Source organism: Antechinus flavipes, chromosome 1, assembly GCF_016432865.1.
Source record: "Antechinus flavipes isolate AdamAnt ecotype Samford, QLD, Australia chromosome 1, AdamAnt_v2, whole genome shotgun sequence".
NCBI classification, from domain to species: Eukaryota; Metazoa; Chordata; class Mammalia; order Dasyuromorphia; family Dasyuridae; genus Antechinus; species Antechinus flavipes.
In genome coordinates, this window is record NC_067398.1 from 312,492,699 (window position 1) to 312,564,787 (window position 72,089).

Genomic DNA, 72,089 nt, shown 5'->3' on the forward strand with positions numbered 1-72,089 from the left:
CATCAAAACAAGGAGATTAAAGAGTCTCCAAACTGCCTTAGTCAGCAAACACTTAATCTCCTTGCCAAATGGAAAGGTATGACAACAAAGGGCAGTGATTTAGAATAAAAACTCACTTGTAAAAATCTTATAGAGAAGGAGAATGGAAGACTATAATGATGTTATTTTTATACATTATATAGAAACAGTGGTGAGAAAAGTTTAAAGAAAGCTGGGTAAAAACCCAATTAAAACCAATTATTCAAAGGACATTTAAATATGAAACTGGAGGACGATGAATAGAAAAAGAGGGGAAAAAATCAATGAATATTTCTTTTCCAAGTCTCTTTTCCATCAATAACGGTAGAACACGTCGACTCACCACTGACTGATTTGTTTCATAAGAAAATAGAAAGGACCTTTTAAAAAGATACGTGGGAAGAACAGCTGGATTAGATTAGAAGATCTATATTAATGGTGAAACAGTGTTAAGGACATTAAAGAATTTATTCTTATTTTGGCTAAAAAAGGTATGATGCCAACGAGTTGGGGAAAAAATTCACAGACCTTATTGTTAGCCAAAAAAAGGCAAGAAAATATAAATACCAACCCCATATGCTTTCTCATCTCTACAAAAATCTTTAAAGAGTCATTTACACATGCATCGAGGGCATCCTTGATAAAGACATAAAAAGGGAATAGGCAGGCTTGTGCAGTTATTATATAGCAGATAACATATTTAGCCATACAGTCAACTGTGAGGTGCAGAATATACAGAATCTTACTGTTCTTATTGTTTCTCGACTCTAAAAATTTGATTCAGGAGAGCAAAATAATGTCTCTTTTATGCATAAATCAGAAAAATGCAACATTTTTTAAAAGGTGCAGTAACAAATAATTTTGTTTATGTACCCTCTAGTTCACTAATATGCATTAAAGGCATAAAACAAGGATATATACACAAACCAGAGTTGCTATTGTCAAGAAGAATTCCAATCCCTAGTTCTCTTTGCAGATGAAATTGTACTAATTGCACCAAGATTTGAAACACTAAAAAGCCTCCTAAAGGAGAGTGTTAATCATTTAAAAGAATTCAGTTTAACTATCCATGCAAGATAAAACAAGTGTTTATAGAATATTTGATGTCCAGAATCTGACATGCAGTTAAATGTGACACCTACAGAGCTGCTCTTTCAGTAAACATAACTTGAACAGACACTGATGGACCGTGAACTGAGTCCAGAATTGAATAGGAAGAGGATAAAAAAACTGGATTATCTTTGGAAAATTACAAAGTTCTTTTTTTAATTTTATTTTTTATTATAGCTTTTTATACACAAAACATATGCAAGGGTAATTTTTCAGCAATGACTCTTGCAAAACCTTCTGTTCCAACTTTTCCTCTCCTTGCCCCCATCCCCTTCCCCAGATGGCAGGTAGTCCCATACATGTTAATTATGTTAAAATATATGTTAAATACAATATATGTATACATATTTATACAGTTATCTTGTTGCACAGAAAAGATCGGATTTAGACAGAAGGTAAAAATAACCTGAGAAGGAAACCAAAAATGCAAGCAAACAATAACAGAAAAAGTGGAAATGTTATGTTGTGGTCTATACTCATTTCCCAGTGTTCTTTCACTGGGTGTAGCTGGTTCAGTTTATTACTGCTCTATTGGAACTGATTTGGTTCATCTCATTATTGAAGAGAGCCATGTCCATCAGAATTGATCCTCATATAGTGTTGTTGTTGAAGTATATAATATCTCCTGGTCCTGCTCATTTCACTCAGCATCAGCTCATGTAAGTCTCTCCAGGCCTTTCTGAAATCCTCCTGCTGGTCATTTCTTATAGAACAATAATATTCCATAACGTTCATATACCACACTTTACTTAACCATTCTCCAATTGATGGGCATCCATTCATTTTCCAGCTTCTAGCCATTACAAACAGGGCTGCCACAAACATTTTGACACATACAGGTCCCTTTCCCTTCTTTAATATCTCTTTGGGGTATAAGCCCAGTAGAAACACTGCTGGATCAAAGGGTATGCACAGTTTGATAACTTTTTGAGCATAGTTCCAAATTGCTCTCCAGAATGGCTGGATCCATTCACAATTCCACCAACAATTGCAAAATTCTTTTAATGGTCTTAAAACTTCTCCTTGAAACAATATGGAAAGGAGAACATGCATTTATGAAGCATCTACTATGTGCCAGGCACTCTACTAAGCATTTATCAATATCCCATTTGATCCTCACAAGAACTGCAGAAGGTAGATGCTATTATTATCCCCATTTTACAGGTGGGGATACTGAGGCAGATAGAAGTTAATTGACTTAGCAAAGATACAGGAATGGTTTGCCATTTCCCTCTCCAGATCATTTTACAGATGAGGAAACTGAGGCAAACAGGGTTAAGTAATTTGCCCAGGATCACACAACTAGTAAATATCTGAAGCTGGATTTTAAGTCAGCAAACCCAGCACTCTTATTTACTATGTCACCTAGTTTCACATTTATTAAGATTGCAGGTTCACTGAAGTATTGATGTAGCACAATATATATTCAACTCAGGATTTCCTTGGTGTGGTCTTTCAATTTCTCCAGATTTATAATAGTATTGGAGCAATAGTCAAATTCGCATCTCTGAGTTGCCCTCATTGTATTTCTATATGCCAAACCAAGCCAGATGACACATGAATTCTAAAGCATATAACCAGGAGTATTCCTCTTCTCTTAACTGCCCTTGCCCCCAACATTTATAAATAAAAGGGTGGGGAATAAACATGCTTTCCTGTCACTTCTCAGTCACTTCTCAGTTGTGATGTCTCCACAACTAGCATTTCTTTCTGCCCGTGCTATTTCTTCACGGAGGTGCTGCTGCTGTCTGTGGATAGATCATGTATTTACTGTGCTGCTGACATCTTCTGCTAGGCTTCTTTTCCCCCCAATAAAGTGTATATCTAAATAATATATATACTATAAAAATAAATAAAGCCCTGCTTAAAGCATCATTAAAGCCCATAAATCTCACCAGCCAATGCAAAAGAGATTCCCTTGAATCAAAATCTTTTTTTTCCATAGCTTCACTTCTCATTGAGGAGAGCTTCCCCAGGAATGCTCAATAGTTAGTTTGGAATGATGAAATTCTTTTCAATTCCCAGCATAATGCTAGTAACTCATGCCAGGACCATGCAAATGACTTATACAGTATATTTGTGCCCATTTTTAGGACTGTTATAAAGAGAGGCAATATGATAAAATGATCATATAATAGATAAATACATAGATGATAGATAAATAGACAAAGAGATAGGAGCATTTATTAAGCCCTTACTATTTTTCAGGTTCAGAGGATACATATACATGCAAACAAGACAGTTGTTGCCCTCAACAAGCTAATGTTACAAGGTGGGAATATGACAAAGAAAAGAGCCTGAAGTGGAGAGTGTGATAGCTGGAGATGTTGGCTCCAGAGTCTGAATCCCATTCTCAGATGGAAAGGGGATAGATGGCTCCAGTGCAGTGCATTGAACTGGAAGTGAGGGTTCTAGTCCCGCCTTTAGTCTCATCCCAGCTTAGCCACTGCCTATGTGATTTTCTAGCACATCACAGCTTCTCTGCACTTTATTTCTCTCATCCAGACAGAGATGGTTGAACTCCACACTCTCTAAGGTTCCAAAGCTCTGTGAGACAAGGAACTTATGAAAATGAGAAAGAAGAAGATGGGAAGAGAAAGAGGTTTAAGAAATAGTTTGGAAGCCCAGTGCAGGACAAAATTGCCAATGAATGACAGTGTTAGAAGCAATGGAACTGCTTTGTCTGTGGTCACTTGAGAGGAAAGATTGCCAAGCCATATACTTAAAGGGAAAAAAATTCTTTTCAAAAAAAGTACGTACGAGTTAATCCTGGAGGACCTAGATTTGAACCCCGTAGGTCTCTGTCAGACTGCTTCAGGGCCAAAGGAATGGGTGGGGAACAGCAATCTAATTCAACAGATATTTTTTTCAGCACTTACTGTGTGCAGAGCATGGCAGACAGAGAGCATTCTGGGTAATGGAGAAGAGACCCCGAGACTGTCTGGATGGGTAGCATTTTTCATTTTCTGGTTGTCTATATAGACCTCTCCAGAGTGCAGTTAGAGAAGCATTAAGAGCTAGGGAGTATAATCTAGACCAATGATTTCCAACCTGCGGTTAGAAGGGTGTAGTTATTGCAAAATATCTATCTTATTAAATGCCTTAGTATAAAAGGTCTTGTATATACATGCATGTGTTGCTATTTTTCAAATATATGTAGACACAATTATGTTTCATATTTTGATATTAATTGTATTTTTAATATAAGTTCATTTAAAAGCATCATAGAAGTAAGAAGCAAAGTGGTCCAGGAGAAGAGAATCTGGTTAGCATCAAGGGACATAACCTTCTTTCTTTTGTTTTCTTAATCAATGTATCTTAATGGCATAACTATTTTCATGTGGGAGATCAAGAATTTTTTTGATGGTAAGAAGCAAACCATATACTGGAAAGAATTGGGAACCACTAGTTTGGAACATTCAGTGCAGAGATGGCTAATAGAGGGTTCCTGCTGTCTACTTCCCCTTTACTTTTTTTATTTTTGTTTTCAGTAGTATTTCATTTTTCAAATACATGTGAAAATAGTTTTCAACATTTATTTTTGTAAGACTATGTTTCAGATTTTTCTCCCGCACTCTCTTACCCAAGACACCAAGCAATCTGATTTAGTTTAAATATGTGCTGTTCTTACTTCCCCTTTCAGCTTTCAGCTGAGCCCCTTAAATCAACATACCACAGCAAGTTATTGTTCGAGCAGCAATAAGAAGCCAAGATTCCATAATCTCTGTCTACAATTCTTGCTATAAAGCAACCGAATCTTCCCCTTCCCCTCTGTGAACCCAACTTCTTATAAAAGATCTTAGAACCCTCACAGTATTGTGAACCCTGCCTTTGACAGTTTGACAGAGCCAATGGACCCTTTCTCAGAACAATGAATATAAATGAATAAAATAAAATTAAAAACACAGGATTTCAAAAAGAACCAGCTATACTGAAATACAATTATTAAAATATTTTAAAAGAAATAAGAAAGAAAAGAAAAAAGGACGGAATGAAAAAGGAAGGAAAAGAGGAAGGAAGAAGGGAAAGAAGGAGGAAGGAAGGAAGGAATAGAGAGAAGGGGGAAAAGGAAGAAACGATGTAGGAAAGAAAGGAAGAAGAAAAAGGAGGAGGAGGAGGAGAAAAGAGAGAGATAGAGACAGCAAGAAGAGATTTTGCAGACTCCAGTAAAGAGCTCCTGCTTTGGGTTGAGTTGAGAAGTACAGAACTCAAATTCAGTGGATTTATACTTAATTTCATCATCTCCCATCTTCCCCCTACAAGTACTCTGAGGCAGTGTGTTTATTGGAACTGACATAAGACCAGGGACCGGTTCTCACCATTTTAAGAGTGAGGCTGGGGCTCACGTACTGACCGAAAGATAGAGCTGGGTGGACGAATGCTGCCCTCTAGTGCTTTATCAAGAACACCTAATTTTCACTACTTAACACTGTACTTACATTGTACTCGGAGATAAAGAATGTTATTTACATGTGATTTTCATTATACTGAATGAAAATATATCTTTTTTATTGACAGTATTACTGATTCAAAGGAAGTTTGTCTAACTTTGTTATGAGAAACACAAGGAAATTCCTTCATAACATTTGTGATCAGCAATAAATCAGGCAAGTTTTACAATGTTTTAGGATAGAAATTCTTAAACTTTTGTATCATAGACCCTTTTAGCAATCTGGTGAAGCATATGGACCTCAGAATAATAATCTTAAAGGAAAAATGCCAAAATGAAAATAGGGCTGTGATTTTTCTTCCCATCCAAGTTCAAAGATCCCCTGAAATGTGATCCGTAGATCCTGAAGGGATTAAGAAGCCCTGCTTTAGACAGACCAATAGTATAGATAATAACCAACTATATTCTAAAGGAGTTCTGATGCATAAGAATTTTGACACCCCATTACCACATCTAGCCCAGTAATTTCACCTCACTTATAGGAAATTTTAAAAAATAGGTCTATCAGCTCTTAACTATTATTTTAAAAAGTTATAAATTAAAACTATTAATTAAAAACTATTATTTTGCAAACAGAAAATGAGCTACTGAGGTTAGAATGCCAGATTTGAACTCAGGAAGAGATAGGTTCAATTCCTGTTTCCAGCACTTTCTAGCTTTGCAACTATCGGTGAATTTTTTAAATCTTCTGAGCTTCATCCAGCTCTCTAAAACTTTAAGTGATAGATCAATGGTTGGTGGAGGTACTTTATATACCTGACATGTTGATAGAACTGTTTATGTACCTGAAAGAGACTTATGTAAGATGCAGGTCTCAATGTCCCCTGTCCAAGCCTTAGAAAATCAAATATTTGTCATGTGCCCACCCTGTACAAGGCATTGGTCTAAGAACTCAGGGGTCCTCAAACTATGGCCCGCAAGCCAGATGCGGCAGCTGAGGATGATTATCCCCCTCACCCAGGGCTATGAAGTTTCTTTATTTAAAGGCCCACAAAACAAAGTCTTTGTTTTTACTATAGTCTGGCCCTCCAACAGTCTGAGGGACAGTGAACTGGCCCCCTATTTAAAAAGTTTGAGGACTCCTGGCTCTAAGTGCTGTCTCTGACTTAACACTTCATTTTGAGACAGAAGCAGATCCCATCCTTGAAAGCAGAAGAGTGACAGCATTCTTGTACAGTAAAACTGTTTTAGAACACAGCTCATTACTATGCAAATGCTGGAGAAATTGTTTGAAGTTCTTGGAAAGCGGTTTGAAGGAGCCATGAGTAAAGTAAGAAGAAATAGATCTCACTAGTAGTATAATGTCATGAGGGCAAAAACTACCCAGATATAGGTGAGAGGTTAATAAAACTTCTTGTTGTTTTCCAATGACGCTAGGCAAGGAAGCAAGCTGACAGTTGACAGACCTATTTGAGTCTTGGAAGGGGGATTAAGGGATGAAGCACTGGCAGATCAGTAGAACCATCAGGGGGGTGGAGGGTGAGGAGGTTTTATTTAGTTTTAATTTTTTAATAATAGATTTTTTATTTTCAAAATATATACGAAGATAGTTTTCAATATTTACCCTTGCAAAATCTTATTTTCCAAATTTTCCTCCCTTCTGTCCTTTTACCCCATACCCTAGATAGTAAATAATCCAATATATGTTAAACATATGCAATTCTTCTAGACATATTTCCACATTTATCATGCTGCACAAGAAAAATCAGATTAAAAAGGGAAAAATGGAAAGAAAAAAAGTGAGCAAATGACAAAAAAGATGAAAATATTATGTTATATATTTTTTAATTTTATAATAACTTTTTATTGACAGAACCCATGCGAGAGTAATTTTTTTACAACATTATCCCTTGCACTCGCTTCTGTTCCGATTTTTCCCCTCCCTCCCTCCACCCTCTCCCCTAGATGGCAAGCAGTCCTATATATGTTAAATATGTTGCAGTATATCCTAGATACAATATATGTGTGCAGAACTGAACAGTTCTCTTGCTGCACAGGGAGAATTGGATTCAGAAGGTATAAATAACTCGGGAGGAAAAACAAAAATGCAAATAGTTTACATTCATTTCCCAGTGTTCTTTCTTTGGGTGTAACTGCTTCTGTCCATTATTGATCAGTTGGAACTGAGTTAGGTCTCTTTGTCAAAGAAATCCACTTCCATCAGAATACATCCTCAAACAGTATCGTTGTTGAGGTATATAATGATCTCCTGGTTCTGCTCATTTCACTTAGCATCAGTTCATGTAAGTCTCTCCAGTCCTCTCTGTATTCATCCCGCTGGTCATTCCTTACAGAACAATAATATTCTATAACGTTCATATACCATAATTTACTCAACCATTCTCCAATTGATGGGCATCCATTCATTTTCCAGTTTCTAGCCACTACAAACAGGGCTGCCACAAACATTTTGGCACATACAGGTCCCTTTCCCTTCTTTAGTATTTCTTTGGGGTATAAGCCCAGTAGAAACACTGCTGGATCAAAGGGTATGCACAGTGTGATAACTTTTTGAGCATAGTTGCAAATTGCTCTCCAGAATGGTTGGATTCATTCACAACTCCACAACAATGCATCAGTGTCCCAGTTTTCCCACATCCCCTCCAACATTCATCATTAGAAAATATTATGTTATGATCCACATTCAGTCCCCATAGTCCTCTCTCTGGATGCAGATGGCTCGCTCCATCACAAGTCTATTGGAATTGGCCTGAATTATTACCTCCTTGTGGAAAAGAGCCAGGTTCATCACAGTTGATCATCACAGAATCTTGTTGTTGCTATGTACAATGTTCTCTTGGTTCTGCTCATTTCACTTAGTTACATGAACATGAATATCAGTTCACGTAAGTCTCTCCAGGCCTCTTTAAAATCATCCTGCTGATCATTTCTTATAAAACAACAATATTCCATAATGATCATATACTATAACTTATTCAGCCATTCTCCAACTGACGGGTATCCACTCAGATTCCAATTCTTTGCCACCACAAAAAGGACTGCACAAATATTTTTGCACATATGGGTCTTCTTCCCTTTTTTTATAAATCTCTTTGCGATACAAACCCAGTAGAAACACTGCTGGGTCAAAGGGTATGCACAATTTGATAGTCCTTTGGACATAGTTCCAAATTGCTCTCTAAAATGGTTGGATCAATTCACAACTCCACCAACAATGCATTAGTGCTCCAGTTTTCTCACATCCCCTGCAACATTTATCATTATTTTTTTTGGGAGGAGGTTTTAGAAAGTGGGAACTAGATAAGTTGGTAGGGAATTTTGACCAGCAGTGGGAAAGGGAACTTAATTGGTTTCTCTTGATCCATCTCAATGAGCTAATTAAATCAAAGTTTGGTGGTTTGGTTTGGTTTGGTTTGGTTTTGGCTAGCATGGAACTCTACTTCTCTCTTTACATCAGTAGTCTTTATAGAAAAAGAGTCCTTATTCTTTGTAGGATGGAATTAAAGGCATGCAAAAGAGTTGGGAAGAAGGATGTATAGGATTTAAATCTAGAGAGGAAGAAAGATGACATTATAGTCAGGATGAATGATCTGAGCAAAGGGATAGATGAGACAATGCAAAAAAAATCTGTTATGGGTTAGTACGTATATCAATTTATCCTAGGTGGGACAGTGTTTAAATAAGAAAGTAGTGAAAGATGTGGTGACAGAGGAGACTGGGGTCAGGTTTTAGATTTTACTTTAAGGAATCTGACCTTAATCTGTAGATGATATAGAGCCATTGAAGGTTCCACTTAATTGTGTAGAGGTTTATAGATATACAAGTCTGTGTGTGTTTATATAGTAGGAAGGGGTACTTCTGGAAAATTTTTGTATATGGATATACGAGTATGTAAATGTTTTGGCTCTTTCATATCAGAGTATATATGTGAGACAGAATGAATCTTTGTGAATGGAAGCGCTCAGGGGATAATGTAAATGAAGGACAAGGGCAATACTAACAAACTCAAGTTGACAGAATCCCATTTGATACTTTGGATGTTGAAAGAGAGCCAGACTGGAGTGTCAATAAGGCTACATTTAAGGCTCCTGGAAAGGCATGAGTAGCCTTTTTTTTTTTAATTTAATTTTTCCCTATTATATATAATTTTTTAAACATTCATTGTTAAATTTTGAGTTCTAAATTCTGCTACTCCTTCCCTTTCTTCCTTCCTCTTTGAAATAGTCAGCAATATGATATAGGTTATACATATATAATAATGTAACAATTTCCACATTAATCACTAGAAGGAAGGAGAAAGGAAGGAAGGAAAGAAGGAAGGAAGGAAGGAAGGCAGGGAGGGAGGAATGAAAGGAAGGCAGGGAGGAAGGAAAGGAAGGAAGGCAGAGAGGGAGGAAGGGAGGGAGGGAGGGAAGAAGGAAGTGGAGAAGAAGGGAGGAAGGGAGGGATAAAGAAAGGAATGGAGAGAGGGAAGAAGAAAGGAAAGAAAAGAAAGTAAAAAAATAGTATGTTTCAGTCTGTACTTATATACCATCAACTCTTTCTTTGGGAACAGTTAGCACTTTTCATCATGAGTTCTATGGGATTGTTTTGAATCATTGTTTTGTTGAGAATAGCTCGATCATTCACAGTTGTTTTATTATACAACATTGCTATTACTTTGTGCAGTGTCTCCAGGTTTTGTTCACTTCTCCAGGCATAAGTTCTTGTAAGTCTTTCCAGGTTTTTCTAAAATCATCCTGCTCATCATTTCTTATGATAATAATATTTCGTTACAATCATATACCAAAACTTGTTTAACCATTCCCTGATTGATGGACATCCCTTCAATTTATAATTCTTAGCCATTACAAAAAGAGCTGCTATAAAAATTTTTGTACAAATAAGTTCTTTTCCCTTAAAAAAATCTTCTTGTCTTACAGACCTAGGAATGGTATTGCTGGGTCTCAAAGGTAGGCACAGTTTGATAGCCCTTTGGGCATAGTTCCAAATTGCTTTCTAGAATGGTAGGATCATTTCACAGCTTCACCAACAATGCTGTGTTCCAATTTTTCACATCATCTTTAACATTTATCATTTTTCTCTCTTATTACTCAATCTAATAGATGTGAGTACCTCAGAGTTGTTTTAATTTTCGTTTCGCTAGTTAATAATGATTTAGAGCATTTTTAATATTATTATAGATAGCTTTGATTTTTTTAATGGATAGGCATTTGTTGAGAACAAAGAAGAAGGAGGGGGGGAAAAACCCTAACCTTATCACTAATGATTCTGTGATCCTTTCCTTTCCCCAATCTTCCCATTTCCCCCCTTTTCCCCGACCTCTTCTTTCCCCCTTCCTTTCCCTTTCTTCTTTCTCCTTTTTTTTCTTTTCTCCTTGCCTTCTTCTTGTTTCCACTTCTCTTTCCTTCCCCAGATGGAACTGTTAGGTCAGGGAGGTAGCAAGGTATAGACAGGGCACTAATTTATACTAAGAAAATTGACAGTGACAATTAATTTGTCCCTAGTTGTGGAATGCCCTGGTGGCTTTACTCTGCCCATTTATAATTGATGTGAAGTTGGGGGTGGGGGGGAAGAGAGTAAAGTTACAATATTTATAAAGCACTTATTTTATGCTAGGCATTGTACTAAATGCTGAGTATACAAATACAAGAAAATTAGACAACCTCTACCCTCAAAGATAATTTATAGTTAAATAGAAAACTCATAGAGAAATGCTAGAAATTGGGAGAGGGAAAAGAGTGTATCTATGGGGGGATGGAGACAGTTGAGGAGGTGGAGCAGACTGGATGGTGAATGAGGTGGAAATGAAATAAAAATGGGAGAACAGGGAGAAGACTGCTATCATTAAGTATTTGAAGGAAGTCTTATGGCCTCAGAAAACAAACAGAAGGGAAGCTACAAAGAAGCAGATTTAGACTGGATGGAAGGAAAAACTTTCTAACAACTCAAGCCAAATTATTAAAGGTGATGTCTTAGGAAGAAGTAGGATTACCCTCACTAAGGGATGGCAGGATGACCACTTGTGAAGTATATTGTAAAGAAAACCCTTGTTCAGCTACAGATTGAATTGTACAGAGGGCACTTTTATGGATCCCCCACAATACTTGAGTCTCTCTCACTGGTGGTGATTTTCTGGGTTACATTTTCCAGATGGTTGTGCATGAGCTTGTAATGTAGGGATATCCAATATAAATTCTGATTGGGTAAGAAATGCCTGCAGCAGAAGAGGTTTAAAATGGGCTGAGAGTTTCAGATGGGAATCTGGCATGAGCAGCAAGGGACCTGGGAGGAAGAGACCCAGATGACAGTGGAGATGGGAACAAGTAGCCTACAACACTTGTCCATTTGGTCTTGCTATTTCAGCTGGACCAGGTCTCTAGCCCACTGACTATGGAGAGGGGCTTAGGACTCTAAGCTTTAACCCCAGTACAGGGGGTTTTCTACGACTATGCTCCTCTCCAGCAATGCTCAGGATGCAGAGGAATTAAACGGAGGGATTTGACCAGAACTCCCAAGGTATAAAAGATGACAATCACTGGTGGATATGTACAAAGAACAGTTAATACCTAATTCAATTTCTTGTGATTTATTTTTTCCTCTTTTAATTAACTGTCTTTTGCTTTTTGAATTATTTACTGTTTGATATGGTGCAGCAAAGAGACAGCCACTCAAGTCAAGTTTTTGAATAGACAACAAATTAAACACTACTTTGAACTCGGACCTAGGTAAGAAGTATATAGTTGACCTCTGAGCTCCCTTCCAACTCTGAGATTCTGTGATTTCTCTTAGCTGCTGACTTTCATATGTCTCTGCCTACTCCTGGAGATGGTTATAATTAAGATATAGGCTCTATTAGAAGCAGCCAAATTTCAGCCCTCATCAGCATCCCTTTTCTTCTGTCTTTGCACACCTTCCAAATGTCTGATCCTCTCAGACACCAGAAGGCATAAACTGTTAACAAGGCAGGAAAAGAAAATTAGACCGCATATCCCCACATCACCTTTTTCTTGAACATCAGTTCAGAGTTAACCTCCTACCAATCAGGAAGTATTTTTCCCCTTTTTCTCTTTTTGGAAGGACTTATTTGAATATTTCTCCTTCTATAGGCTTTCTCCTACATAGAGTCTGTTTAATTGTACTCTACGTATAATGACATGTTAACTTCTTTGCTGGTTTCCCTTAGCAACAGACTTCAGTGCCACATTATATCAGCCACAGAGATTTCTTAAAATTGCAAAAGCATTTGAACTGGCAGATTGAATAGCAAATTAAACAGAAAATAAACTGACTTCACACAGCTAGTATAAACATGTTCAACTTAGATGTAATTCCTACCCAAGGAGTATCTAAAAGGCTTTGAGGTCCAGTATAGACTAATTTCACAAGAGATATTTACTGATTCTCAGAAGTGTGCATAAAATAGTCATTTATGTACAAATCTCCACTTTACATAAATCTTTTAAACTTAAGAGAACTGTTTCCTAATTAGAAATTGGTTTCTACAACACCTTTGAGAAAAAGAAGGAGATTTAGAGGATTTTGTCATTTTGAATGTAGCCAGGTGAGGTTTTGGCAGTTATTTGAATAAGCACACCAGTTTCTACCTCTCACAGCCACGTGCCCATACCTTGATTAAGGATCTTCAAAAGAAGGTCTCTTAGAGATCACTAAAATTGAAGAAAGTCTTCATCTGGTTCGTCTCAATCTGAGTTAAGGAAAATCTCTTCTCCCATTTGGGTTGGCTTCTCCTTTCCTAATCCTGATCTGTGTATTTATTGCTTGGACTAAAATAATGATAAATGAAACTATATTTTTAATAGTGCTTCAAGTAACAAACACAAATAAGCTTTTAAAGGAGCATAGTAGGCTGTGATGGCTACATCTGGGATTTGGGGGAGTGTGTTAAAATCTCCCTTCTCCCCTGCCTCTCCTCCTACTCAGCAGAAGGGAAACAGGAAATGAAGCAGAAACATAGATGAAGAAGAGCTTTCCTTGGCTCTCCAGGAAAGATGAGTGAAACAAAGGGGCTGTGAACTGGACTCGCCACCAACAAACAATCTGTTTCCTAAATCTGTTGTTTCCTAAACAATCCTCATGTCCACTCTCACTGACCTATCCCCTAGGGTCTCTCTCTTTAATGAACAGTCCACTGTCATTTGGTCTCAGTTCCACTTATTTTCCCCTACTTTCTGTTCCATGGCTTTACATACAGTCTTCCTTTACTTTTCCCTTAGCATTGTGGTTCTCTTTATCTAATCCATAGGACCTCTCTCTTGGAAGGAAGTAACCCCAAGGTCACAGATTCGATTTTGGGTGAGTTTAGCCTTTTAAAAGCCTTTGTTCCTTTGATTTCTAGCTTTTTATGAACCATCTCAAAACTCAGGGGAAATCACTTAGAACCTACGTCTATGAAAATATTTGTAGCAGTTCATTTTGTGGTGGCAAAGAATTGGAAATTGAGGGGGTGCCCACCAATTAGGAAATGACTAAACAAGTCATGGTATGTGGTAGTTAGGGAATACTACTATGGTATAATCCCCGAGTTCCTGGGGATTATAGAAACTAACCTGGTTGGTTTCTATAGAAACCTTTCACCATGGCTACATCTGTTGGGAAGGGGTTATATCTTGAAACTGGGGAGGGAAAATTCAGGAGGATGTTAGGAAAAAAGAATATCCCAAGATGAAATATGAGGAGATGGACTCAGGTGAAAAAGAAAAATAAGGAAAGAGAGAAAAAAGTTGGTAAGACGAGTAGAGGGAAGTGCATGCAAAAGGTAAGGTGAGACAAGCTCACCAGGGAAATTAACAGACAAGAATTACTAGCAAAAATGACAAAAAACCTATGATTGCAGAAAGTGGATAGGAGGGAAGAGTTTGAAATGATCTAAGTCGAGGCAGAATATCTCTCTTTCAGCCATGATCAAATAATTATAAATCTATTCTTAAAAAGAAGATCCTATAAGACTATTTAAGCAAGGTTGAAAAATACCTTTCCACTTTCCAGGTCACTAGGGAAAATAAAGTGCTGTTCTCTTTTTTTTTAATGGAAAAAGGTTTTTGTATGAAGACAAAATAGAGAGAACACTTAAAGAGACATAGCAGAATCATGAAGGTGGTAAGATGGAAGAATGTAACTCATTCTTGGGAATGAGGAAAATAGGAAAGATTTTTTCCTATTTCCAGAGGAAATAATAAAAGGACTACTGAATGGCAGAATCTGCAGTATTGCTGGAATATATTGGGAAGATGAAAGTTGATGGAATTGGATCCTCTAAGGAGAAAGTAGTTCTTATCTTCCAAGAAGTCAACAAAAGGCTTGTTGACTCCAAGAATGATAATGTGTGTCAATAGATGCTGTGAGGTGAGACATCAGCCAATAAAGGTCAAAGAAATAAAAGACTTGGTGGTTGGTTACCCCAGTCTGAGACCTCAATACTGAGGAAAATATTCATCTGCTCAGCAACATCAATAATACTATAAATTGCAGAGCAGGCATTGATCTGTATTGGCAGGGTTACTTCACTGGGAGTTCTCTATACTATTTAAATCACAGGTCCCAGTTAAAAGAAAAAAGCACTCAGAGTTTTTCTATTTGCCAGGACATGTACTCAGGTTATCATGGAGAATATACCAAGATTTATCAAACCTAATCAATAGACAAGTACTTACTAGTTACCCACTATATTTAGGTATTTTGCTAGGAATTTGCTAGGAATAAGCAAACAAAAAGAAATGTGTCCTCAAGAAATTGTGAAGATGCATACACAATATACATATTATATACACATATATAATACATGTGTATAAAACAATTATGCATATACATGTACTATATATGCTATATACACAGATGTATATTTATAGACTTGTATAGTAAAGTAAGTAAAAATGTAAGTAAATAGAAAGCAATATTTTGGGTATCACTAGCTTCTGGGGGCATCAGGAAGGTGCTTGAATTGAACTTTGAAAAAAGCTAGTATTCTAAGAAGGGGAGAGGGAATGCATTCAGGGTATTGGGGAAAGAAGGTGCAAATGCAAAGAGATAGGAGATATATTTTGAGTGTGAGGAACAAGAAGGATATGATTAGACAGCAGGGATGAATAAAGGGAGTAATATATATATATGTGTGTGTGTGTGTATGTACATATACATACACATATATATAAATACATATAGTGTATATACATATACATATATATAACTATAGATATATAGATATTTAAGGTTTGATTATTGGAGGTCCATTTCTCAGAGCTTTAACTCTGAGGTTCAGAGTCCATTGACAAGACCCCCCCCCCTTTTATATATGTAATAAGCCTAGAAAATTTTCCATTTTTACATTGGAAACTAAGATGGCATCTAAATGTTTCATTATCAGCATTGATCACAATATACCATTGCAAAAATGCTAGTAAATCTGTTCCATTCTGTGCTGTTTGTTCTTCTGTTTTCATCTTGAGACAATCCAGCTTAATTGGGTCTTTTGCCAAGCTTTCTATAGCTTGTTTCCCTCTACACCGTTTTTTTACTGTTTTGTGAATCAATAGTATTCATAATCTCTTCATTACTCATTTGTAATTGTAACAACACTGAACCCACTGATGAATCCAGTAGATCTGAGATATTCTGGGTTTATACATAACAAAAGAGGTTTAATTCTGGGTGAGTTTAGCCTTTCAAAAAGCCTTTGTTCCTTTGATTTCTAGCTTTTTATGAACCATCTCAAAGCTCAGGAAAAATCACTTAGAACCTGCATGTACAAAAATATTTATAGCAGTTCATTTTGTGGTAGCAAAGAACTGGAAATTGAGGGGATGCCTATCAGTTAGGAAATGACTAAACAAGTTGTGGTATGTAGTAGTTAGGGAAAGGCATAAGAAATGGCAAGAAGGATGATTTCATAAAAACCTGGAAAGACAAATAAATTGATGCAAAGTAAGTGAAGAGAACCAGGAAATCTTTGCAAACTCTAACAGCAATATTAATGTATTACATAATTGATGATCAACTATGAATTTTTTAGCTATTCTCAGCAATACAATGATCCCAGGCAATCTCAAAGAACTCATGATGGAAAATGCTATTCACATCTAGAGGGGGTAAAAAAAAATTATGGCATCTGAATGCAGATTGAAGCATACTATTTTTCACTTTAGTTTTGTTCATGATTTGTTGGATCTGTTTCTTCTTTTATAACATGACTAATATGGAAATATGTTGTACGTGATTGCATATATATATATAAAACCTATATCAAATTGCTTAGCATTTTAGAGGGGAGAAAACTAAGGGAGAGAGAGAAAAAAGTGGGAACTCAAAAAATTTTAAAATTGAATGTTAAAAATTGTCTTTATGTATAATTGGGAAAAATGAAAATTTTTTAGAAGAAAGAAAATCATTTTGAGCCTAGGTTTTGTTCATGTCTTATGTATATGCAAAAGATAAATAGACAGATGGATGATATAAATCAAGTAGAGGCCTGCTATTTATTTCCTCCACATTAAAAAAAAATGATGAAATATACAGAATCACAAATAAGCATTAACCAAAAATTTAAACATGAAGCAGTAACTTTTAACCATTATTGTACTCTTTTAGGACATTGATACTCAAAACATCACATTTTACAAGACTGTTGAATAAGGATTTCATATTCAGTTCTACAGAATTTTCCTTAAGGTCCATATTTTCTGGATTGTCTCATCCTCCTGCTAGTGGTCACCTTCTTAGAGGTATTGCAATAGATGTAGGTAGCACTTGCAGACAATACCAACTGAGGGACCCAGGAGCTCCCAGCCTCTAAAAGATTGCTTTCAAAGCTGAAGATGTCATCTCAGAATTGTTGCATGGTCCCTTATGCTCAGGAAAAGAAATGCAAAGCAGAAAGGGTAGCCCAAGATCCCAATTTATACTTGTCTACAAGCACCTGGGTCTGCTTTTCTGTTTGAGCTGTCCACTATTTTAGCCAGCATGAGGAAAGGTCCACCTTTCTCCAAGAAATTTTAGAAAGAGAAAGGGAGATTTACAGAAAATTTAAAATCTACTGAGTGGAGTGGTCTGCTCTTTCTGGTATAGAGGCCAGTTCTCTCCGACATAACTTCCTTCTCCCCACCTCCCCAAGAGTTATAATGAAGAAGGAATAAGAAGAAAGGGAATAAGCATTAATAAAACACCGACTAAGTGCCAGCTGTACTAAGTGCTTTTTATAATCTCATTTGATAAAAAGATGAGGGTAAGTATCCAAGATTTGTTATATCATCCCACAATGCCCGGCCCTTCACATTGAACCTACCCAGAACTGGTCCCAGAAATTGTGGGAGGAGCTCAGCAAATGCTCCATGAAATATACTCCAAAGGTTTTGTAAATGAGGCTATATTCTAATTCCATGTTGTACTTTGCTTCTGCATCACTTTTTTTGGTAAGGCAATCAAATATTTGCTGGTTGAAGTGATTTGCGTCATCCAGTCAGTCAATAAAAATTTATTAATTACCTACTATATGACAGAAATTATGCTAAATGCTGGGGATACAAATACAAGACAGATTTTGCCCTTATGGAGCTTATAATCTAATGGTAGAAAACAATGCACGAAAAGCAAAATGAAAATAGAGATGGGAATAGAGTTAGTGCTTAGACAAAGTAGACAAAGTAGAAGACTGTAATTTGAAACAAGAAGGCAATCAGAATCATGGGGAAAAAATTTGGACCTTGTTAATATGGGGGGAAAGATGACAGAGAACAATTACTTACTCATATGCTTACTTTTCTGTCTTTACAAAATATGAAACTCATGTAAGCACAAATCAAATATAAATTCCATGAGGCCATTAGATATTCCATGAGATGTTAGACAGATTTTCACAAGGGATATTCTGCAGTGGAACATATCATCATTTTGCATTTGACTGAAAAAATAAATTATAAAACATCTCATACTATGCTCGTTTGTTGACTAAAAAAAAAAAAAAGTCAAATTTGATTTGATAAAGCAAAAAAAAAAAAAAAAAAAAAAACCCTGTCAAAAACTTTCTTCCAACAAGTATCTCTAGAATATTGTGCCTTTATAGTTATGAAGAATCTCAGAGTTCATTTAGTCCAAATCCTTCATTCTATTGAAGTTCAGAAAGGGGAAGTGATTTGTCCAAAATCACTACAGAAAGTAGCAAAGCTGAGATTCCAAAAGAATTCCTCTAACTTCAAATCCAGTGTTTTTCCTGCTATTCCAGTCTGCCTCTCTCATAAAAAAATTTCCTTCCTTGAAAGTTATAACAACTGAAATAACCCTGATCATAAACATGAAGAGAAGCATAAAATAAGAAAAAATATGCTCACCAAATATGTCCATCATCATGAAATCCAGTGAAGAATTCAACTTGAAAAGGAATTTTCTGAGGCTGGTGAAGTTCTCAAAAATCTCCTGGTTTTTTGTGCCAGTTGTATCAAGTTCCATAACATCACAAAGTATCCTGGAAGACATCCAGATCCACTCAAAAGAATGTGATGTGACCATGTACACAAGAAAAACCAAGTGGATGAAAAAATGTTTATTACCCAGATGATAGCATACATTTGAATGGACAACCTATAGTTGTCAATCAGTTTGCAAACTTGGAACATACAGTACAATGAGTTGGGGCCAGAATTAACAGGGAGGATATAGCTGTCTAGATTGTCTTCAGTAAATTGCAAATTTCTTTTAATGATCCCAAGATTCTTCTGGAACAAAACCCCAAATTTCAATTCCAAAATTCTACCAGTATTCTTGCATGACTATAAAGAATGGAATACCTTCTGAAGAATTCAATATTATTACATTATGAGAAAACATCTTCTAATCCTTTGAAAAATCACTAGGGGAGGGATTCTGTAGAAGTGGAGCATTGCAAATAGTATCATCTTTTTAATGCTTGATCATTTTTTCTTCCTCATTTCTTTTAAAAATTCTTTGTTGTAATAATAATGCTAATAGCTGGCATTTATACAATGCTTTAAAGTTTGCAAAGCACTTTCACAGCAATCCTCCAAAAAGGTGACTCTCTTGAGATGAAGAGGAGGGTTATGTGGAAAAAATTAGGCAAAGCAAAAAATACATATATGTGTTTATATAAATCTGTTTTTAGAAAGAAATTGCATAAAACAGAGGGGGAAATGAAAGACTGTAAGCATGCTGTAAGCATGCTGGTTATGTTCACATAACCAATGAGGAACTCAAAAGACAAACAAGAATAAAAAATGATGTGATGACAGTGGAAAACCCTAGTGCTCTGCTAATATACCCTTGTGATTTTAGGAGAAAGTGAGGCAGACTTTTGGATGAACTTCACAGGGACCTGGATAAAAGTTGTACAAGACTAGAGGGCATAGATGCATTTTGATCTGTTATCATTGGAGGGAAGATTCAAATCAATGAGATCACAGATCTCTTTGAGCACCACTAAGGACATAGCATGCATTTGTGAGTCATTTGCCTGAGGAAAAATTGCAATCTGGGGCCTAGAATAGAACTGTTAGCTGACCCATATAAAGGCGGTGCCATGATTCCATCCTCATTAGCATCACATTATCTGACAAGGCTAAGCAGAAAGTCACAGCCACATTCTTAAGCATTGCTTCAGTTTCCCTAAAGGGACAGAACCTATTGTAGCAGCTCTCTCTTGCCTCATAATTAGGACCTCTTTGTGATGTACTGAGTAACACAGATTCTATATCCCCTGTGATGTGAGGATGACGAATTCTGGAATTCTGGAGCCATAAAGTATCCAGCACTCTGAGCTTCAGGGAACAGGGATGGCTAGTCTCTTTGCTTTAGTGGAATTTGGACCATGCTGAGATACATTTTTGCTCTTTGGAATAGTGGCTATGCTTATTACACCTTTGGGTTCTTGTTCCTTATCATAGTCTTGTGGCAATTCTGTTATGGGTTTAGGAAAACCCAACAGAGCTGCTGCCGGGTAGGTAAACACCTAAATCCCTTTTCTCCCACTCTCTATGCCCCCAAAAGGTGATAAGAAGCCTACTTGGGCTTTAGACAGAGCTAATTCTTTTCCTCATCTTTTCTCCCACTTTCTTTACTTCTTTCTTGATATTTTCTTCCTTCTCCAACCACAGTTGAGATTGAGCCATCAGAAAGAAAAAGCCTTTTCTTGGGAAGCCCTCTGTGTAGGATACCCTCATTAAAAAGCCAGGAAGGAAGGGCGCGGGGTGGAGTGGATAATAAGAATTGGTTAAAAAAATATAGAAGGTTGAATGACTAGAGAGAGAAGACTGGGGAATTTGTGTGAGTCTCATCTCTTTTGAGATGTAAAAAAAAGAATAAATTCCCATTCTCCCACTTATCCTCTGTCTTTCAGCGTCAAAGAAAAGTCCAAAGGAGTTTCAAAGGCACAGAACAAAGAGGTGAGATCTTAAATTAAGCCTTTAGTCCTGTCCAGTCTTTCCCAGCAGTGAACTTACTTTCTCTTTACAACTCTCTTGGGGTTCCATCTAAAGCCCAGGAAATTTCCTAAACTCTTTGCTCTGTCCCTTTTATAGGACTGAAGGAATGAGGGGGCAAGATAGTAGTCCACCAGTGATCTTGTAGAACCCCTGAGGCTGTGGGAGAGCTTACCCTCCCAGTTCTTTGCCCAGATTCACCTGCTCAACATATTGCATCTTACCTTGTGTCTTAGGACCCCTCACCCTGTTCTTCATCCTCATCATGACGTCCAGGTCCTCCATCCCTCAGTTCTTTTCAAAGCTATGACCCCAGCACTGGCTACATTCTTCTCCCTTCCCCATCTCGATGCTTTAATGAACCAGTCAAAATTACACTATCCTCTACATTTGAATCTCTTGCTCCTTGTGCTGTCATGCCTTGCCCCAAAATTGGACTATTTTCTCATCAGTCTTTGCTGCTTATTCATATGCTGCTGTACAGAGTTGGAGAAAATCATGAAACTTGTGATGACTAAGTCCACTACATAATTTTAACTGGTCCCTCCCTGCAGGAGGCTGTCCTTTTATACCTCCTTAATCCCTTCACTCTCATCAGAATCATTATTCCAAATCTCCTCATCTCTCAAGTCTCCCTCCCATAGTACTCCTTGCCCCATTCTTTCAGCTGAGGCCCTCATTTCATATTTTGTTGAAAATACTGAGACCATTCGATAAGAATTTCTTCAACTCCCCTCATCTCATCTCATGTCACTTAGACATCATCTTTCACTATCTTCTTCAGCCCTGTCTTTTAGGAAGATCTCTTTTTCCTTGACAAGACAGATATTTTTATAAGCTTCTTTTGAAAAACTTTTAATAGCTTTTTATTTTTTCAAATACATGCAAAGATAGTTTTCAATATTCTCCTTGTGATCTACATTTTTCTCCTGCTCTTCTCCAGACAGCAAGCAATTTAATATAGGTTAAATGTATACAATTCTTCTAAACATATTTCCATATTCATCATGCTGTGCAAAAAAAAAAAAAATGAGAGAAAAAACATGATAAAGGAAAAAAAACCAAGTAAACAACAATAATAAAGGTGAAAATATTATGATTTGATCCACATTCAGTCTCCATAATTCTCTCTCTGGATATGGATGGTACTTTCCATTACAAGTTTATTGGAATTGTCTCAAATCACCTCACTGTTGAAAAGAACTAAGTCCATCACAGTTGATCATCACATAATCTTCTTGTTGCTGTGTACCATGTTCTCTTGATTCTGCTCATTTCATTCAGCATCAGTTCATATAAGTCTCTTCAGGCTTTTCTGAAATCACCTGCTGAGCAGCATCATTTCTTATAGAACAATAATATTCCATTACCTTCATATATCATAACTTACTCAACCATTCTCCAACTGATGGGCATCTGCTCAATTTCCAGTTCCTTGTCACTACAAAATGGTTGCTACAAATATTTTTGCACATGTGGGTCCTTTTCCCTTTTTAATAATACATGCAGATAAATGTGGGAAAATGTGTAGAAGAATTGCACATGTTTAACATATATCGGATTACTTGCTGTCTAGGGGAGGGGATGGAGGAAAGGGAGGGAGAAAAATTTGGAACACAAGGTTTTGCAAGGGTAAATGTTGCATATATTTTGAAAATAAAAAGCTATTTAAAAATGATACATGCATTTCTTTTTTAAAATTACATTTTATTTCCAGATTCACATTTTTCCTTCCCACTGCCCTCTTCACTGTCACCGCCAACTCCACACTGAGAAACAAAACCTTTGTCACAAACAGGTAGAATTGGGGAAAACAAATTCCCACATTAGCCACATCCAAAAAAATATGTCTCTTTTGTTTATTTTACGAGGCAATTGGGCTAAGTTACTAATTCAGGGCCACACAGGTATGAATGGTCAGGACCTCCTGGCTTCAGAGCTGGTGCTGTAATCACTATACCATCTAGCTGCTCCTATTGACTCAATCTGTACTTTGAAGCCATCATTTCTCTATGAAAAGCTGGGTAGTATGTTTCATCTTGAGTCATCTGAGAATTGTGATTGGCCATTGTTTTACTTGCGTCCTTGATTCCATCCCTTCCACCTTCTCCAGCAAGTTGCCCTTTCTATCAGTTCCCCTCTTTCTTTCATCTTCAATCTCTCCCTAGTTACTGGTGCATTCCTATTACCTAAAAACATGCCCATAGTTCACTATTCTTTTAAAAAGCCTCCCTTGAAGTTAGCATTCTTGCTTATTATCATTCTATATCTCTTCTCCCTTTCATGGCTAAACTCATTATGAAAATCATTTACAACTGATACTTGTATCACTTTTTCCTGACCCCATCATTCAACTGAAACTGCTATCATGAAAGTCACAAAATATCTTTTTCAAAAAATAATTTTGTTGGTGTTTTTTGTTTCTTATATCATCAGAATATTCCATGTAGCCCTCCTCCTCCCTCTCCCAATGATCCATCCCATCTGACAAAAATCTGAGGGAGGAATTAGAGAGGAAAAAATCAGGAAAACTGCTCAATGCATCATGAATGATCTCAGTTGTCAAATCGGATGGTTTTTTCTCAGTCTTCTTCCTTCTTAACCTCTCTATAGCCTTTGACATTATTGATCAACTTCTTCTGGACACTTTCTCCTCTCAAGGTTTTTGTAACATTGCTCTCTCCTCCTACCTGTGTGACCATTCCTCGGTATGTCCTTTGTTGATTTTGGACCCAGGTCATACCCACTAGCAGGGGTTGACTCTGAGAGTTTATCTTGGGTCATGTTCTCTTCTTCCTCTAAACTATCTCCATTGATGAGCTTATCTGTTCCCACAAGTTCAATTAAATCATCTCTATGTAGATGATTGCTGGATTATATATATACTCATACATACATATAATATATATACACATGCATGCTTCTGAATATACATATACATACATGTGAATATGTGTGCACACATAGACATATATGCACATGCATATGTATACATATATGTATGAATGTATGTGTATACGTGTGTGTGTGTGTGTATAAAACTTCTCTGCATCTTGGACTTTTCATGTTCTATACACATCACAAACTCAACATCGGCAAGACAGAACTCATTATTTTTCTCCCTGTTTCCAATCTCCCTATTATTGTCAAAGGCAGCATCTCTTTCCCTACCACTTAGGCTCACAATCACATTGTCATCCTTGATTACTCATTCCATATATCCAGTCTGTTGCCAAGTCTTACCCTCTTTCCTTTCACAGCTCTCATATACGTCTCCTTCCTCTACTCACTTAGCTACCCCTCTGGCGCTGACTTTTGTCCCCCTATCGTAATGACCTTCCAGTTGGTCTATCTGCCCGTAGTATCCCCCATTCCAGTCTGTCATCCCTTTAGCTGCCAAAGTGATCCTAAAGCTCTGCTCATATTACTTCCCTATATATTCAGTATACTTCAGTACTCCCGATTACCTCCAGAATCAAATATAAAACCTTCTTTTTGGTTTTTAAAACCCTTCACAAATTGGACCCTTCCTCTCTTTCTAATATTTTTACATTTTGTCTTAACTTCCCATATTCCACAACCCTGCAATGCCGATTATCTTCTTGCTTTTCCTAGCATATGACAATATCACTGACTATCCTTTATGCCTGGAAAGCTCTTTCTCCTCACCTCTGCCCCCTGGATTCCTTTCAGCCTCAGATAAAATCCTATTTTCCTGAAAAAGGTCTTTCCTATTCCCGCACTTCCAGCCCTGTGCTAGTGCCTTCCTTCTGGGATTATGTATCTTGTATTTATCATTATTTGCATGCCATCTCCCCTATTAGGATGTGAGTTCTTTGAAGGCAGGACCTGTTTTTGTCTTTCTTTGTATCCCCAGCACTTAGCACAGTGACTGGCACATATCAAGTGCTAAATAAATGCTTGTTGATTGATTGATTGATTCTGCTGGCTTCCTAGTTTGGAGATCTTCCCAGGAAGACATCAAGACCCCCTTGGAACTGTTGTCCATCCTGAAAAGGTGATCTACCCCCTTTCCCACCTCCTCATCCCCATCATTATCTGAACTAGTCCCAAATTCCCAATCTAGTATGAAGGGAGAAGGACTAGTGTATCTGAACAAAAGAACTTGCAATGGTTGTGTTGGACAAATGGGAGACCCATCACTGTAACAGTGTTCAACAAAAACAAATTGTTGAATTTTTTATAGAATTCCTTTATGTAAGAGAAAGACACGCATAAATAAGAAGTGGGGAGGGGATATGAGACAGCTGTTCAGAATTCAGTACTACCATCTCCAGTGATATTGTTCCTAGGATTCAGAAGTTGATTGGTCTCAATTTAAAAAGACTCCATAAGACAGAATAAAATACCCTAGGATTTTGGAGTTGCCCAACTAGAAAAATGGCTTCTCCACAATTGAGACATAATCACAGCAATTCTTTTTCCAATGGTTATAATCTATGAAAACACATAAAAAGTGATAATCATAGGATCTTAAACTCTTTCAAACTGTCCAGGCCTTCTAGAGACCATGTTCTTTTCCACTGGTTTTAGGCTGCACAGTTCTTAAAGTGGGAGCCTATAGATGCACAGTTCACAACTCAGTATATACCAGGGGTCCTTCATTGTGTGTGTATGTGTGTGTGTGTGTGTGTGTGTGTGTGTGTGTGTGTGTGTGTGAGGGAGAGAGAGAGAGAGAGAGAGAGAGAGACATAGACAAGAGAAAGAGAGAGAGAGACAGAGACACAGACAAGAGAAAAAGACAGAACGAGAGAAACAGAGAGACAGACAGAGACAGAGGGAGAGAAAGAGACAGAGAGAGGGAGAGAGACAGAGGAGACAGAGACGGAGACAAGAGGAAAGACAGAGACAGAGAGACAAGAGAAAGAGGGAGAGAGAGAGGGAGAGACAGAGACACAGAGAGACAAGAGAAAAAGACGGAAAGCAAGAGAGACAGAGAGACAGAGACAGAGAGAGGGAGAAAAAGAGACAGACAGAGAGAGACAGACACAGAGACAGAATCAGAGAGACAAGAGAAAGGCAGAGTCAGGGAGAGAGACAGACAGAGGAGACAGAGAAAGACAAGACTCAGAGAGGGAGAGACAGAGAGACAGAGAGAGAGACAGAGAGAGAGAGTAAGAGAAAGAGACACACAGAGAGACAAAGAAACAGAGACAGAAAGAGAGACAGACAAGAGAAAGAGAGAGAGGGAGAGAAAGGCAGAGACAGAGAGAGACAGACACAGAGACAGAAACAGAGAGGCAGAGACAGAGAGAAAGACAGAAACAGAGACAAGAGAGAGAGGGAGAGAGACAGAGAGGGAGAGACAGAGACACAGAGAGACAAGAGAAAAAGACAGAAAGAGAGACAGAGAGACAGACAGAGATAGAGAGAGGGAGAGAAAGAGAGAGGAGGGGAGCACACTTTTGGCAGACTGATGAAAGCTATGAATCCCTTTGCAGAATCATGTTTCTAAATGCGTAAAATAAAATACAAATTATATGCAGTTGTCAAAATATATATTCCTTAAATTCATGGACCCCAAGCTTAAAATCCCAGGTCTGTGTACTTCTTAAAGAATCCCATAGAGGGGCACAGAACATGGCACACATTTCAAAGCTGCCAGAAGACATAGCCCCCTGGAGGAGTTACAGAATGTGGCTTACATTTTAGGCCTCATTTAGTTTTAGAAAAGATTCACATGATGAACCTTTTCTGCTCTTGAGGTCAGCCTACCAGCCGGCTCTTTTGTTCCCCTCTCTGACAGCTTGGAAAGGTGAATCAGAGTTTCCTAGAGCTCCCAGGCTTCTCTGAAGTTTGAGTGATTCTGAGCCACGTCCTCCAAGCCGCAGGCAATCTACCATTGCCCAGGGTATTAAAAGAGATTCTTAACCTTTCTACATCACAGACCCCTTTGGCAGTCTGAGGAAGCCTATGAAGTACTTTTCAAAATAATATTTTTAAAAGAATAAAATAAAAAACATGGGATTTAAAAGAAAAACAATTATATTGAAATGTAGAGAACAAAACTCATTTTAAAATGAACTTCACAAACCTTCATAGATTCCTTTGATGCGGGTGAGTGATGTCCGTGAACCCAGGCTCAAACTCCTACTTTAGAGGGAGAAACACTTCTAAAAGGGGGGGTTTCTCTAGAAATAACGAATGTCCCGTTTTCCCCCAATAGCCAAACCTTTCCCAAAGAAAGCAGTGTTCGGAAGCTTCTGTGTAAAGACCCTGCCTGCTCGGTCTGTAATACTGTGGCCTTGGAAACGAAGTTCCTGCTATCTGGTGAGAAAGACTTGCATTCTCCTCCACTGCTGAACACATCGCCCGGGTCTTCTTGCTTAGAGGCTATGACTATGTCCACTTACTCTTTTGACCAAAGTTTGGACCTAAGCTCATCTGCGGAATCCCTGTTGTCCCCACTCCCGGTCCAAACTCCTTTAACTCAGATGGGCTCCCTGCCCCCTCCCGGGGTCCCAGAGCACTGGACTGAACAGCTCCACCTGGGGAAGAAGCTCTACATCGCCAGCCTGTCCAGAACGCCCTCCGAAGCCTCTTCTTCCAGTCCAGAGAAACTCAAGAACCCGGTCCTAAAGCCGGATGCCAGTGACGATGGGGATCCACCTGCCACCCAGATCAGCAAGACCGGGGCTTTTAAATCCAAAGACATCCTGCTGAACACCGAGTTCCTCCAGATGACCCGGCGCCCTTCCACCATCACGGCCCTCACGGTTTTGCCCACCACCCTTTCGTTCATTAGCCCCGAAGTCCGGCAGCTTCTAGAGGTGCACATCAAGAAGAGGGTACATTTCCAGAGGTGGGGTCTCCCCAAGAGGGTGGAAGAGTCACTCAAACTCATGGCGGACCCCCCCCATTACCTCCCGGGGAACCCCGCAGTCCCTCACATCCCAGAAGAGGTCTCCAAGGCAGCGGCGGCGGCGGCGGAGGCGAGCCCGGCGGCCGCCCGCCCCTCAGTACCATGGCGGGCAGAGCAGCCCAGTCAGTGCTCCTCGGGCTCCAAGATGATCCCTGCCGAGTTAGCAAGAGCACCGCCCAAGAGAGCTTCTGAGGAGCACCCAAGCCCTGCCAGCGCAGACCCCGACCTGAACAGCTTGTGTCCCCCGAGTGGGGGGCCTCCCAAGGTCAAGAGTCACTATCTGCAGCAGCAATACAGCCAGCTCTACTGGGGCCTCCCTTCCCTGCACAGCGAATCCCTGGTGGCCACCTTCCTGAGGCAAGACAACGTCTCCTCCTCCATGAGCAGGAACAAGATTTCCTCCGTGGACAGTACTTTTCTCTTCAATGAACTGTCGTTCCTGCCCTTGGTGCCACAGTTAACCCCCCCTCCCTCTCCACCTGCTCCAATGGGGAGCATCATCAAAACGCCTGAAGAGACCCAAATCAACGTCCCGTTCCTCAGCGTAGGGGAGTGTGAGACCCTGGAATGGCATCTGCTGCAGAGACAGCTGCAGGTGATGTGGGGCCTGCCCCCCCTCATCCAGGGCCAGAGCCCCCTCGATCAGGACCTCTGTGAGGCAGACCAGGTCCTCATGCCTCCGTGGCACAAAATGAACGTCTCGGTCCTCACGAGGGAGCTTTTCTTCTTCCCGGACCATGCCCGCAGGCTCCTCGAGCTCCATTTTCAGAGGCGGCTCCTTCAGCACCAGATGGAGTCGTCTCTGGCCATCCAAGAGTCCGCCTCCCTGCTGCTGTCCCCAGGGGACCAGCTCCAAGTCCCCGAGAGCGCCCTGAGCAACGTGCACATGAGAATCCACCAGAACGAGAATTCCCAACTCGGGATGCTCCAGCCGGCTCCCCCCATCCTGATTCCGGCCCGCTTCCTTGAGCCTGAAATCTATGCCAAAGCTAAGGAGATTGTGCAGATGCACATCGAGAAAAAATGTTTACAGATCAAACAAGGGATCTTTCCAGACATCATCTGTGGGTCGTGGGACATCGGGAACCAGTTATCTGCGGGGGACCTTCCTGGCCAGAGAACACTGGAAGCTGCTCACTCCTATATGGAGTCGGAAGGCCTGGCTTTCCAGGATCCAAATGCAACAGCATGGATGGAGCTGAGCATGGACCAAGAACCTCTCACGCCGCTGGCCAGAAGCGTTAGGCAGCCAGACCAGGCTGTGACTCTCCCACAGAGCATGATTGAGAAACTGGAAATGATTTTGAGACACAAATACTTGGCTTTCTTATCGGGATTACCGGCTCTTTATTACGTGGCTCTCTACAGGGCAATATCCCCTTTAGCTATTTCCCAAACTGATGTACCCAACTTGGGGCAAGGGACTGTGAAGGAACAAATCGACCCCATGAGCTACAGGATTTGGGCTGAAGAACAACAATTACTTCCCCCCAAAGCAGAAGTGAGCAATTCCACCATGAATCCTGGGGGCGCTGGAAATGAAGTGTCGGTTTCCCAGCAGATAATAGTCTCAGAGGCAGTACCAAAAAGAGAAGATGCTAAACAGGGCTCAGAGGAAATAGATGATCTGAGAGGGTTAGTTTACCCAGAGTGTCCCTATTCGCCAAGCAAGTCTGTCATCTTGACCATGATGGATTCCCACGTAAGGAAAAAGGTGTTAGAAGTCAGTCTGGGGATTCCCCAAAAAGCTATAGAATCTAGGGAACTCTCTGAAGCTCTGGAATCTCCTTTACCCGATCCTTGCTTAGGCCTTGTTCCCATCATGAATCCAGAAAGTCCCAACGAGCTGCGAGGAATTCTCAGCAGCCCAGAGAACCAAGAGTTCCCAGAAATGTGCTCATCCCCGGTAGCTCTAGATGCCAAAGTTCCAAGCTGGACGTACTTTAAGGAGCAGCTCTCCAGCGAGCTGGAGCTTAGTTTGATGAGGATATCAGGGAGCCAGACTCAAAGCTGCCCCACGGCCATTCCCCTGACATCGCCCCAGATCCCCAGCCTCCCGGTCTCCAAGGCCGCTCAGTCGCATTCCCAGAGAAAGCCCAGTGGGGACATGGCTAACACCCAAGTGCTCCACGTCCACTTGGAGACGGAACGGAGCAACCGGGGCCAGAGGGAGTTCTGGAAGATGGAGCCGCAGACCCCCTGGGATGGCCAGGCCAAGGCCATCAGCTCAACCTCCACCAAGATAGAAGGCTCCAAAGGAAAAGACCAGGGTGGGGGGGATGCAGGCTGGGGGACCTCTTCTTTCAAAAGAAGGACTCACGCCCTCAAGGCTAGAAAGCCAATGAAGTCTTCTCTGAGCAGGACCCACAGATCCCCACATCCAGGGAACAGGGACCATAATCAGACCGCCCCCTTCCAGGAGCTTCCCCAATTTTTCTCCAAAGATGAGAATTCAGGAGCACTTCTGAGAGCGCCGAGGAGGAAAGAGGCTGAGAGGAACGGCTATGAAGGTGGCCCAAGGAAGCCGAAAGCCTCGTCTCCTCCAACAAGGGACCCTGAGCACCCCCAACCCAGTGGCCCTAAAAATCCCAGCAAAGTGGCTCAGAGAGCAAAATACGTGCAAGTCCCAGAGCGGACAGTTTATGCTCCCCGGGGTCAAACCCCTTCAGAAAACAGCTTTAGGGAAAAGGTCAAGCACTTTCTTCATTGGCTCAGCTTCAGGAAAAAACTTAGGAGTCAGAGCTCCTCTCACACCTTCCCCTGGGCTGAGGTGTCCCGGTCAGGGAAGGATCTTCCTAAGCAGGCCCTGAGCTCAGGCAAAGGCTCCACGAGTAAGGGATGGAAAGCCAAGAAGAATGTGGAATTCAAGGAGCACTACTACCCATTCACAAGTAAGAGCTTCTTCGGCAGCGCGGAGGCTCCCCCGACCAGTCAGGTTCACCATCCCGACTGCCACGCGGGCCACCAACACTTCTGGACCTCGGAACTGTGCTCCTGCTGTCACTGTTCGGAAATGTCCATTCAGCAGGAAACCCACCCCCCTTCCCTCCTGCCTTCTGAGAAAAACTTTTGCTCCCTCAGAAAAAGAGCCCAGTCCCAACAGAGAGAGCGAGTTCATTCTCATGAATGCATCCCCTCTGAGGAGGACAGTATTCATTTCCATTAATGAGGGCCACCGTCCTTCCCAAATACATTCTATTCCTCTAATGGGAGAGCAGAGTCTTCTGTCCCTTCACCCACCCACCCCCTACTCTGTTGTTTGGGGCTTGGGGGGAAGAGGGGTGGGAGAACTGCCATGCCCCAAGGTCTTTCTCATCAGGACTTCCTGCAATCTCTGACTGGCATTCCAGAGAGAGGTGCTGCTGGTCTACCACAGCAATGGGAGGAGAAATTAGGTGCAAAGAAGAAAGAGGATTGGGGATTCAACCAGTTTCCCTTGATATCTGAGCAAATGGGGAATAAAGCAATGTGGGTTAGATGAGTGTACATTCTGGTGGATTTGCAGTCGGCTCCCCCCGCCCCGGCTCCCCTGCTCTCCACTCTCCCCACCCAGTGTTCCGTCTTTGTCAACTTGGTGGCTCTAACAGGGTACCACAGGGCTCTGGGCCTGGCCTGTTTAAAGATCTTTTTCAGTGACCTGAATAAAAGAGAACATAATGCTTGATATTACCGATGACATAAAGCTAGAAAGACAGAATCGAGATTTTAGATGATTTCATTGTATTTGAATTCTGGACTCGAGCAGCAAGACTCAGTTTTCACAGAGACAAATGTAGGGGTCGTGCATTCATCTTCAGTCAATTAAATAAATGTAGGACAGAAGAAAGTCCTCTTGGTGGCAGTTATGGTGAAAAAGCAACCTGATGCTTTAGGCAAATCTCTAGGAAACTGGGTGGTACCATAGTGCACAGAGTGCTAGGCTGGAGAGTTAGGAGTCGGGAAGACCTGGATTCAAATCCAATTGCCTAGTTGTGTGATTTGACCTCTGTTTACCTCAATTTCCTTAACTGTAATATGGGAATAATGCAGCATCTAACTCCTAGGGTGGCTGTAAGGATTAAATGAGGCAATATTTGCAAAGTGCCTGGCATATAAATTCTATATAAATGCTTGCTAAATCATTTATTTATTATTAATTATAAACTTAATATGTGGTTGCTAAAAATTAAATATATAGTTTTAGGCTATATTATAGAAGTGTAGTATTCTGATCATGGGAAGAAGCCATCATTTCACTACATCCCACCAGAGTCTGATCGTATCTGGAGTGCTAATTTTCTAGATGTGATGTAATTTTCTAGAGTGCTACATTTCTAGATGACACATTTTTAAGACCAGCATTGAAAATGTAAAATGCATGCAGAGGAGGACAACCAAAAGATGGAGAGATCAGAAATCACAGCATAAAGAATAGTAGTTTGAAGGAACAAGTTGGAAATGTTCAACCTGAAAAAAAAAAAAAGACTAGAAATACACACCCAACCCATTGTAAGCTTATTATTACTAATTGTGATGTATTTTCAGATTTTAAAAAAGTTATAAATGGTGGTTTAAGGCCAGAACATAAATGTGTAGTACATGTATAACATATCTGAAATGTAGTTCTACATAAATAACCTTTCAGAACCTAGTCACCATGTGCAATGATGTTTCTATGAGAATGCACTTACAATTCCAACTTGGGACACTAGGATGAGGTCCTCTGACCCCTTCTATGGATGAGAGTGCTGTCCTTCCCAAACCCTCCCTACCTCCCAGCTCTTGCCAAATAGGGAGAAGCCATTGGTGATGCCTCTGACTAGCTAAAGAAAGAATTCCAGCAAGAGAGGAATTGTTTGGGGTGAAAATACAAGGGATGGATCTCTGGAGTGAGGTCTAAGCACTGAGTGGTAAAAACAAAGCTGGGCTGTAGGGGATCAAGGCAAGAAGCTTGTTGGGATGGTTCCCTGCCTGTGTAAGCCTCGTTGGGGATATCACCTAGTCTTTTTCTAGCCCTGTGGTTATTTCCTTTATCTTCCTCAGAGGACCCCATGGTTTGGCTTACCTCTTTTTCTTCCCTTCCCTTTCCCTTCTTCTTCCCTTCCCTTCTCTCCCTTTCCCTTTTCCCTTTTCTCTCCTTCTCTTCTCCTCTCCTCTCCTCTCCTCTCCTCTCCCCTTCTCTCCCTTCCTTCCTTCTCCTTTCCTCTCCTCTTTCCTCTCCTGTCCCTTCCTCTCTCCCCTCCTCTTCCTTTCTCTCCCCTCACTCCCCTCTTCTCTCCTCCCCTCTCCTGTCCTATCTCATCCTCTCCTATCCTCTCCTGTCTCCTCTTGTCTCCTCTCCTGTCCTGTCCTATCTCCTGCTCTCTCCTGTCCTGAACTGTCCTGTCCTGTCTCCTCCTCTCTCCTGCCCTGTCCTATCCTGTCCTGTCTTGTCCTGTCTCTTTCCTTCTCCTGTCCTATCTCGTCCTCTCCTGTCCTCTCCTGTCTCCTCTTGTCTCCTGTTCTGTCCTGTCCTGTCCTGTCTCCTCTTGTTTCCTGTCCTGTCCTATCCTGTCTCCTCCTCTCTCCTGTCCTGTTCTGTCCTGTCCTGTCTCCTCCTCTCTCCTGTCCTGTCCTGTCCTATCCTATCCTCCCCTCCCCTGTACTCTCCTGTCCTGTCCTGTCTCCTCCTCTCTCCTGTCCTGTCCTGTCTCCTCCTCTCTCCTGTCCTGTCCTGTCCTATCCTATCCTCCCCTCCCCTGTACTCTCCTATCCTGTCCTGTCTCCTCCTCTCTCCTGTCCTGTCCTGTCCTGTCCTGTCCTGTCCTGTCCTGTCCTGTCTCCTCCTCTCTCCTGTCCTGTCCTGTCTTATTCTATCCTCCCCTCCCCTGTCCTCTCCTGTTCTGTCCTGTTTCCTCTTCTCTCCTCCCTTCTCCTCCTGCCCTCCCCTGTCTTGTCCTGTCCTTTCCTTTTCTCTTTCCTTTCCTCCTTTTTCCTTTCCTTTCCCATTTTCCCTTTCTCCCTTTCCCCTTTCTTCCTTTCCTTTCCTTTTCCCTTTCCTTCCCCCTTCCTTTCCCTTCCCCTCCTTTCTTTCCCTTCCCTCTTTTCCCCTTTCCTTTCGTTTCTTTTCTTTTCCCCTTTCCTTTCCTTTTTCCTTTTCTTTTTCTTTTCCTTTCCTTCCCTTTCTTTTTTCTTTTCCTTCCCTTTTTCCTTTCTTTTCCTTTCCTTTCCTCCCATCAACTGTTTCCATCCAAGAGCACACTTCTTTATAGCTCTCTAAACAACAAAATACATTTTCCCAGACTTTCTTCTAACCTTCTCTAGAGGCAGCATCAGAGGCAAGCATAGGACTCTTGGGAGCTTATACTAGAAGCACGCTTTAGGCTACATGGTTCCCTCCAGTGCCTCAACATCCCTTTCCTGCTCCTCTTTTTTTCCTTTAAACCCCTTTAGGGAAGTTAGCGTAAGTACTAATATAGAGTTTGAGGGGATCATAAAGGACTGATAAAACATTTCAGAGAAAAGGCATTTTGGAGTCACCTTGGGCCCTTTATCACAGAAGACTAAAGAGTAGAACAGAATAGAGATGTCTGTGCCAGAAAGGTTGGAGGAAGCCTCAAACACTAGCTCACTATGGGCTGTTGAAACGACAGTGATGAGAGGATAAGAAAAATGCTAAAACAGTGTAAAAGCTTACCTTCTGGAACAGGACCTGTGTGTGCACGAATGTTTGTGGCAGCCCTTTTTTTAGTGGCTAGAAACTAGAAACTGAGTGGATGCCCATCAGTTGGAGAATGGCTGAATAAATTGTGGTATATGAATGTTATGGAATATTATTGTTCGGTAAGAAATGACCAACAGGATGATTTCAGAAAGGCCTGGAGAGACTTACACAAACTCATGCTGAGTGAAATGAGCAGGACCAGGAGATCATTATATACTTCAACAACAATACTATATGAGGATGTAGTCTGATGGAAGTGGCCATCTCCAGCAATGAGATGAACTAAATCAGTTCCAATAGGGCAGTAATGAACAGAACCAGCTACACCCAGAGAAAGAACTCTGGGATATGACTATGAACCACTACATAGAATTCCCAATCTCTCTATTTTTGTCCGCCTGCATTTCTTATTTCCTTCACAGGTTAATTGTACACTATTTCAAAATCTGATTCTTCTTGTGCAGCAAAATAAACTGTATGGACAAGTATACATATATTGTATTTAACATATACTTTAACATATTTAACATGTATGGGTCAACCTGCCATCTGGGGGAGGGGGTGGGGGGAAGGAGGGAAAAAATTGGAACAAAAGGTTTGGCAATTGTCAATGCTGTAAAATTACCCATGCATATATCTTGTAAATAAAAAGCTATTAAAAAAAAAAAAAGCTTACCTTCCTTCTCTCTTCTTCTGCCATCATATCCCTAGAGGGCTACACCCAGCTCAGGTCACAAGCCAAACCATCATAAATGCTGACAGTGAAAATGGACCTCGGCAACCAACTGGGGCTGCTGTTCAAAAATCGCGCTTGTGTATAAAAAGTTTTAAGTCAGCTTCGAAGATAAGACCAGTGAAGCTCCCATTACTGGTCACTAGAAGCTTTCAGATAGAGCTTACATGCCCATCCATCAAGTGCTGCAGATGGGATTGCCGCCTTGGCTGGAAGGTTGGATCAGATTGCCTTGAAGCCCTTTCTAGTTCCAAGTTCTAAGAGATGGGGAATCCCCCAATTTAAATAATGCAGCTATGATGACTTTCCTTGGAGTGTGGAAGACTTCTTATATAAGCTGTGTCTCTTTTTCTTCTTCCTCCCTTCTCCACTTAATGTGTTTGGGGGTTGGACCATATTGCACAATAGTAGCCTTGATTGCCTTCCAGGTATGGATTTATTCTTCAGCCTAGTCTTTTCCATAGAAGATGGTGATCTCTTTAATTCTAATTTGAGTAAAAGTGCAGTTTTTGGTCCATGACCAACTGCAGTGATTTGGGGACCAGGGGAAGAGTACAGATCAACTATAGAAATCTGTCCTCAAAGGTCCTGGGGTTGGCTTAGGAGGATAGTTATTTATTCCTCATTCATTCTCCATCTCAAATACATGCACAAAACCCACTTAAGTATACCATCAGGTCAAAGGTTAACTCTGGGAGGAGGCCCTGTTATATGGGACTTACTCTGGTGCCCTGGAAAGAATACTCAAATGGGAGGCAGGGAAGGTAGAAGGGAGAAAAATGCATATTTTTTTATTGAAAAAGAATACTTGGGGCAGCTAGGTGGCGCAGTGGATAGAGCACTGACCCTGAAGTCAGGAGGACCCAAGTTCAAATCTTGTCTCAGACATTCACACTTGCTTTCTAGCTGTGTGACCCTGGGCAAGTCACTTAACCCCAATTGCCTCACAACAGGAAAAAAAAATTTTTTTTAAAGAAAAAGAATATGTGAATCTGAAGTTGGATTCAAACCCTACTTGCAGCACTTGCTAGTTGAATGATAATGGGTAAATCATTTAACTTAATTGAAACTCACTTTCCTCAATTGTTTAAAAAAAAAAAAAAAAAAAGGATGGGGGAATAATATCTGCAGTAGTTACCTGAGTCTTAAATGAGATGATGTATGAAAATGTTTTGTTGGTTCTCATTAGTCCAGGGAACTTTTGGGTGAGTTATCTTTTTAACTCTTTGAAGCTTTGGAGTGGCCAAGAGTGTTTGTCTCACTGTCAGGAGGTGACAGAAATGACCTGAATCTGGGGCTTCTGGGCTTTGAAGCCATCTCTCTAGCCATTGCACCATACTACCTCTCCTAAACACATAGGTAATATCTACATTTCTATTTATACACAGCTCTAATCAATTCAACTAAGCTAAGATCACAGAATTGGAATATATTACAGATCTAGATCTGAAGGGTACCCTAGAGGACAACTACTCCAGTCTCTTCATTTTACAGATGAGCAAACTAAGATCCAGTGAAGGTAGGTAACATGTTACAGATCATCCAAGTATTCAGGAATAGGGCAGGGATTCCAACTCAGGCCCTCTGACTCCAGATACAACATTTTGATCAGGAGGGCTGATGGGGTGGAAAACAAGCCGGAGGAAGGATGCTTGGCCATGTGTTCAACCAGGGAGGGTTTGGGTTCATGAATCCTAGCAGCAGATTGGCTAACTGGTGACAACTAATATTATCACCTTTCTCCCCTAGGCCTTGGTGAATGCATGGGCAGAGAAATAGTGTGGTAGAGTATGAAGAAGGGCAAACTAGAAGCCAGGAAGACTATTCTATTAGCAAATGAGCTCAGCAGCCCAATGTTTGACAAACTCAAAAATCTTAACTATAGGGATGAAAATTCATTATTTGATAAAAATTTGTTAGGAAAATGGAAAGCAATCTGTTTGGAAAAGGTATGAACCAACATCTCACATAATATACAAAGCAAACTTTAGATGGGTACATGATTTAAAGATAAAGGACAAAATCATGATCAAAGTAGAGAAACATAGAAGAAATTACTTGTCAGATCTATGTAAGGGGAAATATTCATTATCAACTAAAAGAGAAGTTCATAGGAAATACAGAGGACTCTTAATTACATAAAATTATGAAGTTTTTGTATAAATAAAACTGATGCAAATAAAAGGAGAAGAAGAGTAGGAAATTGGGAAAAATCTTTACAACAAATTTCTCTGATAAAAGTCTCATTTCTAAGATATACAGGGAACTGATTCAAATATAACAAGACCCATTTCCCAAATGATATTTGAGAAGAAGAAATCCAAATTATTGATAGCCATATCAAAAAAAAAAAAAAAACGTTCTGAGTCCCTAATAACACCAGAAATTCAAATTAAACAACTACCACATACCTCAGGTTGGCAAAGTTAAGAAAAAAGGAAAATAACTAATGCTGGAGGGATTATGGGAAAACAGGTACATTAATGCATGGTTGGTAGAACTGTGAACTTTTCTAGTCATTTTGAAAAGCAATTTGGAACTATGCTCAATAAGCTAATTTTGGATATCGTCTGACCTAGCAATATTATTAGAAGTTCTATGCATCAAAGGGATCAATAAAATAGGAAAAGGATCCATCCATACAAAAATATTTATAGCAGCTTTTTTTTGGTTTGGTGGTAAAGAATTGGAAACTGAGAAGATGTACAATTGAGGAATAGTTAAACAAGTTATAGTATATGTATATGATGGAATGCTATTGTTCTGTAAGAAATAGCCATGATTTCAGAAAAACTTAGGAATATATTAATTTTATTAACTGATATAAAATGATCAGAATCAGGAGAACAATTTATAAAATAACAACACTGTAAAGACAAACAACTTTGAAAGACTTAGGAATTCTAATCAATATAATGGAACTACTTAGTTTCAAGGACTCATGATGAAACATGGTACCCATCCCAAGATAAAAATGTAATGGACTCAGATTTTGCTTGAGTTATAGATAAATAGATATATAATGCAGGAATTTGTTTTTCTTGACTATGTATATTCGTAATGAGTCTTGGTTTTCTTATTTTCTCAATGGGTGATAAGGAAGGGGAGATGGGAGAAAGAGAATCTGGAAAAATAAAATTGAATTTGTTTTTAAGAAGAAAGAAAAAAAGTTATTCTGTTGTGTATCTTTCTAGCTAGCTAAGTGATCTTAAATTCACTCAGAGAATGTCAGGGTTGGAAGGAACCTCAACTCATACCTGAATGGGAATTCCTTCTGTACTATTCACCAAAAAGAAGCATATTAGATCCAATGTAAAACTTTTTAATGAAGGAATATCTGCTACTTCCCAGTGGCAACCCACTTTTGAGTGGTTCAAATATTTTTTTACATGAAGATTTAACTTTGTCTCTGTGCTTAGGTTTGGTTCTGTTCCTAGTTTCATTTCTGAGGGTCTATCAATTTAACCTCTCCTCCAATACTACTGTTTCAAATACTTGAAGATAGTTAACATATCATCCCTGAGTCTTCGCTAGACTAAGCATTCTCAGAATCCAATCCCTGTTAGGTTTTTCATCTTCCTATTTGCATTAATCTGAATGTATTCACTCAAGAAGATATAAATCCTCCCTGAAGATAGCACCTAGTATAGAACATAATTCCCCAGTTGTGGTTTATGCAGGCCAGGGTCCCATAGGATATCACCTTCCATAGTGTGGAGGTTATGCCATCTTGTAATGCAATCTAAGATTGAGTTAATGTTCTTGGATGTTGATTCATATTGAGTGTACAGTCTCTAAGACCAACAGCTCTCTCACACACACCATAGCCTAGCCACATTTCCCTCATGCTGTGCTACTGTAGTAGAATTGTGTGACATTAAGTCACATCTTTCCATTTGTCCCTATTAAATTTCATCTTACTATAGTTGTCTTGGCAAGATCTTTTTGAACCTTGACTGTTGTGTATCTGCTGCAGCTTCATGCCATATGAAATCTGATAAGTAAATTAAGTATCATTTCATCCACATTGACGATAAAAAAAGTTGAAGCACACTGGGCCAAGAATAGACCCCTAAAGCACTCTACTAGAGACCTCCCTCCAAGTAACAAATTGCTTTTTGGATTAATTCCTTCAGTCACTTCCAAATCCTAATTTTTATTGACTAGTCCACATCACTCCACAAGAAAAGTATGATTTTCTCAAATGCTTGACTGAAATATAAGTATATTATGTCTTTATGATTCTGCTGATCTAATAATTTAATATTCCTATAATAATAGAAAATAAGGTCAACAAGGCATGGATCAATACTTGATGAAATCATGCTGGCTTTTAGCAACCACTACTTCCCTTGCTAAATGCTCACATTATCCCTTTCATAATACATTCTAGAAGAAATAGCAATACAAAATAGGTAGAGAATTATTTGAGGAAAGCACAGTGATGTATGGAGAAATTCCTAGAAAATCAGCTAAGAAACTGAGAAAATCAGTAGTAGCAAAACTACAGTAGCAAACCCCCCAAAATAAAAAAGGATGTCTATATACAATAAAATCCAGAAAGGAAAAATACAAAGGGAAGTCTCATTCAAAATTAATGAAATGCATAAAATATCTGGGAGTCAAACTATCAACGAAAGGTTAAGATCTGTATAGATTTAAGTATCAATAAAGACACAAATGTACCCAGTAGCTTAGTTTTTATTGACTCAAAGATCTTAGATACTAGAATAAGAGAGCTCCATGAGATAAAAACCACTGGGAAACTGGAAAGTAGTGTGGCAAAAACTAGATACAGGCCAATATCCATGCATGTGCTGGCAAATGTTTAACAAATGGCTCTTCTTGGTGGAGGGGGAGGGGGAGGAAAAGGTATACATGGCACACAAATTTAATCTGCATTAACATTTTCTCCATCACAAGTCTAGACAAGCAACAAAACAATCAAGTCCTGATTTCCAGTATTTGCTGATTTCCTAGATATAAATTCCACAATGAAAATTTAACAAATATCTTTCTTAAGCCAATATGAGTTGGCTCCAATATATCCCTGCCATTATGTCATATCATATACCAAGATAAGTTCCACAAAAATGCCTTGATTTAGGTATAAAGGATGATACCACAACAAAGAAGCAGGGAATAAGATACTTTTCAGGTCTATGGGTGAAAACAGTTCATGAGTAAACGAGGATTACAGAAGATAAAATGCACAGTTACATAAAATTTAAAGGATTTTGAACACAAAACCAATGAACTAAAATTGAAAGGAAAGCAGATATGTAGAAAACATACTTATAATTCGTAGTCCATATAAGTCCATCTTATATGTCCAAGACATATAAGAAATTGATTCAAATTGAAAGAATAAGAATCATTCCCTAACTATGATAAATAGTTAAAGGATATGAACAGGTAGTTTCTAAGGAAGAGGTCCAAATTTTTTGTTCTTCATTCATTTCAGTCTTGTCTGATTCTTTGTGACCCTAGTTAGGATTTTTCTTAGCAAAGATGCTGGAGTGATTTTACCATTTCCTTCTCCAGTTCATTTAACAGATGAGGAAACTGAGTCCAACAGGGTTAAGGAGCTTGCTCAGCATTACACAGCTAGTGCCTAAGGCCATATTTGAACTCAATAGGATGAGTCTTCCTGACTCCAGACCTAGCACTCTCTCTCCACTGTGCCATCTAGCTGCCAAAATCCAAGTTACCAATAGCTATTTGAAAAAAAAAAAAAAAAATGCTCCAAATCCCTAATTGACAAATAAAAATCAAAGCAACCCGAGATTATAAAACTTTTATTCATCAGACTGACAAAATGACCAAAAAGGAAAATGACAAATGATAAAGGGACTGTAGGAGCACATTAATGCACTGTTGACAGAATTGTGAATTGGTTCAAGCAATTTGAAGTGATGCCTCTGCCCCCAAATTATTAAACTGTATATCTTTTGATCTGGTATTACCATAGCTAGGCTTCTTTCTCAAAGACATAAAGACAGAAAGGATCTTCAAAAATATTTATAGCAGCTCTTTTTGTGGTGGCAAACCACAAAACAAAACAAAAACCACAAAAAACAAAAAACAAAAACCCAGACACTACAGAAATGTCCATTAATTAGAGAATGGCTGAAAAAAAAAAAAGATGGCAAATAAATATAATGGAATATTATCATTCTGTAAGAAATAACAAAAGGGACATTTTTAGAAAAACCTGGGAAGACATAGATGAATGGTATACAGAATGAAATGAGCAGTATCTGAACAATTTATGCAGCAGTAACAATATTAGAAGGGGAAGATAGATGGTGCAGCAGATAGAGTGCAGGGCCTAAAGTCAGAAAGATGCAAATCTGGTCTCAGACATTTTCTGGGCAAGTCACGCAACACTTGCCTCACTTTCCTCGTCTGTAAAATGAGTCAAAGAAGGAAAGGACAAACCATCTAGGATCATTGCCGAGAAAACTCCAAATGGGCTCATAAAGATTTCAATAACAACATTTTAAAAGAAAACACCTTTGAAGGACTATGAGAATTCTGATACAATGACCAACCAAGATTACCGAGAGCTAATGGTGAAACATGCTACCCATCTCCTGATAAAAGAGATGATGGACTCAAGATGTATAAAGAAACACAAAATTCTGGACCAATGAGACCAGCGTGGAAATTTGTTTTGCTTGATTATGCATATCTGCTATTAGGGTTTGTTTTTCCTCTTTTTTCTGGGAAGGGGAAGGTGGAAGAGAGAGAAAGTAAGTTGCTTTTTGTTCACTCCCTGGAGAATTCTCCTTTATAACAAACATAAGGATGTAAGCAAATTGATCAGAACAGAAGTTACTTTTGACATTGCACTCAACACTCTGCACCTTAGGATGACAATTCCTTAGGAAAAAAAAGGAGATATTTATCTGTCCTCCAGGACCAAAACTGATCATTTCATCAGTGTGTCTTTTAATTGATTGTGACATTTCTCTGTGGCATTTGTTTTGGGAATAGCCCCCTCTACACATACATGGAAACAGTTGTGATATAGTTTAAAATTCAGTAAAATAAACTTTGATGTTGTTTTAAAAATATATGAATAAAAACTCTTTAAAAAATCAGTCGAGAGCATAACTCAAGAATGCAATATCTGAGTTAGTCACCAGGTGGCACTCAAAGACTGAGTTGTTACCCTTAATTGGGACCAAAAAACAAAACAAAACACTTTTCTCTCCCAGCATGGTTTTACATACCCATCCCCCAACAGTTTGGATTGAAGTGAGGGAGGCTATAAAAGGTCACCTGCCTCACTCTCTCCTCTAGAGCCATCTTCGACCAGTATCCAGATATAGGTCAGGACGCCTGGAGACAGTTTAAAGACTATACAATCATATAGACTCTATTCAAATACTGTATATTTTAGATAGTTCTTGTTTGCTGTGAGCCCTAAGGAGCTTCACTTGTTTATAACTTAAACCATCTATTATCACATAATAGATCTGAGGACTCCTGGGCCTTCCAAAACGCTCTTAAGGAGTCCAAGAGGTCAAAATTGTTTTCATAATAAGACTAAGACATTATTTGCCTATTAAAATACTCCTCTCTTTTCCAACCACATATCTGTGTAAAACCAGAATTTCTTCATATACTTTACCCAAACAACATATTCAATCCAACAGATTGAGTGCAGAAGCAGATATGAGAAACAGCTGTCTTCTATTAAGCCAGATATTAAAGAGATTTTCAAAATAATTTAAAACAATGGTACTCTTCTCACTAATTCTTTTTTTGTCTGAAAAAATAGTTACTTTTCACCAAAAAAATGTTAATATGTAATAGTTATTATTAAATGAATAAATATTTTTAAATTATCAGTTTAAAAATGTAATATAGTAAACATTGATATAACCCACAAAGCTCTGTGAGGTTCTTAGTCATTTTTAAGAATGCAAAGGGGTCTTGAGACCAAAGAATTTTGGGAACTGTAACTTAAACCATGATCTAAAAATCCTCATCTCATTTACATCCATTAACCAATTATCTGTGCATGCTGCCTCTTGCATATATATATTTATTTCTAGAGCATCTTCTCCTACACAGACTGCTGTTGAGTCATCTCTACCAGCAAATCCAATCTTAACCCTTTTCCTTCTCATCTTTCTCTGGGAGTGATCCTGACTAGGAGAAAGGTATTTTTAACCTGTCAGGATTACAGGGAGAAAAAGAGTGTAGAAAGTAAATGAAAGCAGCAGACATTTCCTAAGTCCGTGGGCAGAGAGAAAGGTGAGAAAATAAACCTCCTTCTTTCTTTCAGAGATGGGAGATGAGAGGTGTGGAACGTTGTATAAGGTGTCAGATATAACACCAGTTCCTTTTGTTAGATGGTCTTGCTCAACTTTTTCTCCCTTTTTTTCTTTTTCAATTTTTGCTTTAATGGAAACTTCACTGGGTAGGGGATCAGGGAGGGATATATTTGGGAGGGAAGGAAGGAAGCAAGCAAGGAAGGAAAGAAGGAAGGGAGGAAGGAAGAAAGGAAGGGAGAAAGGAAGGAAAGAAGGAAGGGAAGAAGGAAGAAAGGAAGGGAGGAAGGAAGGGAGGGAGGGAGGAAGGAGGGAGGAGGAAGGAAGGAAGGAAAAAAGGAAGGAAAGGAGGAAGGAAGAAAGGAGGGAGGAAGGAAGGGAGGAAGGAAGGGAGGGAGGGAGGAAGGAAGGAAGGAAGGCAGGGAGGGAGGGAGGAGGAATGGAGGGAGGGGAAGAAGGGACAGAGGGAGGAAGGAAAGGGAGGAAAGGAAGGAAGGGAAGGAAGAGAAGTGGGGAAGGAAGGGAAAAATATCAATCTATAAATGATATAATCGAGCATAAAAAGGCTGCTACAATTTGCCTCAAGTGGATTAGTAGCAGAGTCAGGGCTGGAATGGAAAGAGCTGGGTCTATTTTGAAATAATATGTGTTAGCATTCTTCAGTTCCCAGCAGGATCCCCAGTTGAGCATTCATTCCCAGCTGAGCCAAGCAACCCCGGACAAAGGCAGGTTCTGCTCACTGCTTGCCCCTCAACTTGAAGGGCCTTCTTTTACCTGTGTAACACCTGGACTAACACAATCCATTGAGGAGATAAGAGTCTCAAGCTCAGGCTATCTCAGAATTCACCAGTTTGTGATGTATCTCTGAAGCTTTCTGGGAAGAGAAACAAAGTTCGGTCTTTTCTCCATCTTGAGTCATGTAGAAGGAAACATGCTGGCAAGGGGGAATTCTAGATGTCAGCTCCCTGGCTGTGCTGAATGCAGAGTCGGGGCAGCGGCTCAGAAATGAGAGGATGAATGCCGGCAGCAGACCACCTTGCTTCCTGCTCAAATCAAAGCAAGAAACAGGCCCTGAGACCAGGCTGGAGTCAAAGCAGTCCAGGATTATTGGTGCTGTTTTCTTCCAATGGGATTCTCCCTCTATCCCAACGCTGAAATGTTCGTCCTGTCTGATTATAAACAGACAAATTTTAGGAGTCTCCAAAGCCTTGTCTGGTGTAATTAGAGAAAGTACAGGTTGGGATTTGGGAAGACATCTTGTTCATTTGAGAGACAAGAAATACATGCTTGCTACAATATGGGCTGAGGATGAGGGATGCAGACATTGATCCCATATGCGAGTACCACAAGCAAAAGTACTATTATCATACCCTAATGTGAGCATAAGTTTCCAATAAACAGCAGAATTATAAGCAGAGAACCATAATATTTGCATGCATGAATATATGCATATGTAAAATAAACATACATATATCACTAGATCTGAGATAAACCCTTAAGGCAAATGTAATAAGCTCCTTTGGGGTGTTTGTTCTCCATGGGACTGCAGCTATCTTTCATACCATTTATAGGTGGAGCTCCCCATGCTTTGCTGTATATATGCTACATGTGGATCTACCCCTCCCATGCCTCTCATACCCACAAGGTCCATCCTCTTACATATGGTACTTTTGCAATCCCTGGTAGTCCTTTCTAGACATTCTTGTTCTCCCGCCACTGAATCCTGGGAAAGGGGACACCAGCACAACCCTCCTTTGCCTTAGGAAGACACTAAATTTAGTGGCTATGACTTGTCCAAGATCCTGCCATGAAACAGGAGCCAGAAATCTGGAACCCAAGCTGTCTGTTAAGCAGCTACATCAGCTGCTCTGGAGCTGAATTCCTGTAATTCAGGATTTTGGCTCCTTCTTTGGGACATTGGGAATGTCCAATATTTTGTTCTTTCTGGGAAAATATCTGTTTATCATTAACACAAATATTCTTGTGTGCAATTCCCTAAAGTTCCAAGTGGTGAAAGGAGAGAAAGTCTAAAGGAATAGTTCAATAGAAAGAGAGGGGTTAGCTTCTCTGGGATCTATCAGCAGCATCAAAGAAATGAGAAAAAGAAAAATAAAGCAATTTCTCCAGATCTCTTCCATGGAGCTTCTCAAACAGTCTACCTAACTCTGCTCGAACCACTCTGGATGCTACTTCCCAATTTCTGAGCAGCCCAGCCTGCCACCCCACTAGGGCTCTCTTGTTTTTCCCAATCCTTGCTGCTAAATCAGCCTCTGAATGCCCAGAACAAATTGTCCAGGCTTCTTGGTCCTTGATAAAAACAACAAATCACTGACTCCAGAATATAACCTGCTCATTTATCACTGTCATTCTAATATTTCCTTGAATTTCTCAGGAGAACACAGTGGATTGTTTCATTCCAAAACGAGGGTGGAACAGACATTGGCTTCTTGAGGGAAATTGAATTGCCAGCTCACCTAGGGAGACAAATGGCAGAATTAGGGGTGGAATTCAGAAGAATTTTTATTTCCCATAAATAATTAGGTGGCTCTGCTCTTTTTCTTTTAGGAAGCTTTGGCTTTAAAGTCCAGAGAGTGCCTGCAAGAGAAAACAATAAACAGGGAAGAACAGAAAAACCACAAGAGAAAAACAAACCATTCCATCAGTTCCAAGTTCGTGTAGCAGACAGTTCAAATGACCAACCTTTAGGGAGGAAGCTAGTCTTGTGGCTAGAGATGGAATGATGACAGATGAGTGAGAAGAAATTTGCAAGGCAAAAAGTCTAAAGTAACTAGAAAGCTGGATTCACAGGTTCCAGTTTTGCCCTGAATTCTCTGTTGTTGTTGTTTTTTTCATCCATTATTGTGACAAAGATCTGGAGTTAGTCACAAGCTCAAATGGTGGGGAGGGAGGTGAGAGAAGAAGGGGCTTGCAGGATAGCAAATCTACATTCCTAGTTGCCACGTGGCAGAAATAGAGACAATACCGATGAAAACAAATCCACCAAAATAAGGACTTCAGCATGGGATTGTTAGAGAACTACTGGGAGAGGGGAACCTAAGGGAGAAGACCAGGCAGAGTATCTGGGGAGTTCTGAGGTTCAAGAGTAAAGGTGTGAATCAAAGCAACCTGATACTGAAGAGCCACGGAGTGAGTGGACTTGCCTGCCTACCTGCCACGGCAGTTACACTCAGCATGTTCCTTTTCTGAAGAAGGTAAAAGTCAGTCTGATAATGGCAAGAGCATTCAGGAAAATAGAAGAGGGCTGACTTCTCTACATGAGCTTGGCCAGTGTCCTTCAGAAACCTAACCATGTCTGCACACATATATTGTATCCAGGATATACTGTAACATGTTCAACATGTATAGGACTGCTTGCCATCTGGGGGAGGGGGTGGAGGGAGGGAGGGGAAAAATCAGAACAGAAGTGAGTGCAAGGGATAATGCTGTAAAAACTTACCCTGGCATGCGTTCTATCAATAAAAAGTTATTAAAAAAAAAAAAAGAAAGAAAGAAAGAAACCTAACCATGTCTTCAAATAGCTTAAAAAGTTGTCAGTGTGGGAAAAAAGGAATTAATTTATTCTTTAAGATTCTAGAGAGTTATATTGGAGCTTATTGGTGGAGGTTTCTAAAAGCAGTTTGAATCCCATTCTAAATCAGAATACTACACAGAACTGTTGATAGAATGTGGGGTTTTTTGGAAAAAGTAAGTTCTCCTTTGGTGGAAGTTTTTAAGCCAAGATTAGATGACCACCGATTATCAGGGTCCAGTGTCTGGATTATATTAAGTGCTTAATTAATGTTTTCTGATTGACTATACAAGAGATTCTTCATAGGTACAAGTTTGGACCAAAAGACCTAAGATCCATTCCAACATCAATATTCTATTTTTTCTATGAAGTAGAGGGATTCTTCCTTTTTTGAGGTTCATGAGCATATTGATTTATTTTTAATAATATTTTATTTTTCTAAATACCTGCATAGATTTTGACATTAACTTTTGCAAAATCTTATATTCCAAATTTTTCTCCCTCTGTCTTTCACTCCCTCCCCAAGATAGCAAGCAATTCAATATAGATTAAACACAATTCTTCTAAATATATTTCTATATTAGTCATGCTGCACAAAAAAAAAAATCAGATCAAAAGTGAAAAAATCAGAAAGAAAAAAACCAAGCAAACAAACAATAGTAACCAAACTATGCTTTTTGGAAAATGAGCAGATGCCCCATTAATTGGGGAATGACTGAACAAGTTGTGATAAATGAAGATAACAGAATATTATTGTTCTATAAAAAATGATGAATAAGCTGATTTTAGAAAAGCCTGGAAAGATTTACATGAACTGATGCTGCGCAAAACAACCAGAATCAAGAATACATTGTACACAATAACACCAAGAATGTATGATGATCCACTATGAAAGACTTGGTTCTTCTCAGTGGTTCAGTGATCCAAAGCAATCCCAATAGACTTTGGACAGAAAATGCCATCTGCATCCAGAAGAACTATGGAGACAAAACGTAAATCAACACATGCCATATATTCACTTCTTTTTTATGTTTTTTTAATCTCTCCCATGATTTTTCCCCTTTGCTCTGATTTTTCTCTACCAACATGATTCACAAATCAATGTGTATTAAAAATAAATAAATAAATGTGTTCCTTGTAAACAAACAAAAAGAAAATACTATGCTTTGGTTCACATTTAGTCTCCATAGTTCTCTCTCTGGATGCAGATAGCACTTTGAGGGAGTTATTTCCTATTTAATGTGATTCCAAACAGGGCCCAAGAAATAGGAAACAGTATTTACTGTGCCATTAAGCTCTATTTTCCTCAGAAATAGAGAGATGAAATGGGAAGAAAAGAGTATTATTCAGAATCAAAAGACTTGAGTTCAAGTTCTCAGAGATGTGTTTTCTTTGGGAATCTAATTTACCTCTTTGAGTCTCAGTTTTTTCATCATCCAGGATATGTTTTCATGACCCGCCTTAATGCTTTGTAAATCATAGAATATAGACACCCAAGTAGTTATTCACATATCACCTCTTACAAGTGCCAGATACAGTTCTTTGCACATAGGCACTCCTCAGTAAATATTTTTAATTGATCAACTAATTGTTTGCTAGGGCCAGGAACTAGTAATATAGATTGAAGGAGGGTAAAGGGAGCTAACTAAGAAGGTTTTGTTGTTTCCCTTAAAGGGTACCAAGTAGAAAATAACAATGACCTCAGGCTTCAAGGGAAGATGATATATAAATGAGATGATACATAATCAATAAAATGACATATAATTAACACAAATAAGTACAGATCAATATGAGTACATTGAAGCTGAGAGGGTTAGGGATGATTCTTCCAGGTCGGAGAATGGATGGAATTAAGCAGATAAGATTTGTAGAAAGAATTGCTGGCCTTGGGCTGTGATTTAAGGGAGAAGAAGGATGGGGTTTGGTACTAGAAAAGAAAAGTTTGGGGGGAGATTTTCCATGCATATAAAACACTGGGCTGAAGACTCTTAGAGAGACCTGAATTGTGTTATTTAGGTTGAAATATAGTGGAATATAAAAGCAAACACATAGAGTGGGGTTGACAGATGGAGAATTTTGAAGGTCCTGATGAAAATTGTATGGAGATCTCAAGGTCCCTCCCTCACAAATGGAACCTTAGAATACTACTTTCAAGGCCTGGAGTGACGGCTGCTTCACCCTGCTGCAAACCTGACCTGCATCCCAGAGAAACAGATCTTTCCTGCCTACCTCCTCCATGTTCTTGGGCTGGAAAATCATTTCATCTGAACCTTTTGTCCACTCCAGAATTCAAGTTGAGGTATTAAAGTTGTTTGGAGGGGGGTTTGGAAGAGTTCAGTTCCTGCCTTTACTCCATCATCATGATTTTACTTCTCCAGGTGTATTTCCATAATTTTCATAAGTAATGCCCAGACAATCTATCTATCAGATAAGAATCACTCTTTATAAACTAAACTTGTAAAACATGCTTCAAGATAGGAAATAAAATTCTGCCTTTGGAGTTTCAAAGGTGGATCTACTTCTCTAGGCACCCATTCTTGCAAGAATGTAAAATAAATCGTTCCTGCATTCATCAGTGAATCAGTGGCGTTCTTGGTAAGATATTTTGTTTCTTACACAGGGAAGGTGGGGTATTCGTTTTCAGAGGAGTCCACTGAAGTAAAAAGAGTTTCTTCTACCTCAAAGAGTAAGATGAATTGGCTCCCTGCCCAGAGAGAATTTATAGAAGAATTCAAAATCTTTTGACTTTAAAAATCAAATGAGAGACATTGAAGAAAAACTGTAAAAAATAAATAAAGAAATAAAGAACATCCAAGAAAAACAAGATGATGAAAAAAAAGTTCAACTAGAAAAAGAGATAAAGAGTTCTCAAAGACAAAAATAACCCTTTGAAAATTAAAATTGAGCAAGGAAAAACCAGTGAAGCTATGAGAGACCAAGAAATAAATAAACAAATTATAAGGAATGAAAAAATAGAACAGAATGTGAAACATCTTATAAAAAAAAATGACAGATCTGGAGAACATATCAAGAAGAGAAAAAACAAAAATAATGGGACTGCCTAAAAGTTGTAACCAAAAAAAGGACTTTGATACAATAATGCAAGAAATAATTCAAGAAAATTGTCCTTGAGTGATGGAACATGAGGGGAAAATAGAAATAGAAAAAAAGTACTTTGATCACTACACCTCAAGGAGATCCTTTGTGAAAAACACATAAGAACATTATTGTCAAATTTCTAAACTTCCAGATCAAAGAGAAATTTTGCTAGAAACAAGAAAAAAAAAAAAAACAATTTAAACATGCTGGAGCTACAATTAGAATTGTATAAGAATTATTAGCAGCAACAATAAAAGATCTCAGGTTCTGGAATCATTATCTTCCAACAATCAAAGAACTAGGCCTGTGGCTAAAAATATCATGTCCAGCAAAATTATCTATAATATTGAAATGAGGAAAAAAAAGGGCAGAGAACAAAAGAACAATTTACAAGAAAGTACAAGAAAGATGGACACTCATGAATATAATTTCTTCTACTTATGTACTTTATTGATCTGGTAATTTGTTATATATTTCAAATCCTCCCTGATGTTCTGCTGGGCACATGACAATATTCTCTTTTGTTTTGTTTCATTTTGTTTGTTCATATTTTTCTGTTTCTTTAAATAAAATAAATTTGGGGAGGGAAATAAAAAGGGGAGGCAGCTAGGTGGTACAGTGGATAGAGTACTAGCTCTGAAGTCAGGAGGACCTGAGTTCAAATTTGACCTCAGATAATCAGACATTTATGTGATCCTAGGCAAGTCACTTAACCCCAATTAGTTTACCCAAAAAGGAAAAAAAATGAGTTAAAATGTGCTGGAGAAGGAAATGGCAATCCACTACACTATTTTGCCAAAAAAAAAAAAACCCAAATGGATTTACCAAAGAGTAAGATATGACTGAAATAATTGAATAGTAATAACTGGTTCAGGATTTAATAAAACAAAAACAAGCCCTGAAAAAAAGATTAGAATTTCTGACAAGCTTTTAATAGGGAAAATTATGTCAGAGAGTCAGAAAAATAATTTTTTTTAACATTAACTATCTTTATACCTTTTGAGGCCATGAAGATCATACAGGCCCAGTCAAATGGATCTTATGCTTCAGTAAGGTTGAACAAAGTAAATGAGACAGAATCATAATCTCATATATTTGCTAAGGAAACAAATTTAATTAAACAATTTTTTTATAGTTAAACAAACTAAGTGAAGTTACAGATTAAAAAATGAGTGCAAAACTACAAGGCTACACTTTACAGAAGTCACAATGTGCTATCTGAAAGGAAGTTATTTACATGTTTCAAAGACCTGAGTCAGGAAAATTCTTTCACAGATAAAATCTTTTTTAGAAAATTTTAACGATCCTACATTTCTTTCTTCCTCCCATTTGGTTTTTTATCTCAGGAATGTCAAAATTTTTCTATTAATACTATCATTCCATGAGGGAGACTTTTTTTTTTTTTGGTCAGGTAAAGTTAAAATTAACTGGAAAATGATTTCAGGAGGCAACCAGATATTCAGAAGAAAAGAAAATGGAATCTTCCCATCACATAGCAAAATATTACTGTATTTTGAAATGATGAATATGATGAATACAGAGAAGCCTAGAAAAATCTATATGTACAGATGCCAAACGAAGAACCAAGAAAACAATAAACACAATGATTACAACAATGTAAATTAAAAAAAAAAAAAAAAAAAAAAACAACCTCACAATCATGAACAACTAGGTGGAGCAGTGGATAGAGTTCAAATCTGATCTCAGACACTTAACACTTCCTAGCTATGTGACCCTAGGCAAGTCACTTGTCACTTAATCCCAATTGCCTCAGGAAAAAAAGAAAAAAAAAAAAAAACACCTCTCAATCAATAAACATTTTTTGAGTGCCTAATAGGTGCCAGACACTGAAAAAAGAAAAATAAACAACAATCCCTACTTTTGAGGAGTTCACAATATAATAGAGGAGACAACAAACAAATATATACAAACGACATACAGGATAAATAGGAAATAATTAAAACAGTGAAGACATTAGAATTAGGAGGGGTTGGGAAAGGATGAAGGTGGGATTTTAGTTGGGACTTAAAGGAAGCTAGGGAGGTCAGCAGGTGGAGAGAAGAAGGAATATTTTTGGCATAATTGGTAAAAGGAATCCCTGGAGTTGAGAGATAGGTTGTGGAATAACCAGGAAGCCAGTGTCACTGGATTTATTATGTGATGGGAAGTAAAAAAAAAAGACCAGAAATGTAGGGAGGTTTTGAAGAGCTTTGAAAAACAATCTCTTAAGCCCCAGTTTTCTCCTCTTTAAAATGGGAATAAGCTCCTATTTCATAGGGTTATTGTGAGGACTGAGTGATATAACTAATATATGTAAAGTGCTTCCCAGACCTTTGAGCTATATAAATATGATCCTTCTCATTTCTGCCTCCTGGCTTCTTTTAAGTCCCAACTAAAATCCCATCTTCTGCAAAAAGCCTTTCCCAAATCCTATTAATTATATAGTGCTTTTTCTCTATTATGTCCTATTTATCGCCTCATAAATGACAGGAAAAGATAAATGTTGGAGATGTAGGAAAACTAGGACACTAATATATTATTGGTGGAGTTGTGAACTACTCTAACCATTCTGGAGAGCAAATTGGAATTATACTGAAAGGGCTACTAAATTTTGCATACCCTTTGATATAGCAGTATCTCTCCTGAGTCCATATCCTAAGAGATTATAAAAAAGGGAAAAGGACCTATGTGTGTAAAAATATTTGTAGCAGCCTTTTTTTGTAGGGGCAAGAAATTGGAAATTGAGTGGCTGCTTATCAGTTGGGGGAATGGCTGAATAAGTCATGGTATATAAATGTAATAGAATACTTCTAATATAATACTTTTATTCTATAAAGAAATGATGAGCAGGCTGATTTCAGAAAAACCTAGAAAGAATTATATGAATTGATGCTGAGTGAAGTGAGCGGAACCAAGAAAACAACCCTGTGTGAGAGTCACCTATGATAGACTTAGCTCTTTTCAGCAATACAATGATTCAAAGATTGTGTGAGACAGCTGGCCCTTACCTAAAATAATATCAGAGACTTTCAAGATAAAAAGCAAAAAAGGATTTATTACGATTTCATGACAAAGGGCAACTCTCAACAGACAATGTGTCAGTAGAATTAAAGTACAAGCTACAAACACAGGATTATGTAGCCCTGCAGAAGGCCCCACCCTCACTTCTGACTTTTTCTCCTGTTGGCTGTTGAATTCTAATTTACCCAGAGACTAAATATCAATCCATAACATACTTTATCCATTAGGTATTAAATGTTAATGAAAATTGGGGAGGGGGGGAAGAGGGGAGACAGGAGAGAAATGTTTACCTAAAATAATTGAACACCTGCAGCTTTTAGCTCAACTTGTTATTGCAAAGTCTCAAATCAGAATTAGGGAATTGGTTGATGCTATATTCTTATGAGAAGTTTTCACTCGTTTTATCCCAGTCAGGATGGAAAATGCCATTCATATCCAGAGAAAGACTGAATTCAGATTTTCACTTTTTTTGTTTTTTCTTCCTTGTGGCTTTTCCCTTTTGTTCTACTTTTTCTTTTACAACATGAAAAATAGGGAAATGTGTTTAAAATTTTTAAATTAAAATACATGTATATCCTATTATCAGATTGCTTGTTGTCTTGGAGAAGGAGGGAGGGTAAAGGAAGAAGAGGGGAAAAATTGGAACTCAGAATCTTACAAAAATGAATGTTAAATTTCATATGATTTGGGGAAAATACTATTAAGTAAAAATTACATGTAATTGGAAAAAAATACTATTAAATAAAACAATTTCCCCTCTATTTATCCTGTATATTGTTTGTTTTGTTCAATGTTTCATTAAATTGTGGGCTCCTTAAAAGAAGACAGCTTTTTGACTCTTTTTTTATCCTTAGCATAATGCTTAGCACATAATAGGTGCTTAATACATGCTTATTAATTAATTGATAGAAATTAAGAGGGGTTGGGAAGGGCTATAAAAAGTCAGATTTTATTTGGGACTTGAAGGAAGCCAGGAAGCATATTTAAAGAGGGAAAACATTCCAGGCTTGGAGGATAGCCAGAGAGAATGACTTAGCCAAGAGATAAGAGTGTCATGTTTATATACTAGGAGGCCAGTGTTACTGAATGAAAGAGTACTTGAGGGAAAGGTGGTGTAAGATACAAGACTAGAAAGGTAGGGTGGGAACTTATGAAAGGCTTTGAACTCCAAAAAGGATTTTTGTATTTGATCATGGAGATAATAGGGAGCCAGTGAAGCTTATTGAGTAAGGCTGGATGATGTAATCAGCCATGAGCCTTAGGAAAATGACATTAGTGGTTTAACAGAGAATGGACCAAAGTAGGGGGAGACTTGAGGCAGGTAGATCTACCAGCAGCTGGTGAATACAGTAGTCCAGGATTATCCTGATAACAGCTTCCCATAGGGATGGCAGTATCTGAGGAGAAAAGGATGTATTTGCAAACAGACCTTGTCAACAGCTTGGATATGAGGGATGAAAAATAAGGACCCCCAGAGTGACTCATAGCTTGTGAGAATGAGGTACTGGGAAAATGGTATTGCCTTCCATAGTAATAGGACAAAGGTGTGGGAAGGGGAAGAGAGTTATGGGGGAGGAGGACTTCAATTTTGTTGAGTTCAGTGCTCAGTTGGACATACCAAATGAGAAAGTTGGAACTAATCGACTGAAAGTGAGTAGAGAGAAGTAAGGACTGGATAGTAGAACTGTGGCTTCTTTATGAAGTGGGTATCACTAATTGACTGAGGTGATGGAGGCAGTGCTTTTCATCGCCAACCTGCTAGTGCAGAAGCTTTCACCACGAATAGATTTCAGGGGATCCATGAATTTTTTAATTGTTGTTGTTGAATTTTTATAACTGTATTTCAATATAATTGGTTTCCTTTATAATATTATGCATTTTACTCAACTCATTTAAAAGCATAATTCTATTATTGTCCTGTAAGAAATGACCAGCAGGATGAATACAGAGAGGACTGGCGAGACTTACATGAACTGATGCTAAGTGAAATGAGCAGAACCAGGAGATCATTATACACTTCAACAACGATACTGTTTGAGGATGTATTCTGATGGAAGTGGATCTCTTCGATAAAGAGAAGATCTAACTCAATTCCAATTGATCAAGGATGGACGGAAGCAGCTACACCCAAAGAAAGACACTGGGAAATGAATATAAATTGCTTGCATTTTTGTTTTTCCTCCTGGGTTATTTATACCTTCTGAATCCAATTCTCCCTGTGCAACAAGAGAACCGTTCGGTTCTGCAAACATATATTGTATCTAGGATATACTGTAACCTACTTAACATGTATAGGACTGCTTGCCATCTGGGGGAGGGGGTGGACGGAGGGAGGGGAAAAATCGGAACAGAAGTGAGTGCAAGGGATAATGCTGTAAAAATTACCCTGGCATGGATTCTGTCAATTAAAAGTTATTTAAATAAATAAATTAAAAATTAAAAAAAATTTCTGAGAAGGGGACCCCAGCTTTACTAGATTGCTCAAGGGGTCTCTGACACAAAAACACAAGAGTTACTCTAGAAAACGCCTCTGGGAAAGTGACAGCTGTATTTTCCTAACACACACACACACACACACACACACACACACACACTCACTCACTCACACACACTCACTCATTCTCTTCCCCTGTAATCTGGCTGGTTTCTACCTTTGGAAAGAAACATAAATGTGACCCCTGCCCAGAATGTCCTCATTCCTGAAGGGTGAATGACCCCAATACTCTCAGCCCCCCCACAGTACCCCAGATGTTTGCCTGGAATGACAACTCAGGCAAAAATTAAAGGGGACCCCTGGAGTCATCTCATCCTTCCAGCCTCCTCCCCAGGGATCAGGAAGCCAGTGAGCAAGTAGTCAGAAGGGAAAGGAACGCCCAAGGGAGGGAAGTGAGTCACCAGGGGTCAGACAGTGAGTGAATGGCAAAGCCGGGGTGAGAAGCCAGGCATCCTGACCATGTGAGGTTCTGTGGTGAAACAATACCGGCTCTTACCTGATCCAAACCAAGGCATGAGATTGTATCATGTAAGAGTTTCCATGACCACGATGAGAAGAATAGGACATAGACCAAGCAGAGAAGTTTAAAATTCCACTCCATATGGTTAAGGGATAAGAGTTATGTTTAAAATCCATAAATCCTGCCAGATTTGAATTTTATTTCCAAATTCTCTCCTCTTAAAAATGTTCTCAAAGTTTGAGGGAAATAATTTCACAACAAATAAAAAAGAACATGACAAAGATAACATCGATCCATGTTTGAAATGGGTTCAGAAGCCTGATGATTATGAAATGATTATGAAAAACTGGTGGGAATGGAAGTGGTATTTAGTCTGGCATCAGGGAGAATATATATGTCTTTCATATAATGTCCTTTGGTCTTTTGGGGAAAGAATCCTGAGAGTAATTCTTATTTTCTCTTATATTTAAGTTAGAAGGAAGCTTAAGAAAATCTTTAACCTATAAAATATGGCTTTTCTCCTAGGGTCTAAATACTCTTCATAAAAAGAACCTGTGATACTTCAGTTCCATAACCAAATACTATCTACTCTAAGTTGGAAATTGTGGAAAAGGCAAAGAGATCCTTAGCTCAAGGACAGATGTACCTAAGAACTGTTCCCATTAATGATGATCTTTCCTACTAATCTAGAGGCTGCAATAACTAAGACTAAGCACCTCCCATTATAATCTCAGTCACAACATCATAGCACCAGCCCTGATCATCCTATTACCTGACCCTGGTCCCCATCCCTGCATTAATCCCGGGCCCAGCACCTTTGTCATCAGTCACTTCATGCTAACCATAGAGCACCAGCACACCTTGAACATATTACAACAGACCCAAATCATTGCATTGGCCCTTGATTTCAAATTCAATAAACATTTTTAAAAAATTTTAAAGTATTTTTTCCAATTGCATGTAGAGGCAATTTTCAACATTCATTTTTTGAAAGATTTTGAGTTCCACATTTTTCTCTCCTTCTTTCCTCTCCCCCCTTCCCAGGACAGCAAGCAAACTGATGTAGGTTATACATGTGCAACCATGTTAAATGTATTTCCAAGTCAGTCATATTTTGAAAGAAGAAACAGAACAAAAGGAAAAAAAATCAAAAACAAAAAATGAAAATAGTAGGCTTCAATCTATATTCAGATTCCATCAGTTCTACCTCTGCATCTTGGTAGCAATTTTTTATTTTTTTGGTTCCTAATTTATCTATTTCCTTTTATTTATTTATTTCCTTCTTTTTTGTTGAAGCTTTTAATTTTCAAAACATATGCATAGATAATTGTTCAACATCGACCCTTGCAAAACTTTTGTGTTCTAATTTTTCTCCCCTTTCCTGGCCCACCCTCTTCTCTAGATGGCAAGTAATCCAATATATGTTAAACATGGTAAAAATATATGTAAATCAATATAGGCATACATATTTTTATAATTATCTTGGTGCACAAGAAAAATCAGATCAAAAAGGAAAAAAAATGAGAAAGAAAATAAAATTCAAGCAAACAACAAAAGAAGTGAAAATGCTGTTGTGACTAGATTGAGTTCCCAAAGTCCTCTCTCTGGGTGTAGAATGGTTCTCTTCATCACAAGATCATTGGAACTGGTTTGAATCATCTCAATGTTGAAGAGAGTCATGTCCATCAGAGTTGATCCTCATATAGTATTGTTGTTGCCATGTATAATGATCTCCTGGTTCTGCTCATTTCACTTAGCATCAGTTCATGTAAGTCTCTTCAAATCTTTCTGAAATCATCCTGCTGGTCATTTCTTACAGAACAATAATATTCCATAACATTCATATACCACAATTTATTCAGCCATTCTCCAAGTGATGGGCATCCACTCAGTTTCCAGTTTCTAGCCACTACAAACAGGGCTGCCACAAACATTTTGGCACATACAGGTCCCTTTCTCTTCTTTAGGATCTCTTTGGGATATAAGCCCAGTAGAAACACTGCTGAATCAAAAGATATGCATGTTTGACAACCCTTTGAGCTTAGTTCCAAATTATTCTCCAGAATCATTCACAATTCTACCAACAATGCATCAGTGTCCCAGTTTCCCACATCCTCTCCAACATTCTTCATTATTTTTTCCTGTCATCCTAACCAATCTGAGAGAAATGAAGTGGTATCTCAGAGTTGTCTTAATTTGCATTTCTCTGATCAATAATGATTTGGAGCACCTTTTCATACGACTAGAAATGGTTTCAGTTTCTTCATTTGAATTGTCTGTTCGTATCCTTTAACTATCAATTGGAGAATGACTTGAATTCTTTTAAATTTGAGTTAATTCTCTATATGTTTTAGAAATGTTTTAGTTCTTTTCAGCAATTCAGTGATCTAGGGGAATCCCAATAAACTTTACATGGAAAATGCCATCTGCATCCAGAGAATAACATATAGAGATTGAATGTGGATCAATGTATACAATTTTCACCTTTTTTTTCTTTCTCTCTTAACCTGGCTTGGGGAAAAAAAATTGGTGGGGGAAGAGTAACTATGCTCTTTTTCTAGGTTATTAGAAAAGCGTCAGTTCTAATGATCTGAGTGAGATTTTCTTTTTACTCACTACTATAAGAAATAAAATATCTTGCCAAGAACTTTGCTGACTCACTGATGAATAAAAGATTTTATTTAACATCCTTTTTTGAACATAGATGCCTAGGTTAGTAGACACAGTTTTGAAATCTCAAAATCAGTGTTTTATTTCCTATCCTGAAGCTCAAATCCCTCCTTTGATTCCCCATTAATTGGGTGTTACAAAAGTTAAAGAACATGAATCTCCACACCTCATGACATACATAACAAGTCCCTGCCTCCAAGGAACTCACATTCTTTTGGGGAAGATAACTTATGAAGGGGAAAGGCACAAAGCCCAGAGGGTTGCTTTTCAAATATAAAATCTCCATCCCAATCATATTTTTAAATTTCCTTGTGGGTCCCAGTCTTCTATTTTTTAGTTTTCAATTTTCTAATTTGAGAAATTAAAGAAATTCTAATTTCTCAATTCAATTTTTCATAACTCTATGAAGACTAAATTATTCTTCAATTATCATACTACCCTGACTAAGGCAGGGAATTACTTAGTGCTTAAATAAAAGTGTGTGAGTTGAGCAAACCAAAACCAACCAAAAAACAAAAGGAAAAGAAGATGGAAGCATGCTTAGGTTAGCACCTCCCCTCTGGAAATAGCCATCTATGACCATCTGATTCCTGGAAATAAAAGAGACCAATATGGAAGATGTTTCACACACTTACTTCGTGATTCTGCTTCCTGAAAACTGACCCCAGTCTCTTTCCATAAGAACTATTATCATTATTGGTCATATAATCTCAGGACTCATCCCAGAGTTACCACACTGAACTCAGTTCTAATACTTGCCCTGATCAAAAGATCCCAGATCTGGAGCTAGAAGGTATATGTTGTTATTGTTATTGTTGTTTGTCCTTCATTCTCAATGAAGACCATGATATCAGGAGGGGATGCCATGACATGGAAGTAAATTGGATTTGAGAGAGGGAGGGCTGGGTAAGGTCCCCTGTCTCACTTCCCCTTCCAGAGCCCTCTGGATCCAGGGCCAGATATAGATCAGGATGACTGGATGATCCTGGATACAGTGGGAGACCTCAGCCCTTTTAAGCTCAGGTCAACACATCTTAGTTTGACTGAGGAAAGTCTAGGCCCATCCCCCTTATTTTACAATAGAAGGTTAAGTGATTTGCCTCCTCTCACCTGGGCAACGTCATAGGTGGGAAACCCAGATCCTCCGACTCCACAGCCAAATATTCTTTCCCATGTGTTAATGTCTCCTGTACATTAACACTAATCATGATGGAGGTTCTGAACCCAATATGATACATAGCTTCTGGAGACAGCATAGACTGCAATCCTAATCTCAGCTGTGATCCTATTGCCTCATACTGACTCTTACTGAAACTCATTGACTTACCCAATTTACAGACACTACTCACTGACCTCAACACCCTAAGCTCACCCTAAGCTCAGCACTGACACCTAGTTCTCTCTTTTATTGGCCAATGCAGAATGTAGCACAGATGTCTACTGTTGGGGTGAAAAGATGGAAAGAGCTTTGGACTAAGAGCCAGAAGACTCTAGTCTTGGATCCACTGCACTAGTCATGGGAGCTTGGACAAGTCATTTACCATCTCTAAGCCTCAGTTTTCTTATTTGTAAGATAAGAATGACATCTATCCTGTTTTAAGGTCATTGTTATAAAATTGTAATGCAATAAAAATGGTGTTTATGAAAGCACTTTTGAAAATTAAATAATACAATATCAATTAAAAATATTATCTTTGTTGTAACTGTTCACATAAGGATCACACAACAATAAGTGATCCTGATTCTGATACCATAAGCAAATTAGGGAAGCATAGAATAGTTTACTGGTCAGATCTATGGATAGGGGGAGAATTTAAAATCAAACATCACAAAATGTAAAGTGGAGAATTTTGATTATATGAACTTTAAAAGTTTTTACACAAATAAAATCAATACAACAAAAATTAGAAGTGGGGGGAGTAGGAAGGAAAGGTGTGGAGGAATTTGTAACAAGTATCTCTGATAGAGGTCTCATTTTTTAAATACATAGGGAACTGAGGCAAATTTATAAGAATATAACTCATAACTCTGAGGTACCACTACATACCTTCCAGATTGGCTAAGAGGACAGGAAAATATAATGATGAATGTTGGAGGGGATGTGGGAAAAGTGGAACATTAATACTTTGCTGGTACAATTGTGAATTGATCTAGCCAGTCTGGAGAGCAACTGGAACTATGCCCAAAGGTCTATTAAATTGTACATACTCTTAGATCCAGCAGTGTTTCTACTGGACTTATACCCCCAAGAGATCTTAAAGGAGGGAAAGGGACCCACATGTGCAAAAATGTTTATAGCAGCCCTTTTTGTAGTGTCAAGAAACTGGAAACTGAGTGAATGTCCATCAGTTGGAGAATGGTTGAATAAGTTATATGAATGTTATGGAATATTATTGTTCTGTAAGAATTGACCAGCAGGATGATTTCAGAGAGGCCTGGAGAGACTTACATGAACTGATGCTGAGTGAGATGAGCAGAACCAGGAGATCATTGTATACGGCAACAAGAAGACTATAAGATGATCAATTCTGATGGACAGGGCTCTCTTCAGTGATGAGAAAATTCAGGCCAGTTCCAATAATCTTGAGCCATCTGCACCCAGAGAGAGAACTATGGGAACTGAATGTGGATCACAACATAATATTTTCATTCTTTTTGTTGTTGTTTGCTTGCATTTTTCTTTTTCATTTTTTTCCTTTTTGATCTGATTTTTCTTGTGCAGCATGATATTTATGGAAATATGTCTAGAAAAATTGCATATGTTTAACATATAATGGATTACTTGCCGTCTAGGGGAGAGGCTGGGAAGAAGGAAGGGAAAAAATTTAGAACACAAGATTTTGTAAGGTGAATGTTGAAAATTATCTATGTATATATTTTGAAAATAAAAAGCTTTAATTAAAAAAAAGAATACAAGTCATTACCCAATTGATAAATGGCCAAAAGATTTTAATAGACAGATTTCAGACAAAGCTATTTATAGTCATATGAAAAAATGCCCTAAATTACTATTTATTAGGGAACTGCAAATTAAAACAATCCTGAGTTGCTATCTTACATCTATCAGATTGACTAATATAACAGAAAAGGAAAATGATAAATGTTGCAGTGATTGTGGGGAAAACTGGGACACTAAGGCACTTTGGTGGAATTGTGAATGGATACAACCATTTTGGAGAGCAATTTGGAACAATGTGACAAAGGGCTATAAAGCTGTGCATATCCTTGATCTGTATCCCAAAGAGATTTTTTTCTAAAAGGGAGGTGGGGGAAAGGATCTATTTATACCAAAATATTTATAGCAGCTGTTTTTGTGGTGGCTAAGAACTGGAAATTGAGGGCTGTCCGTCAATTGGGGAATGGCTGTATAAGTTGTGATATGTGATTGTAATGGAATACTATTGTACTATAAGAAATGACAAACAGGACAATTTCAGAAAAACCTACATAAACTGATGCACAGTGAAGTGAGCAGAATCAATAGAACATTGGACACAGTAATTGAAATATTGTGATAAACAATTGTGAATGATTTAGCTATTCTCAGTAATAGAATGATCCAAGATAATCCCAAAGGTTTCATGGTGAAGATGCTGTTCACATACACATTCCTTCCCTCCTTTCATCCCTCTCTTTCTCCCTCCCTCCCTTCCTCCTTCTCTTCCTTCTTTCCTTCCTTCCTCCCTTCCTTCCTTTTTTCTTCTTTTCTCTTTCTTTCTTTTCTTTTAACAACATGACTAATATAGAAATGCAGTTTACATAATTGCACATGTGTAACCTATATTAGATTGCTTATTGTCTCAGGGAAGGAAGAGGGGAGGTGGCTGTTGTCACTTTTTGCTTGGACTATTGGTCTTCCTAATTGATCTTCCAATCAACAGGTATGTATTAAGTACCTAGCCAGACCCTGCATTAGGCTTTGGAAAGAAAAGGCAAAAAAAAAAAAAAATCTTTACCTTCAAAGTAATCAAGCTAAGAAAAGACAATATAAGAGTATTCGTAAAAAGAGATACAATGTGATTTGGTGGGTAAGAAATTTGTAGCATAAGTTTATGAAAGTTATGATAGACTGGACAAACATGAATGGGTAAATTTACTAAAGTTTAACTTAAGGACAAAGAATAGTTTCCAGAGGAACCAACAAAGGAAGAGATAGAAGGATGTGATATTACACCTTTTCATATAAGTTCCTTGAGAACAGAGATCATCACATTCTTTGTATTTATATTCTCAGTGCCTGGTACAGATAATCAACTTCATAAATGTTTGTTGATTGCTTGACTGATTGAGGGAAAAATTTCAGATTTCAAGAATATGAAAGTGAATGTTTTAGGTGACAGTAAGGTCAAAACACTGATTCTCATCACTTCCCACTTCAGCTATCACAGAAATAACCCTGATCACAAACATCACAGTGCCCACATGCTATTTATTAGTCCTACCACAGTCGTTGATCACCATACCCTTAGCCCATCCCAGGCACCTTATTGACTCTGAGATACATAAATAACCCTAATGACCACATTCTGCACTCATGATAGTAGTGATTCTGATCATTCCAAAGAGATGCCAGCCACAGAACTGACCCCACAGACCAAATTCTGAGTCCAAACTGCAGTCATAATGATTAACTAATAAGCTCTTGGAGAGCAAGGACTGCTGCTTAGCATACTGTCTGGCACACAGTAAATTGATATTGATTGATTGATAATCTCAGAATTGGCCTCGGTTCCCTTACACAGGTGTCTGGTCAGTACACATTTGTGGCATTATAGTATTAGGGGAGATGGAAAGGATAGACCCTTGTGCCTGGAACCTTCTTCATTCTCCCAAATATGTCTCTTCCTCCTAAAATGTTCACCAGAATTCTTCCTTTGCCCTCATTTCCCCATGCCTTGTTTCATACATACTCATGTATGTTTCATTTCCCTCTCAGATTGTTAGCTTGAAGATAGATGTTGGGTCACTTTAAAAAAAAATCTCCATCTCTGAGCGTTGTATACAATAACAGCAAAATTGTGTGATGATCAGCTGAGATAGACTTAGCTCGTCTCAGCAATACAGTGATTCAAGACTATTCCAATAAACTTCTGATGGAAAATGCCATCCACATCTAGAGAAAGATTGCAGATCAAAGTATCTATTTTCATTTTGTTTTTCTTTCTCATGGTTTTTCCCTTTTGTGCTAATTTTTTCTTTCACAACCTGATTAATGTGAAAATATGTTTAACATGACTGTACATGTATAACCTATATCAGATTGCTTGCTGTCTTGAGGAAGAGAAGGGAGGGAGGGAGAAAAAAATTTGGAACTCAAAATCTTACAAAAATAATGCTGAAAACTACCTTTATATGTAATTGGGAAAAATAAAATGCTGTTAAGAAAAAAATGTCTTCATCTCTCCAGCACTTAGTATAGTGCCTTTCACATAATGGGCACTGGATAAAAGTTTGGGGATCTGTTGAATTGAATTACCTAATGGAGCTGCAAGGCAGGGTTCTATTTTGGGGAGGTTAGACCCTATGGCTAGCATGGGGCTTAGATGCAGAAATGGTATTCCACCCAGTTAATTAAGCTCCAGGAATTGACTCAGAATATCCAAACTCACCAGAAACTGAAAGAAACAGAAAAACAATGTATTCCAATAAAAGCTGAGTGGAATAGCCAAGTGGACCTGAATGCTGCTGTTATCTGGTCAGCACATTCTCTTCCCAATGGGAAAATATAATTGAAATCTGACCAAATCTCTCATTATATCTTTGTGAACTAAATAGAGAATGGTGGATCCGATAATAGATAAGTTAAATGGATTTGAAATTAGTGGAACAACTATTCCCAAAGAATGGTGATTAATCATTTCTCATTCCTCTCCAGGCTGTACTCCCAACTCTTCCTACCATGTCCCCAGAAATCTCTTCATCTTAGAAACTTAGTTCAGTCCTGGAATTCATACATTCTGATTGGATGGCTCCTCCCAGAATCTCCATTTAAGCAGAATGTCCAGGTCAACCATGTCTAATTACTCCTCTGGTTACATTCTGGGTTTCTTCTTCTACCATAGTTGACCTTGCTGGGCACCATAGTATCCCTGCTCACTCTTCCCTTCTTTATGGGTTATTTTTCTACCATTAGATTGTAAGTTCATTAAAGAGGGAAACTGTTCCCCACACTTTAGCAGAGTGCCTGGCAAATAGTAAATTTCTGACTTGTTCACTTAATCAGTTTCCATCTGGAAAGTGTCTATAGTGGAGTGCCATGGGGTTTTGCATTTGTTTCCATTTTTTAAAAAATGGTTTAGATGAAGAAAAGAGTGACACAAACATTGCCAACATGCCATAGATCTAGGAGGGATACATAAGAAATACATTGGGCAATGGAGTTTGTATCCAAAAATGACTACACAGATTAAACAGGATGGGCTCAAATTTTCATAAGATGAAGTTTAATAAAGATAAATGTTCATTCCTACATTTTGGTTGAAAACCAAACAAACTGGGCAGTTATAGGAAGAGCATTATATGGCTGGACAACATTCATATGTAAAAAAGTTCAGGATTAAGTGAACTACAAATTCAATATGAGTTTGACACAGTAGACAAAAAAAAGTTAATGTGATTTTGGATGATATTAATAGAAACATAGTTCTCAGAATGGAGAGGGGGAGCGTTGGTGAGATGTAGTCCTTCTGTTCTTTGACCTGGTCAGGCTATGTTGGAATGTTATGTTAGTCCTGGGCACCATGTTTTGGAAAGGACATTGATAATCTGGAATGCATTCAAAGGAAAGGAACTAGATTGATGAAAGGAACTGAATTTATATGATAAAAGGATTATTTGAAGGAATTAGAATATTTAGCCTGGAGAAGAGACTATTTAGGGGACAGAAGATGGCTGTCTTCAAGTATTCAAAGAGCAATAGTAAAAAAAAAAATTAGATTAGGTTTGTGCTTTGCTTCAGGGAGTTAAACTAAGAGCAACAGAATTTAAAATAAGCAAATCACTACTCAATTTAAGAGAAAATTCATAGAGCTCTCTAAAGATGGAATGGACTGGTTGAAATGGTAGTGAGTTCCTCACCATCAAATGTCTTCAGATGAAAGCTGGATGATCACTAGTTGTCCCAGGTATGCATTGGGCTGGATAATCTCTCAGGTCCTTCTGAGATTCTTTGTTTTCTATCAGAAGTCTAAAGAATGAATCTTACAAAAATGAATGTTGAAAATTATCTTTATATGTAATTAGAAAATAAAATAAAATACCATTAAGTGAAAAAGAAAAGTCTAAAGAATAAATTGAGGCTAGTGAATTCTTCTCAAGGTTTTGGCAACAGGAGTAGGGCAGGAAAATTATATGGCTGTTGTTTCCTGTTGCTGAGCCTTTTACCAGAGCCCAATACCAGAGAAAACATTTTATGGGATCCAACATGGAAGGAAGTGAAAAAGCAAGGTAGGAAAAAAGTGAAAGTTGGAAGGAAATGAGGCAGTAGGACTAAAGGAAACAGCACTATAGCTTTGGTACTGGTCATCCATGAGATCTGAGGAGTGGACACTGGTTGTGTTGGCTGACGGTAGGTGCTAGGGCCACTCATGTCCTAAACCTTGTACATGAAGAGAAAACAAAACTGGGAATGGGAATCTCAAGCAGGCAGACAAGATGTCAATAGACTTTGAAGCTCCAGTTCTACCTGGTAGGATGGGATCCTATAAAAACCTCTGTGATCCGAAGTGGCAGGTGGCAACTGTCAAGAATGGTCCTGCATAAGGGAAATGTGAGGGAGGGGAAGGCAAGCTCAGATAACGGGTCGGGAAGGTTAGCATGGTTTTCAGGAGAGTTCAATGGAGAAGCTTGAATCTGGGCATTCTGGACGATGCCAGGAAAGATCCAGATAAAGATCCTAATTTCCAGCAAGAGGGGGCCATGTTGCCAGTTCTCTAGCTCCTTCTCCCCCCTTTTAAACCCCTCTTTCATGAAGTCCCTGCCAGGGAAGGAATAAGCAAGGGACTTTCCAAAGTTTGCAGCTTTCGGGGTCAGGACCCTCATAGGGGCTGGACCTGGGGCTGGGCAAGCAGCCTGTGGGAATCTGGACTTCAGGAAGGGATAGGTCTCCTTGTGGTAAATCATTAGTGGGGTGGGGGTGGGGGGGGCGAGAGAATAAGGCAGACCCTGTGATAGCACAACTAGTCCAATTTGCATGCCCCATATAGGTATATGCATACCCACACAGACATACACAAAATATACCGATATAAATGCCTTGTAGGTATCAGAGCAGTTCTTAGCTTCGGGACAGTTTACAGGGGTCCACGAACCAAAATTTGCATTTCTTTTAATTATTTTAAAATGTTACTCTGAAAAGGGATTGATGGGTTTCATCCATGTTACAAAAAAAGACAAATTCAGGCTTCAGGGGTTATGATATACTTGGAAATTTGGCAGGATATAGAGGAATTAGGACTCTGCTGTTGATACCCCCCGTTTTACCTATCATTGAAGCTGCATGGTGTGATAGAAATATTGGACTTGGAGTGGGAAAACCATGGGTTCCAATCCCACCTCAGACCTTTTCTAATTGTTTGACCTGGCAAATCACTTTGTAATTCCATTGGACCCCGGCTTTCTCATCTATAAAAATAAGTTGGGTACAATAGCCAATCATTCACTTCAAATCAACAGCATACTATGTATTAGGCATTGGGCTAAGTACTGGGGATACAAAAGAAGCAAAAGACAATTGTTGCCCTTAAAGAGTTTACAGTCTAAAGAGGGAGATAACAGGCAAACATGCATATCAACAAGAATATATATATGTGTTTGTATATATATATATACATATATATATATATATATATATATATATAGAGAGAGAGAGAGAGAGAGAGAGAGAGAGAGAGAGAGAGAGAGAGAGAGAGAGAGAGAATAGAAAACACGGGAAAGCTACTGAAATTAAGAAGAGTAAGGAATGGCTTTCTGTAGGAAGGGGGATTTTAGTTGGAATAGGAGGTTCCTATAGGAAACCAGAGAGTCAAAATTAGAATAATAGGTTTTTTCCATATCTAAATCTAAATCTATATTTGATCCTATACTCCTCCTTCCCTTCTTCTCTCTGATTATCCAAGTATAGTCTATGAACTCCTGATAAAACATACTATGTATCTCCAGATAGAGAACTGAAGGATTCAGAGTACATACTGAAACATATTTTCTTCTGTTTCTTTTTTTCCCTTGCTTTAAAAGGCATTTTTAAAAAGAATATGGTTAATGCAGAGATTCATTTTATATGACCATACATTATTTGAATGGATTTTATTTTTCTTGTCTTCTTAATGGGCTAGAGAGATAGAAGAAAGAGGGAGAGAATTTTGGACTGAAAATAAAAGAAAATTGAATTTAGAAAAAAAGCAAACAAAAACAATATGTTCTACCAATTCTTCAAGGTTCATCCATTCCATGACCATGCCTTCCTGGACTAGACCAGCCCACTGTGATTTTTCCTCCTATATATTCCTATAGCATTTACTCTATATTATTCATTTGGTCTTTATTATAAACTTTTTTTGTTGTAATTGAATTGCCTCCCATGTGCCAATTTCCCCCAATCCTTCTCCATTTGACCATAAGTTCCTGTGGATCAAAAACCTTATCTTCATCCTATATCTTCTTCATAGGCTTGCTGGACTGTGCTTAGCAGAATTCCTGGCACCTAGCTTAATAAATATTTGACTGACTAACCTGCCCCAGCAACTTCCTTGTATACTCAATAGGCAAACCAACCATAGATTTATATATGTACATAGAACCACAGTCACTCTTCTCTGTTTTCTATGGACTACACCATCCTTCACACATCTATCAAAGATTGGGAAAAGGTGAAACTAATCTCAGGATCCAAATGTATAGAACTCAACACACAGGTTGGACAATTTGAATCCTAACTCGTGTTGGAATCCTAACCAGACCCGAAATCTAAATAAGCTTCCCTCTACTCTTAATCCAGACCTCACCTAAGCAGCGCTTTTGCCCAATTTATACTTACTATTATCACAAACCTTAGACTTCATTTTCATCCTTAAACCTAGCCTCAGACATGGCCCTTACCCCAGTTTCTTAAATCTGAGTTCTAATTAGAATAACAGCCCTGATTTTAAAACCAAACTTGACTCTCAATCAAGGGTATGCTGGTAAATGTTGTATAAACTTGCTCTAAAAAAAAATGTATTGGACACATTGTTAAGTTTAATTTTCTCGTTTGCATTTTCTCCATCATTTTCTTAAGTCAAACAATCAACAAAACAATAAATCAAACCCTGATTTGTAGCATTTCTATGGTGTAAATGTTCATAGAAAATTTAACAATCTGGCTCTTGGCCCTGTGATTTAACCCTCTCTTTACTGAAAAAAAGGCACAAGCAGAGCCTAGACTTAAAGAATTAATTAAGGTCCTACAATTTGAAGAGACACAAAGAAAAAACAAAGATCTCTTTGTCCTCAGAGAGCTATTTAAGGTTATCAAGCATTACCCCAAAGCTAAACTGAACCCTAAAAGTAGCCATTGTCCAAATCCTAATTCCTACTGCCCTTCCTACAAATCTATGCTCTAATCTGATTCCTTAACTCTAAACATATATTTTATAGTCTATCTACAATAATATAATAAAGCAAAAAGCACATGGAATTGGAGCCAGAAGAGCCAGTTTCAAATCCTGGCCCCTGCATTGATATGAGTTCTGTGATCCAGGGCAAGGCCATTGAAGCTGAGACTCAAATTTCTTCATCTGTAAGACGGATCTAATCATACTTGGTTGTAAGGAAAGTGCTACGTGAACCTAAATGTGCTAGGTGAATGAGCCACCGTCACTGGGCTCCTGTGCCCGCCCACAGACAATCTGGCCACAGTCCCCAGAGGGCTCCGTCACTCCCCCGTCCCCAGGTGCTAAGTGAGACGACAAGCCCTGTTTTCTTGATCCTGACTGTTGTAACCGAACCTCAGCGGGTGCAGATAACTGAGGCTAGAGGAGCCTCATTCCCGGACTGGCCCAGCCCCTGAGCTCCCAGTTCCCGGCAGAGCCCTCCCTGGTATCTGGTCAGCCAAGCCATGTCTCCTGCCTGAGACCAGCACCAGCAGGCTGGGAGCAGATGGGCCCCGGGGACCTTTTAGGTCTCTGGGGGGTGGGAGGGGTTGAGGGGAGCTGGAGACGGGGGAGGGTTGGGTCTCTCAGGATGGGGATTTCCAGCCTCTTGAAATTCCTACACCTGGAGAATGAGCATCTTCCCACCTAGCCTCTGCACTCCTCACCCCGGGGATATGGGGGACAAGGGCTGGGGTTAAGGGAGGGACCAAAAAGCAAAGCCTGTCACTACCTTTCTTCATGTGCAACCCCCAAAAGTGGGTAGAGTGGACAGTTGTTATCTGTTCCCTAGGGTGTCCAATGAGTCATAACTGGTCAATCATATCCTCTCCTCAGTTTCCCTTCTCCTTTCCTTCCTCCCCACGCCAGGGTTCCCTTTCCAACAGGAGAATCTGTTTCTACCTTTCCCTCAATGAACCAACCTGTCTTCTCTTGAATGAAGGCATTTCAGGACAGAAATGGTTCTGGGAAGCCATTCCTGCCAAAGTATCAATATGCTTCAGGCCTTCGTGCACTTTTATCTTCTCTGAAAAATGTGTGTTCTCCCAAGGGGCAAGGCTTTAACCTGCCAAGGATGAAATTAATGGTAGGTTTCCAGATTTTATAACCAACCAGCCAATGGTACAGCTACTGGGGAATTGGGAGGAGAGAGGAGAAGCTCCATCCCATCACACCTGATTGGAAACCTTAGTCTCTAGACATGAGAGATCAGCACAATGCTCATCCAAGGGGCCTTGAAAAGTAGAGTCCAGGACATTCTGGAGACAAGATGACTGAGTTTAGGATACAGAAACTGGAGTGGTCTGGACCCACCAAACACTCACCGGAGGGATCTTCTCTCTCTTCTTGCAAGCCAAGCCTGTCCTATTCCCCGACCCAGCAATTCTCATCCTAAGTACTCTCTCTCTCTCTCTCTCTCTCTCTCTCTCTCTCTCTCTCTCTCTCTCTCTCTCTCTTTCTTTCTCTCTCTCTCTCTCTCTCACTATCTCTTTCTCTCTCTCTCACTATCTCTTTCTCTCTCTCTCTCTTTTTCTCTTTCTTTCTCTCTCTCTCTCACTATCTCTCTCTCTCTTTTTCTCTTTCTTTCTCTCTCTCTCTCACTATCTCTCTCTCTCTCTCTCTCTCTCTCTCTCTCTCTCTCTCTCTCTCTCTCTCACACACACACACACACACACACACACACACACACACACACACACCAATCTGGGGAAAGGAGATAATCTTCCTGCTCCCAGGACAGCTGCTTCCTGCCCCAGCATGTCCACCAGTCAGATCCCATACCATGCAAGCCATATCCTGTCCCTTCTCTCTGTTTCTCAACCCCTTGGCTCCCAGTGTGACACTCCTAATGCCTTCAGCAACCAGTCTACCTTCCCTGAGGGTGGAATAAAAAGGAAACAGGTACATTAGGAGGTATCAAATTCATATATCAGACCCAAACAGATAATAAGAGACTGGGGTTGAGAGGGAGACTGGAGAACAAATGAAATTGGAGGGGGTTTAACCTCTTAGAAGATGTTCAAGTATCAGCAGGAGACAGACTGTGTTCTGGAAAGAAGCTGCTCTACCACCCAGAAGCTTTTGGGGACCAGGAATTCTAAAGGGAAATTCAGACCTGCTAAAATGATGAAGCACTAGCTTATCCCTCTCCCCTTGCTTGCCACTGGCAGTGCCAAATTGGAAAGTCCCTAAACACATATACTGTGAACTTTAATCCACTTCACCCCCATCCTGATCCTCTCTACCACCTGGCCTGGCACTCTCCCTATGACTCTCTCTATTCTAGGCCCTTCTCCAGATTTCCTTTTTAGCCCAGTTCTGTTCTCAAAACTAGAAGGAAAGGGTAGTACTTATCCTAGTACCAGTCCTGGCTCCTTCATTCATCATATGTGGGGCCAAGAACCAAGTAGCCCTCTCCCATTGCTTCCAAAAATCACAAAATCTCAGAAGCAAAAGGATGCCAAAGGTCACTGGACCAGTCTCCCATCACCTAAGGACCTCCAGGGATGATGAGCTTGCTGCCTATCAGAACAATCTATTTCACTCTTGGATCTACTCACCTGGAGGCAAAATCGGCTTCTATATGACTCATTCACCACTCTTGGTTCTGACTTCTGGAGTCAGAACA

At 39.0% G+C, this 72,089-nt stretch overlaps 1 protein-coding gene across 1 annotated transcript; it reads left to right on the forward strand.

The window, feature by feature from the left end:
* The first annotated feature begins 20,299 nt into the window (after positions 1-20,299).
* Positions 20,300-31,655, forward strand: SPATA31F1 (SPATA31 subfamily F member 1). Its single transcript, XM_051965529.1, has 4 exons — positions 20,300-20,498; positions 20,898-20,943; positions 24,937-24,997; positions 27,167-31,655. Exons 1-4 carry the CDS (start codon positions 20,370-20,372, stop codon positions 31,026-31,028), a joined length of 4,098 nt encoding a protein of 1,365 aa, XP_051821489.1. The 5' UTR covers positions 20,300-20,369; the 3' UTR covers positions 31,029-31,655.
* Positions 31,656-72,089: the final 40,434 nt, after the last annotated feature.

Coding starts and splice junctions, on each gene's coding strand:
- SPATA31F1 (XM_051965529.1), top strand. CDS start 20,370: ATGCTGAGATACATTTTTGCTCTTTGGAATAGTGGCTATGCTTATTAC. Junction 20,499..20,897: donor CCCAACAGAGCTGCTGCCGG/GTAGGTAAACAC, acceptor TCTGTCTTTCAG/CGTCAAAGAAAAGTCCAAAG. Junction 24,998..27,166: donor CTGTTGTCCATCCTGAAAAG/GTGATCTACCCC, acceptor TTCCCCCAATAG/CCAAACCTTTCCCAAAGAAA.